This window comes from Theobroma umbraticum, unplaced genomic scaffold, assembly GCF_002168275.2.
Source record: "Theobroma umbraticum cultivar Fairchild unplaced genomic scaffold, ASM216827v3 scaffold_50.0, whole genome shotgun sequence".
In the NCBI taxonomy this organism is placed as follows: domain Eukaryota; kingdom Viridiplantae; phylum Streptophyta; class Magnoliopsida; order Malvales; family Malvaceae; genus Theobroma; species Theobroma umbraticum.
Window position 1 is genome coordinate 5,086,070 of NW_018397261.1, and position 69,717 is coordinate 5,155,786.

Here is a 69,717-nt window from a genome sequence, read left to right on the forward strand (position 1 = left end):
CTCTTTTTTATCAGGATTTCAATGCTTTCATTTAATGTAATTATTGCTAAATAAAAAAGGTGTCTTTGTGAGAATGAAAAACTAACTAAACTAACAAATGGTTTCATTTAAATTTTTTGGTTTTTTTTGTCCAACCTAATTAACTTGCTTCATTGTTCCTTTGATTAATTAAATAATTCTTTTTTGTTTATTTTAATTCAAAAAAGTATATCTGGTTCTAGTAAAAAGAGGAGAATTTGAAGATTGGAATTCAAGATTGCCATGCATTCTAAATGTTTCACTAGTATTTTACAATCTCTTTTTATCCGTCTATTTATCTATTTTTCTCACTTTGAAGAAATTGGAGAATTGAGTAATTCACATATATATATATATATATATATAAAGGCATAAGTTTACAAACATAGTTATACATAAAACTAACTACTTCTCAGCATATTCATTTTGTTTGATAGTGTTTAAGTTGTAGGAATAAGAGCACTTCATCTACATGGACATTGAAATGTTTGATATTAGTCAATAAAAGCATAGCACATATATCAAACTATTTAGAAAATAGTGGGTCCTGAAATAATTTAGAACTTGCACTAAATAAGTAATTATTCTTATCAAGAGAATTTGAAAATTATATACAGGGAAAATTCAAATAAAATCTTATCTTCCACGGGATTAAATTATTTAAACTTTATTCAGTATTTGAACTCTTAATTTAGTAATGGATATGATTTCTTTTTCTTCAAACAAAAATACTCATTTTGCCTCGTTTTTGTTGTCTCTATTTTACTTTTTTGGTCAAATGAACTGAATTTTGATAATTATTTTTTAAAATATTATATAATTTTTTGAAAATCAAAATTTATATTTTAAAAAATATTATGACTTCATTGTTTAAAAAAAATAATGGTCAAGGTTGAAATTATTTTATAAAAAAAATTAATAAGACACAAATATAACAGAAGAAGAGCGTATTAAAAAAAATCTAAACTGTATTCATTCTTTCTTTTTTTTTTTTAAGTTGTGTTCCGATATGAAGGGAAAATCGGGTTGGCCCAAAGGATTTCAAGCCTAACAATGGATTTTCGGCCTATCTTTTGTGTCAGGCCTCATATACAGAATAAAAACAGAGTCGGATCGACTTCACCTGGACCCCATTTCAGTTTTGGTGCTTTAGGGATAGACCAAGCAGCCCAATTGAAGGACCCATCAAAGGGTAAAATTGTCAATTCATAGCAACGGATGCGTTCTAAAACCCTAATGAGGCTCCGGGTTCATATATCTCAAGTTTGGCCCCGCCTTAGCCGAAACCAGAGAGCGCAGGAGCTCAAGCGGCGATGGGTACGCCATTTCTCCTTAGCCATTTCATATCTAATTATGATTTAACAGTTAATTGTCTATTCATTTTCTATATTGCTTGTGTTTAAAACCATGTTGTAAATCTCGGGTTTGTTTATTTGTTTATGTAGAGTGATGGGTTATTCTTGGCTTGATTGATTGTATTTTTTTCTAATTACATCTAGAAACTTGTTGGAGGTTTGGTTTTGGCTGGTTAGTCTCTCGGCTATGCTTTTATTATTATTTTATGATTCAAGAGTAAGATGCTAAATATTAGAATGGGCTTTTAGTTGACTGGAGGTCTCTTAAAATGAAAAGGGTTGTATTTAATTGCTTTGTTATTTATATAGATCGATCTTTGTTTCGGCATTTTGGATTCTGATTTGTGATGATTTTTATTTGTTGGGATTTGTGAAACTAGGGGCTTACAAGTACGTGTCAGAGCTATGGAGGAAGAAGCAATCCGATGTGATGAGGTTCTTGCAGAGGGTCAGGTGCTGGGAGTACCGTCAGCATCCTTCCATCGTGCGTGTCAACCACCCAACCCGCCCTGACAAGGCTCGTCGCTTGGGTTACAAAGCCAAGCAGGTAAACTTATTTAATTGGTTTCTGCCTCTGCTTTTTTATGAGGTTTTTGTTTTTGATATTGTAATTTTTGGTTTATTATCTATGTTTCATCAGAGTTATAACATATTTTAGTTATATGATTATCTCTTGTTCTCTAAACTACATAGCAGTATTGTTGATAAGAACTTTCACTTGATTCTCCTGTGTTAGTTCAATGTACGACATGGTTACGAACTGCTCTCAAGTCTCATCCTGCTTTTATCCTTACTCTGTGTTTTCTGGTGCCTCATTATGGAATGTTTATCCACTTAAAAGATGAATAAGAAGAAATTCAAACGAAAACTTCGGGAAGAAAAGTTTCTATATCCAAAAATTTGAAAACCTGCTTAGTATCTGAAATTCTAGATTATGCATTTTCTTTATAAATAATTTTACTCTTATAATGTGTCTAATTCGATGTTGATTGTAAGTGAGGACAATATTTTGCTTGTTTCACTTGAATTCACTTCACCTATATGTTTTTTGCTTCTGGATGTAAATAGGAAAATCATGTTTCCAACTTAATGGCTGATACCTCATTTCTCTTCTTATATCCTTTTTCCCTATATGTAAGCTGGCATGGTTACCTTCATATAGTTAATGTTGTAATTTGGCATCATATCTGCAGTGAGGATATTTTTGTGTCTGTCAATATTTCTCTGCTCGTTTGTTATGTCCAGTGACTAATTCTGCATTTCACTAGGGTTATGTTGTCTATCGTGTCCGTGTAAGACGTGGTGGAAGGAAGAGACCAGTACCTAAGGGTATTGTGTATGGGAAACCCACAAACCAGGGTGTCACACAACTGAAATTCCAGCGCAGCAAACGATCAGTTGCAGAGGAACGAGCTGGTCGGAAGCTTGGTGGCCTTAGGGTTGTTAACTCATATTGGATCAATGAGGTGAGTTCTGCCGCCAAGCACAATTTTTTTAAAATCTTTGTTATTTTTTTGAAGAAAGATTTGATTTGGTAATTGTTACCAGACATTCTTTCATGGCAAAAGAATTGACACCAATCAATTGTATAGCTTCCATTTTTGTGTAGATTACATCTATTTTACGCATGGAATTGATGCCCAACTCTTCCCTAGGATTCCTTGGTTTTGTTTTGTGTGTTAAAAGTCCTGAGTTTGTCTCTGCAGGATTCAACATACAAATACTTTGAGGTCATATTGGTTGATCCTGCCCACAATGCCATTCGCAATGACCCAAGAATCAACTGGATCTGCAATTCAGTGCACAAGCACAGGGAACTTCGTGGACTCACCTCTGCTGGCAAGAAATACAGGGGTCTTCGTGGCAGGGGACACTTGCACCACAAGGCCCGACCTTCAAGAAGGGCAAACTGGAAGAGAAACAACACACTCTCTCTTCGCCGCTACCGTTGATCCTCTGGACCATATTTGGTGTTTTTGTTTCCGTCTTACCTTCATTTCTGTTGTAGGGTTGAGAATCTTGGGACAGTTTTATTGTGTTTGGACATCTCTAAATCGTCTATGTTGAGGCTATTGAGGTCTGTGCTCGTTAAACGTGTGAGATATTTCATCACTTAAAAAATGCCTTCAAAGTTTGTCTAATGCTTTGTCAAATTCCAAGTGTTTGTTAAAGTGGTAAATGCTTGTGCCTTGCATGATTGCATCCGTAGGCCAAGAATTGACTTTTGGCTTTGTTTACCAAAAGTTATTGACCAGTAACTATTAACTGGTTTTGGAGTCCTATAGTGATGCTGAGGTGTGCATGAAAGGCATTGCTTGTAAGCTGTAATGAGCCCTGCTATATTTATTTCTAAGATCAGCTCATCATGTTAATAACCTAACACCGAAAGCTATTTATCCCATTTACCTTCAAAAAAGTCATCTAATTGATAATTAAATTAGAAACTTATGTTCATCGAAATGGAAAAGTTAATATATCTGAACTTTTAACTAAAATTTTATTTTGCTTTTAAATATGAAGTTATTTAATAGTAATTCGTTTCGTGAAGGAAGGAACTGTAGTTTATAAGTAAGGACATGTCTCTGTTCTCAGGAGACGTTTATCTATTCCCAGAGAAAGCAAACTTTACTCTTGATTAAGGCAGAAATTCTATTTGTTTGTTGTGTTCTTTGGGATAAGAATTTCAGTTTGTTGTGTTCATTAAAAATATTTACAACATTTTCAGCACCGGCCCAATGCGCCCTACACAGTCCGCTTCACCTTAGGGTGTCCATCAACCTGGTGAATCTGGGTTCCTTTTTAAGTATTTGACTCGCCACCGGGTCAACCTTTTAGGTTTAAAGTCAATGAAAGAAGTAATGGACCTTGGGAGAATTGGAAGCGTAGGCAGTTAAAGAATCGGGCCAGTTTGATTTCGCGGGAGCTGGGAACTGGGAATTGGATGAACGTTTTCTTGCCAAAAAGGTTGTTTCGGGGCGGACAATATATTCCTCCAGGAAGTTAACCAGACCGAGATAAATATAAGGGTTTTGAATTTCTGGTTCCAATTCTGTGTTCTCAGTTAGGGATTCGATCGCATTGCCTTTGATTTCGCAAACCGGTTGAAGATTACTTAACTGAGTTCTTTGAAAAAGGAAAACCTAAAATAGTAAGATCGGATTTTAAAATGTCTGAAGCTTCTGACCGTACAAATCTATCTCACACTTTCAAATACTTATTGGGTCAGTTCTCTTTCTAATTCTCTCTCCACTTTAATTTATAGTTTGTCACTCGTCAGTTCTGTTGATTTGATCCTTCTTTTTATTATTATTATTTTTTTTGGAATTGGTTTGGGAGTTATAGCTACACAGTTCTTGTCAAGAGGAATCCCGTTCATATTCAATTCCTGGATAGTGAGGCACCTCACCGAGGAGGACTATGCGGTAGCTGCTACCATGCTTTGCCTTCATTTCTGGATTCTTAAAATTCACTTTCAATTTGTTAGAAATTGATATCTTCTCCCTCTTCTTTTGTAGGTTTATGCTGTTCAATTCCATCTGTTTGTGACATGTGTGTTGTTTCTGAGTCGCGAGGGATTCCGGCGAGCCTGCATGCGGGCGGATATTAGATTGTGATTCTCTCCTTTTCATTATACATTATTTTCTATTTATTTGCTTCATTTTAATAATTAGTGCTGGTTGGTTTTATTTCTTGCCTGAAAATGCTTCATTAGTAGCCAGTAACTTGGGATTTTATTAGTCTCGCTTTGCTGTGGTTGACTTTTTGTTATGGATATATAAAACGTATTAAGGTCATACTGGTTCTCCAATGTAGATTCTGTATTTGTTGGTTAAATATTGAATTTCATTTTTTTGTAATTTGTATGAATCTTTGTAATCTTGAAAACAGGGATCAATTAAGAGTCATAGCTAAACTTGATTAATTAAAATACGGGTGAAAATGCTTTTAAAATTCATAATATGAGAGCAATTTGATCATCTTTATCGTCAATATAAGCTGGATTTTATACATCATCAACATATTGGTTCAGAAGAGTTAGCCTCTTGGGTCCCATCCATCTATATAGTGTAAACTTTTGTTGAGGACCTTTTGGCTTTATGTATTCTAGCTGTTTGTTTACCACCGGATTTCACATGTCATGTGCTACAGTGAAGGTGCTTCAACAAAAGACAATGCTGCAACATTGTTGAAAGTGGCCTGGATGACTTTCCCATTTGGAGTGGTTATCACAATTCTGGCATGTGTCTTTGTCTTCTGGTGGCAAGGACTACATCTTTCTGATCCATATGCTCAGGCTATTTTGATTAATGGTATTGCTTATAACTGCTTCCAAACTTTCTACTATTCTTGTGTCTTTCAAAGTGCTATTCATTATGAAAGATTTGCCAATCCTTTTGACATGCTTTTCAGTTTTCTTTGTTAATTACTTTTGAAATTACTGTTAATTGCCAATTTTATTTAGTTGATGGCATTCAGTTTTGCATGTTTGGCATGTTTAGATGTAGCCACCGCAAAATTAGCCTTCTGCTCATTAATGTTGGCTCTCGTGATGTATTGCAATTTTGTCACTTCTATTTCACTTTTAGTGACTTTAAACATAGACTCATTGCATGGATTTTGTTTGGTAAAGTTAAAAGATTTTCTGTTTTTTAAAATTAGGCTTCTCGATATTCTTGACCAAATCCATATGAAAGTCAGGGTGTTACGTGCTTTAATTAACCAAGGACTTCTATCTGGAGTCTGCGGCCAAGACCAACTTAATTGTGATCAGCTGACTATTCCATTCACTTTTGGTGATATTCCTTTCAAGACAATGTCATTCGCTAGATTAATTTTTTTGTTCTTTGGCAGGTTATGCGTGTATAGCAGAGCTCTTGGCAGAACCTCTTTATATCCTTTCTCAGACACTGTTTCTACTCAAACTGCGGTTAATTGTTGAAACTGCAGCTACGTTTTTACGCTGCATAACAATGTACATCCTAATTGTGAACCTCACTAACATGGTAAAGCTTTTAAATGGATTATTTTTTCAGTCTTAGTATATACATGATGTTGATCTGCCTATTGGCAATGTGTGTTTTGTGCTGTGTAATGGTTGCATATACTTTCATTAATGATTCTTGAGTTAATTTTCTTAGATTAAATATATTGTTGCATTATTATTGTCTAATTTTACCAAGCATCAGTGTTCTAGGGAGTGACAGCAGCTAGCTAATGTTAATGGTTCTGATTGTAATGCTTGAGGTTGAGTGTTTCTGAGGTTTATGGTGGATCATTTGGCCTTTGAGCATGAGCATTGGGCACTTCATCGAGAAGAACTTTTTTGTTTGAATACCAATGTTTTAATTCATCCTGTTCTGTTTCTCATATCTTTGTCTGCTTGTCTTATAAACATCTAAAACTTATTTATGGTCCTGATAGAACTTTGTCAGTTTCCTTTTTTTTTATGTGGGTTTGCTGTGAGTTCTTGTTTCCTAAGATTTTCATGAACATGTTTGAACCTGATTCTTACAGGAGAAGGGAATTGTCTTTGCATTGTCTCAAGCAGCATATGGATCCTGCTTGTTCCTGGGCTATTGGGGTTATTTTCTTTGTGCATTTAGAAGTTTTGATCTTTTTCCTTTCAGGTACTGGTGCCTTTAATGCTTGACCTCATTATCTATGTGGTAATATATATGCTTGAATTGTTAGTCCTCCTTGTCCTTATTTGTGGATAAAAGAATGCTTGAATTGATGGTAGATAAGTATCCTCATCCACTTTTGTCAATTTCTACATTGACATGTTGGACATTTAGGTTTCTTCTTATGAATTAACATCGTGATGCTAGCGTAGAGCTGTCATCATAACTGCTTTATCTGAGTACCTTGAGAATCATAGCCACATGTTGGGCTTTAACCCTGTTTGTATGATTCTTTACAGATAATTAATCATTGGATTTTTCCTACATATGTTTTTTTTATTTGCTTTCAGTTTATGGTTACGGTGCACATTTATTTTCTTCGCTATTCTTTTTTTTGGGGATAAGTAAGACATATTATTTCTTAATTATTTAGTAACTACTTGCGCTGTATTTAAGTACTTTTGTCCAGATTATCTATAAATAAAACGCAACTTTTGCAGGCTAGGACATATCCTGGATTTTGATAAGCAGCTCCGAAAAATGTGTACGTTGTTTACTCTTCAATCCCTTCAAAAGTTGGTTCTTCAAGAAGGAGAAAAGATGGTCCTTGTATGGCTTGATACACCTTATAACCAAGCTGTATATGGACTCGTAGATAAACTAGGTGAATAATCATCCAATTTTTTTATGCTTTACAAAATTTTAGCTAGCAGGTTTCTGTCACTAGACTGTTTTAGTTTATACAATGCAATTATTCTCATCTTTGGTACTACAGTTAAGAAAATGTGATTAATTTCACATGCTTTTTGTAAGAGAGCAAATCTAAACCATCGATTTTGTTGAATTTAGGGAGCTTGGTGGTCAGGTTGGTGTTTCTTCCTTTTGAAGAAAGTTCATATGCTACATTTGCCAGGTCTGCTTCAGGTTTTATTACTCTCCTTTTTCCTTAATTCAGTCTATGGCATGTATGTCTTACATTTCTTTTTGTTTTTAGATTCTAATATTGCACTTAACAATATATACTCATTCTGTTAGATAATTACTATTCCATCGTCAATAAATGAATTAGCCTGTCCAACTTGGCTTTTTAGATCAGATGACGGGCTAACTTTAATATTTTGACTAGTTGCTTTGTCTATATGCTGGTTCAACTCTTAGAGTCATGCTCCTATTTTTGTTTTACATCAAGTAAATGGTTGTGCTTCAGCTTGCTATAGGATGTGCTTCAGTTAAATAAGCACTTTCTTTTGGGGGAAAAGCGAGAGAGAATGGGTAGATGTTAGGAGGAAGAGGAAAAGAAAGAAGAACTCTCCAATGTCCATTAAATATGAGAAAAATTCTATTTATTTATCATTTTTACAATGAATATGTTTGCTTGTGTTTGGGAGTTTGGTTAATTTAATTGCCGCTGGCACATACAGATTCAGAATGCTGATAACTTATATTCTTTCATGTGGCTTGGTGGTTTATCTAAATATTATGCATAAAATGAATACTATAGTTGATATTTGAATCACTTCTTATGCTACTGGTCCAAACTCCAACTATTTGATGGAAGTTGTTTCGTGGGCGTTGGCACCAAGCTAGCACTCAATGTTGATTCTTCCCTTACCTATTAGTCTACCTTCCCAGTGATGATTCATTCATTTCTATCTGTTGCACTTTAAGGCCTAAACTTGTTGGTTATCTTTTATGTGTTTATTGTTGATGTTGAAAAAGTTTTATGTACACACAACTCCATTTTTTTTTCCTTTAAGTAAGCTACTTCATGCTTCCAAGAAGACTTCACTTTCTAAATGCTAGATTTTATTAGTTAGTTGCCTTTGAAAGTTTATATACTCAAACACTTATTTTCTTAAATGTGTGTCTCTTGACAGGACAGTCTCCACATAAAAGCAAGAAGATAGGAGAAAGCCTTACTGAGGCCTTGAAGCTTGTTTTACTAATCGGTACGTTCTTAATTCGCCTTTCGTAATTCATTGAGTTTTTCCTTTTGTAATTTTTTATATTTGTCTTCTTTTCGTAGGATAGATTTTCATGGCATTGCCAACAACATTGTAATATAATGAAGTTCTCAATTGGTTCTGGAAGTAATTTATCAATAATATCATAATTTTGGGACTTAAAATAGTAAAATCCTAGCTTTGGAAATGGAAATTGTGATTTCTGCTGGCCAATCTTCAATGCTTGCTTAGTTTTAGTGTTGATATATTAGTAAATAGGAACCATAATGAACAAATTTATTCTATGCCAATATTTATTTTGGTAATCATATGCTAGTACAACTTCATGTCAAAACACAACCTGCTTCATTCCTTTTGAGTTTCAGATGCCCTCAGCAGCCGTTGTTGCCTGAAGATCATTTTTTTAAAACAAAATAATGCTCTCTTTATATTTTTTTCCTCATTTTTCTACCTTTTTTGTAGGTCTCATATTTGTGGCATTTGGCCCAAGTTACTCCTATTCTCTCATCAGACTGTTGTATGGTCAGAAATGGAGTGATGGAGAAGCTTCAGTGGCCCTTCATTATTATTGTCTCTATATCATTGTTTTGGCTATGAACGGTTAGTAAATTTAGGTTATCATGCTTGTTAGTTATAGCTGTGGCTGCCTAAACATTATCCTCGAGTTGAGTGTTATATTGAACTTGGGCGGCTTAGTCTTATTCTTACTCTTTTACTTGTTTTCTCGAAACCTGCTATATTTGCAAAAGGTGCTATGATATCAATGCTGAAGTGGCAGAAATCTGGATTGTTTACTTCCTGTTATCAGCATTATATTGGACAACATATCTGATTTGACTGGATGGAGATTATATGCTTGGCAGTGACATTATGGATATATTTCTTGCTTCTACTTGAGTTGTTGATGCAGTTATTCTTATATTTGGTTTTGTATCAGGGACTTCTGAAGCATTTCTTCATGCAGTTGCAACAGAGAACCAACTCAAACGCTCAAATGATTCATTACTTGTATTTTCAGTGATATATGTAGCATTAAATTACCTACTAATACGGTCTGCTGGTGCTGTTGGTTTGATTCTTGCGAATTCTTTGAGTATCCTTATCATATTGAGGCTTTTTTTTCCTAGCCATGAACTTTTGCTTTTAGTGAATCAACTAGGTGCCACAGAAACATTTCAATAGTTTGAAAAAGTACTGCTGTTGAGCTCGCTTACTGCATTGAACATATAGGCATTGGACATATAATAAGAAAGTGACGAATGTATTGTGTTTATGCTAAAGTTGCGCATCCTTGTTCAAGTTTCTTCTGACACATGCAGTTCAGCCTGCCTAGAACGCTTCCGTCTGTCATGCTATCTGTGTAAGAACTCTGGATTGCTACCAAAATTATGTCTGTATGGTGGCATTTCAAGATTTGGGAAACTCCGTACCCATGTGGCCACACATCTGGATGTGATTATCACTTGAAAATTGTAGTAGTTCCATAGCATTACTGTCAAGGAGAAAAAAAGGTTATATGGTGTAGTTATCTTTTCAGCAATTGCTGATATTGGCTTATGCATACTTGCTTTGCTGCCTTTTTGTTAGATGTGTAGCTGCCTGACCTTTTAAGAGACATCCTCATAAACCTCCTCGATTCCCAAATATGTCCATTTTTAGCTAAAAAGGGATCGTCTTAGTTTAAAAGTATTGCCTTCTGCTTACTTGACAATTAAACAGATATGATTTTGAGGATTGTTTACTCTGCAGTTTTCATCAAACATTTTTTCCAGGTATGTTTTTGATTGTGTAAATTTATCATGTTTGGTGCTAACTTCTAGTTTTCAACTTTAAGCTGGATCTCATTTCCTTCTTCTGTGCAGGAGTCTTCTTCATTTTCTTTCTACAGCTGTTTGCCTTCAGGTTGGCCAATGCTGTTGTTATCTGGTGTAACTACTCTCATTTCTGAAAAGGTATTTCTGGACCGTAAAAATTTTTGGCCATCCTTCTTGATTCATTTTTCCATTGGATTCACGTTCTTCTGCATCTCAGCCTTTGTCATGTAAGTATATTCCTGTGCTTCAAGTTCTCTAAACTACTTAAAATTACATTTTTATCAATGTATTATTGGTTTATACTTTATTCATGCATGCATGTAGGTCATTTCTAATGTTTTGATTCAGAAAACTTCTTGATTAACACATGATTTCTATCTTCATGAATAGTTATCGACGTGAGAGGCCTTTTATCAACAAAGTTATCCGTTTCCGCAACCACTTGGACTGAAATCAAGAACTTGCACAAATGCCTTTTGAAATTGAAGGTGGGATTATTTCCCTTAAGCATACTTCTCATATTCTCCTCCTAATTTATCATTTACTAAGTGAGTTGTATGGGATTTAAGAATAGAGTTTTGAAATTCATTCAATTGAAGAATGCAAAGGAATTTCTCTGTAGCATTACAGAATAGACTTGTCAGAAAGAGAAATTGTAACATATACTAGTAGACGGGATCTTCAAGAATTTTGTGGATTTCGGATAGCTGATGAGATATATGGCGTTTACAGTTTTTGTTGGGCCAGGATATTGTAGACTCGACTTGGATTTTCACACTGTTGTTTCTGTCAACTGATCTCTTCCTCCTGAAAAGGTCTAAACTTTTAAGCCATTATTTTTCTGACATTTTACAATAAAAAAGATATATTGCCGACATTTCTGGTTCATGTCACTGCTTGTCCCAAAGTTCAGTGACAAATTCGATTAGCCATGAAAACTGATAAAGCAGGAAGGCTGAACACAGCAAAATACATGTGAAGAAGAGAAAAATGATGCATTTAGAAATATCTGCAGGTCCAACCAAGGGTGGTCACTTTCTTTTTCTCTGCCCACATCCAGGGAATCAAAGACGCTGTTACTAAGAATCAGATTCATTTCTGCTAGGTAGTCTGGGCCGACAGTCTCCTTTAAAACTGGATCATCCGATTCCTGATGGACTGGGGACACGAGTGGTTTACCACCACAGGACGATATAAGGTGTTCAAAACAAAAACTGCCCTCTTTCCACTGTTTGCATTTTATTATTAAAAATGTTTTAATTTCTCAGAAATAGACTGACTCACTTTTCGATTGTCTTTTTTGTTGGGATTTTGTGTTTTTTCTAATTTCATTATTTTCATTGTCTGAATAATACAAAAAAGGGGTAAAACAGAAGCAATGGAAAGTAATTCTTGGGTTAGAATTGTCACCCACCTGTTGCTGTTAATTGTGATGGTTTGTACGTCAATAATCATTTCTATTCCCTTTTACATCAAATGACATAAAATATACAAGTAATATATACATATTGCCTAAGGGAAAAGGGGATAAACGTTTAAACAACCATAATAATAACCATTATCATGGCATGAGCCTGTGGCCCCCGTGTCATAAGCAAAAGTAACTTTGATTTGATTATTTACTAGTATGTTATAATGTCTTGATTCAAAGATTTCTTCTACCATCCTATGTCATGTTTCACCTAATTTTTTTTTTTTAAACAAAAAAGAGAGAGAGAATTTTTGTAAATCTCCTTACTTGTTATCTAAATTCCAACTCTTGGAAATTAAGGCAAATGGAGAACAACTCAACTGGGTGGTAACTGGTAAGGGGCATAGGGCCACAAAGGAAGAAAATGATGATTCACAGAGGGTTGTCGTCAAATTGTCACTCTTTAGAGACCAACAACAGGATCGGCTTGTAATTACAAGCTTTGAAAGCTTTGGGCCAAAACAAAAAAGTAGGAAAAGTAGGGAGGGAATGCAAATTGATGATTAAGACGTAGACTAGGGATTTTAGAGTATAGACAAGTATCCAACAAACAAAACCCATTCCAATCTTCTAAAACAAAATGATGATGGTTTTGAGTTTTGCTTAGGGAGGTTGGATTCCCAGAGGATTTCCATGCTAAAAGTCCTTTGCTTCAGCATACGGTAAGTAATGCATGAGTGCCTCTCCACTCCCACAAACAGAAACATAAAAATATTGGAAACAAAGACGATGTAGATCTAAGAGCTACTGAGTGAGTGCAAGTAACTTAACTTGACACGAAATTCGATTTTGTCTAAATTTCGAGGAATGTCCAGAGTTCTCATTCTTACTATAGATCGAGGACACTGATGTTGCATTTCCTTCCCTTCCTTGACAAAAAAATATATCTAGTATGACATTAACTAAAACTAAAATTCAAGAGAGAATCTTGGTCGGGAAAAAAACAAAGAAAACAACATTATCCCAAACCCAAGTAGCAGCTTGGTGTGAGAAATACTAGATGCCCTTTGTCTAGATAGGTGCTAAAAATGGGAGGGTAGAAACAGAAGTTTGTGCTCCTATCTAGTGCCCTAGTTAATAAAATAATGTTCCTCCAAGGGCCAATCTGACTACCAAACCTTTGCATTCATTAGGGGAAAAAGAAAAAGAGGAGCATTAACAAGCATTTGAGTTTCTAGTTTGGTCTAAAACTTTCTGGTCATTAATATTTTTAATTATTGAGAAAAGGGGAGAAAAAAAGGTAAGCTCTAGAGAATTACTTAATCGTCTAATTGGTCAAATGGGTTTCTAAAGGAACAAACATTTAACTAGGTATTCGTTCCTCCAAAGCTCCAAAGAAGCTGTAAGCTAGGGGCTACAGCAACTTATCAGAATTCAATAATTTATGTTTGCTAAAATTGTGTTACATAATGTTAGTAAAATCAAGAGCTGGCACTATTTTACTCTTAAAAAAACATATATATCCATAATCTAACCTAACCACATGATGAGTGGAACTGGTATTAACAAGGTATCCCTCTTTATGTAAATCGTGATTTGTTCAAAAGAATTCTATTTAAGGTTCTGATTCTAAACCATCCCCTTTATTGTTTATTAAGTACTAGTTCTATTAACATTTACCCACATCTCTTTGACCTCAATCCGAGAGAGAAAGGCTCCTTACAACCCTCAAGTCTTGTAGTTAAGGAGTTGAAACTAAGCTCAAATATATTGCACACACATATCTCATAGGGACAGGGAGAATTCTTAGGATAGATAAGGGAGAAGATTTTGGAACTATATCTTTTTTAGAAGAAAAGTTAAAACACTAAGCTTCTATCTCACCTTCATACCTTTTCTACAAGATTCTAACTAAAATCCATTTATAAAGAAAAACCCACATTACATATCATAGTTGATATCCTAATTTAAGCAGACAAGTTTAGTTTTGTGTATATTTAGTCTGGAACAAATTACTAATTTTTAAGTGTAAAGAGCAAGAACCATATTTTTGAAGCACTAATATGCCATTGTTACCAACTATATCATCATTAAAGAGGGAGTGGGGGTTTTATCTCCTTTTTTTTTTTTAAATGGAATTAGTAATTACAAGGCAAGTTCCCAAAAACTCAATAATAGCCCTTTACTTAACCTCATGGAGTACCTTTTTTCTTATTCCTTTAGAAGGTCTAAATCATTAGGTTGTCTATTCTTACCTCGTCAGTCACATACTCTCAAAATAAGTGGCGGTGCCCTCCCAAACGTATCTTCACGTTAAAGCATCTTTGCTTGTAGTTTTTTTTTTTCTTTTCATTTTAAAAAAACAAAAACCAAATGAGAGAACATGACATGTAATGATAATGTATGGGACCCCTTCCCCTTTTGAAATCCTCTTTGCTATATCTTGTTAAAATCTCTTTGGTCAACAAAGATTCACCTCACCCACCATTAAAAGCTTTCAAATATGTGATTATTGAAATATTTTTGGGATCACATGGGTGTCTCTTCCCCCCCCCCCACCCTCATTTATCTTCTTTCATTAACTTTCTAAATTTTTTTTCCCTTAAAGCTTGGTTAATTTTGTGTGTTTTCATGATAAACAACAAAATTGTGGCCCATTTACCCGCTGTAAAATTTTGTTTTCTTTGCCTTTTTCCCCCGTCAGTTTTCTATATAAAGATCAAAGACACAATGACTTCACTACGACTAAAATCGATCATTGAAGCAAATTTCCAGGCTTTATTCGTTTCTTTCATGGACGTTGATGTTAACCCTGTAATGACTAGCAGCAAGATTAAGGCACCAGAACCAGAAGAACAAAAGAAATTAAAGTATACAGCATCAGAGAGTCGACCCTCTTGAGAATTTTGAGGGTTCAGTACTGATACCCAATTGACCAACTGATCAGCAGAATGAATGGTAACTAGTGCAAATGAAAAACATAAGATTCTTTTCAGGAGGAACAAGTAATTCACGTCATTTCACTGATAAGAATCAGAGAAGCTGAATTTTGTCTGTCTATCAGATACAAACTGTAGATAACCACTTGCCATTTCCCCACAGGCCTTCAAAGCAAAGTTAGAATTGGACTCTTATTATTACATTCCAAAAATTAGAAAGGTTACTTGATGAAAACAGCAGCGGAAGACAAGCAGGTGTGGCACATCTCTCTTAATGGAGAGTGAGGAAAACGTTCAGCTTAAGGAGAGATTAATAAGTCCAAGTAAAGTCTTGACTTAGAGAGATCGTTTCACATGCCAAGTTCACTCACCTTCAAACCCTCATAATTTTGTTCTCCACTTAGGGATATGAGAAATATATTTGTTATAATGTGGATTGAAAAATAAAGGACCTATCCGACGAGGAGAGAGAGAGATGACCTTGAAGTCAAATGCAAAGAGTGCCAAAGCCACTGTTTTTTTTTTTTTTGGCAGAAAAAATGGAGAAGTGGGTCACCCAATCTTATTCTCGAGTATGTTCAATTCTTTCATCATTCTCTTGTGGAACCCTCTTACCCCTTTATTTTTTCTTTTCATTACAGCATTTTGGATCTCTCTGCTCAATCTTTGTCCTTGCCTTAAGGCCTTGATTAGTTCACAATCTAATTAATTTTGCTTGACAACTATATAATTAACTTTGTATAGCACTGACACAAGTGATCATGGTTTTGTTTTTCTGGAAGCCAATAGTTTTATTAAGTATCATGCATGATACAAAATACAGGCTAGCTAGTTAAACCTAGTCTTGCGATTCCTACAAAAGCCTCCACAGAAGATCCAAGAATAACCAAATTCAAGCCACCAAAATTAACCCAAAACACAGGTCATGATTTATAATAGCACCCAACATTATTAGACCATCATATCAATCCCAATCTATCAACCTCAGGTAACCACTGAGAGACCATGCAAATTTAACAATGTTTACGAGTATTTAATTTGTTCCTCAGCATAAGCATGTTGGTTTTTCTTAATTTTTGGCCGGGGTGGAGGTGGGGGGAGGGGTTGCGAGAGCACAAAAACTTAGGTCAAGCATGTGCTGTTGCGCATAATTTCTTTTTCTCTTTGTGTGCGTGTGCAAAATAATTCTTTTTCATTATATGACAAAAACTACTTTTTTTTTCTCTTTCCTTCTATTAATTGCTCCAAATAATGCCAAGGTAAAATTAATTTAATCCTACTCGGTACTTTCTTACTGTGAAAACGGCTTCTATTAAATAATGGGTTGAATTACCCAATTAACTTATTCAAATGAAATATTGTCTAAAGTTGGTCTTGTAATATAATGAGCAGCAAGTCAAAGTGTCCAACTTCATTTTAAGGAGGAGACCTAAACCCTTCTGATGAACTCTTAAATCAGATACATAATATGAACTTTAGATATTACAAAAATGATTTTGCATTCTAACTTTCATTTATATATAAACGAAAGTCATAGCTCAAACACTTGCAAAGCAACCGTTACTTTTCTGCGTTTTAATTAACTCAAGCTAGCAATAAGTATTCCTGTCAAGGCAAGCTTGCATGAAATCAAATTCATGTTTAGTTTGGCTGCTTCAAATAATTTAACATACTCTTCTAGACAATTGGCCATCATCCAACGTCATTAGTTTTCCTTCTCTTGAATCCAAGGGTTTAAATTGTTTCATTTTGCTATGTGCAAAGGGTATACATATAGCCCTTCAATCATGTGATCATACGTGGCTTCGAAGCAAACAGCTGCAGCCACCAGGCCGAGGGGGTAAGAACTATAGACTTAGTCCATAGAACAAGCTAGGAGGCAATTGGTTAATTTACAGTGACAAAAAAGCAGGGACAATTAGTGACGCTGCATTGAACAGACACTGTGGTGCCACGCGGCAGGGAATTGGTAAGTGGCCCGGACTGCTTTGAATGAAGGGTTTGTTTTTTAAGGAGATTGATGGGATGAGTACTTTGGTACCAGATATTTGATGTAATGTACCTATCTATCTATATCCGAACATGGAATGAGAGGAACAAAAACTCCTTTCTTGTTACTTGTTTATGTTGAACAGGACCCTTCAATCACGTGTGGGTCACTCCCCTGCTTTTCAACTCACTGTCATGTGACAATGGTGTTCACTACTACCTCAGGCTACAACCCAAACCAATTTCTAGTAATTAATTAGATTGAGCAAAGTACTGTTACCCTGTTTCATGTCGTGAAAAAGTAAATTAAGTTACTTTAAAACAGAGTAGTTTATTTATTTATTTTCTAGCATAGAGGCTCAATTATTTATTTATTTAATTTTGTAAAACTAAAGAGTTCAACAAAATATTTAGACCAATTTAGGTTTAAATCAAATGGAAGTTCATCTCACATTCTTATTCATGTTTTTCTCTTCAATTAAGATTTTATATATGTATCTTTAAAAAAAAAGATTTTATATATGTATGCTTTTCAAGAGACATGCATATCCATTTATTTCATCAAGATTTAGGCCACTCATTATGCCATGAATGTATGTGGTTAATTTTGTTGCATGGACATGTCTTAATTACAAAAAAAAAAAAAAACCGAGGGAGATTCTTGATAAAAGGAAAGAGCATGACGTTTTAATATGAAATAGCCCTAGAAATTAATTTTTTGTCTAATGAAAATTAATTAATTATTTTTTCTTTTTAAAAGTAAACCGTTTACCATCGAAGAAAATCAAAATGCAATATCAAACTTTACGAGATTTGACACAGCTGCCTTCTTATCTAATAAGCAACCGATGGATATTCGACAATATATAGATCAACCTCCTTTCCTTAATTGGCTTTCAACGTAATGCCCTTCTTGTCTTTGCCAAAACATATGCTCCATTGAGGAATCAGGACAACTTTGCTGTAATGCCAGCCAATGTTGAAAGGGAAACAAGGGAGGAAAAATGAAAAAGGAAATTAGATAAGGCTGATCAAAAGCTCAAATAATTGTATAAATATAACTATTGCAAATCGTTTTCGATGTAAAGCACAAAAACAAAAAGAAGGAATGAAGATAATAAAACGAGTTCCTACAAGTCCATATTATTCGAGTTTAATGTGACCCCATACACATTTCCACACGCACTTGCGGTTCACGGAATCACACATTTAAAGTATGGAATTACTTGATTTCTGGCACGACGCATTTCGTTGTCAAAGCTTTAGATGAAAATGGGACATAGGCACCCAGTTTTATCATCCAAAGGAAGGAACAATTTGCCAAATTTTTGGGCGGACATGGTAGGCAAAATCCACAAGGTGCTTCGCATTGAATGCCGTCCGATTCCACTTCTTTGTTGTGTATGTAATTCTTATTGAGGTTTTTCCTTTCTTTTTTACTTTTCTTTTCAAAGGGGAGCTTTCAATGTTTCTCATGTACCCAATCAGCTGCGAATGTAGGTTAATAGGATATTTCACTTTACGTACAAAGTTGTGCATAAGTGGGAAAATGAGGGTGACTGAATTATCCAGACTTGTTCAAACATTGATATAGCGTCTGGAGCTAGGCTAGAGAGAAAGGAGTATCGTCATACCCATTTGAAGGGGAGAGGGATGTTCAACTTTTTCCCTTTTGTTTTTTATTATTTGATGTGGAAGTGGTTGCTTCCTCATCCTAGTTAAAGGTGGAATTAATACTAGTTAAATAAGCTATAACGCCATCAAATGCTAATCATAATAAAGATTTCTGCAACTTCTTATCACAAAGAGAATGGACAGGCTTGACTATCTCAATTGCATATGACAATGCCATACGCATACACTATGGGACTAAACAATTTTTAATTGAAAGAAAATAAAGGGAAAAGAATATTATATATATATATTTAAAGTTACAAATGCCATCAAAAGGGTTCTCGTAACTTGGGCTCTACAACTTGCAGGTAAGGGGAAGGGGAGGTGGGGAGATGAGTAAAGTAAATGCCTGAAATAGGCATGGGAGGCAGGCAGAGCATCAGGCACCACCTATAAGCAGAAAAATAATGGCTTCCTTTTTTCCCATTTATTAATTTGCCAGATGTATGGAAGGTAATTATTAATAGTCTAGTCTTATATTTATCATATTGTCATGCAATTTCTTTCTGATCAGCGTGCAGCAGCAGACCAGTAAACAGAAGATGCCATGATTTCCTACCTCATTTATACCAACATAATTCGGTTCCCCCGTCTTTACCTAACAGAATAAGAAAATGCATATAAAATTGCTTTAAAAAATAAAAAGAAATAATGCAGCACAAATTAAATATTAGATCAATTTTCATCAAGACCACTAGTTGTGATCTATTCAAGCCCTATTAATGCTTTCGCTAAGCAAATTGATTAAATTTATAAACAATAACTTACATGCTTTTCGAATGTTCAAACTCCGAACCATGCGTTTGCTTTAACTTTTGAATTAATCAAGTATAACGGCAATTGAATTCACCTTTCCATTATATAATTCCTATAATATATTGTGAAGATTTACACTACGAGATTTAGTTTAATTTAACCTGTAAAATTTCACAATTTTATCCATAAAAACCACCTCACAAATATATTATAACAAATTTGAAATTGAGACGTCATCTATATTAAGTATCTTACAAAGTTAGCATATGAATAAGAACTCATTAAAAGATAGTTTGTCATTATGAAAATCTATTAAAATCTCTTTTCTAGATTAACAAAAATAAGGATTAAGGTCAAATTAATTTGCCACTATAGTATTTTAGTATTGAGTTTTGTTATTATATTTCAAATTTATTCAATTTTGCCAATATTCTTTTAATTTCATTGATCATTTGGATAGAAAGTAACAAAATTGGAATTTTTTGTTAATGTGAGGGACAAAATTTTCAATAATTTTATTATTTTTATCTAAAAATAAATAAAATTTAAAATATAAAACAAAATTCTGTAAAATTAAATTATAATAGCAAAATTCAACTTTATCCATAAATAAAACCCATAAATAATGGCAAATTTGACTGTCCATTTCAAAGCATAACAACAATGGTATGGACTAGATAGATGCCTGGTTAGCCAATGGATTCCACTCTGCAAGTTAAACAGCACAGTGTTTGGGAAATGTAGCTTCCACTAACACTCTTCATGCGTGCCCTAAAGATAGCTCGAAGGGGCAAAAGGAACAGAGAGTATGATTGTCTTTAGAACAAAAGAAAAGGGACAAAACCGTCTAAATGAAGACAGAGGTAGAGACTGTTAAGGCCTGGAAGGATTTTGAGCAACCGTTAGGGCGGAAATTTAGACGACAACATCACGCGTTGGCGTGGGGGCAGCTGGCAGGGCATGCCCAATCCTCATCATCGTGTTCATGCCACAAATATCTGGCACTCTTTGCTGGTAGGGTCATGCCCTTCACGCCAAATCCCAAACCCGTTCCCCGCCCACCTCCTGCACATGACAGGCACGTGATCCCTCTAGATAATGCCAATGTCTTCCATCCATGGCCTCCCTTTTGCAAATGAAGGGTATGAGGGGGACAAAGCGGAAAAGAGTTTTGGACCCCACCCAGCACCCGCCATTCCTTGGCCTGGCCACCCCGCCTCTCTCTCTCTCAGTCGCAGGCCTCAGCTCTGCCGTTTTGCATACACAAAATCAAAAGAGAAGGGGCCAGTTTGGCCTGTGTTGTGCCCATCAGCAATCATCAGCCTAGTGTAGCTTTTTAAGTGTCCCTTTGTTTCCCTATGTTGTTTCAAATGTACGCTCGTAAATGTTTTCGTGTGTGCTTGTATTCTTGCACAGCCTTCTAATGGGTATTTTTGTATTTATACTTTTGACTTATCATTTGACTCTATATGTGTTTTTTTTATTTTATTTTATGGTTTCAAACATCATCATCGATTAATTATGTCTTTATGGAAATTATGGTATAATATTACTAGGGTTTTTACCAAAGAGCTTTAGAACGAGGAAAGTGTACAAAGCACCTTTCATCACAGAATGCATGCAAATGGTTAAAATTTTTGAACTACCATCTGAAGGCATAGAGAGTCATCTTAATCTATATAATGCCTTTAATTATATCTAGCTGTATTCCCACTTAATATTTAATTACATTAACAAAACATTTCCACGTTTACAGTTGCAAACTATATATAGTGATGTCCTTTACCCATTAAGTAATACTCAATAAGTATATACTGGTATTACCCGATAAGTAATACTCCATTGTTTGTGTTTATTTTACATGAAAAAGGGTAAAAATTAGTGATAGAAAAAAGAAAAGGTGATAGAAGCGTGGACATAAAAGCCAAAGCAATTGGGAGGAGGAAGGCATGCGCCTAGAAGAGCAATCATAAATTCCCAGAACGTCCTTTATTTATACTACAGAAGGTGACTACTCCTACGTACATTTCTTCCTCACACCGAAACAAACGGACTACGCACTTTAATTCTGTTTTTGGATATATATATATATATATATATATATATGTAAACTATTTCTTATTTTTCTTTGTTGTACCCTTCCTTTCTTTATTTCTCATCTAAAAACTTTGCATTTATTTCATGTCATCAATTTTATACTGAACATTCTGTTGGAAAGAAGACGCCAGGTTTGGTTGTTGGGTGACGAAACCTTTGCTTTTGCTTGGAGTTCTCGAACTGTGGAACTGTCGTTCTCGTTTTTGCTGTATTGCAAAATCTATGTGATTGCTTCCTTAAACTTTTTCTTTTGTTTCTCACTGGCTCAGCATGAATGCCGTTTGATGTTGATCCATCGGTCACTATTAAAACTTTCAATTTTGCCAACATATAAAATTTTAATAGAATGAGGTCCATCAAGGAGACAAAAATGTACTTGTATAACCTTTTCTGTTTTCTCTTCATGTTTTTGGGAATAAAGAAATTGCCAACTTTTCAAATCAAAACATTTTTTAAATTTAGAACCACTATGTTGCCTTGATCATCCTCAATTTTGAAATTTACTTTTGTTTATTAACAACAAAATAAAAAAAATAAAAAACAAATGAGCTATGTTAATCCCAAATCATAGCTGTAATAATTCCCAACGTAATATATCTTAATTTATTCCTCACCTTAATCATGTTTAATTAAGTAGATTTTAAAACAAGAAAGATACATCATTTAAACTATACCAGGCGTAGATATCTGATGGAAGTAGTAAATATTATTTTGCATCGATATTGAAGAAAAAGATGTTTGATGGAGTTTTGGGAAAACCCAGATTAAACTGAAATAATAAAATACGAAGGGGATGACTTCATGATTGTGTTCCAAAGCTTTTATCCTAATCTTAAGAAATTCTTTAGCAACATTAATGATACAAAGTAAATGGCCATGATGGAGAAGCTTTACCAAAGTCAAACTGAGCAGAAAAGAAAAAAAGGGCAAGTGCTAGTGTATTCGTATCTACAATAACATTAGTGTAATTTAATGAATATATATATATATATATATATTTATATATAGCTGCACTGGCCCACGGGGGGCATTTTGGACTTTGTGCTGGCAAGGCGTTGGGATTTCAAACACCCCGCGCCCAAATGCCAATTTTGTTGTAAAAGCAGTGCGATGTTATTATTCCATGGACAAAAGCATCACAGCATGACAGACGGGCTGTTATGAGCTTGAATCATGACATCCCACTGATAGTGTTCCTTCCTCCATTCCATGTTTCAGACTGACAATTTATGTTTTCACGGATTTTGGTTGTTGGATCATTCATCTTCTTTTTGTCTTTAAATGGATCGTGTTATTATTATTTTTTCTCTCTGTTTTTCCTAGTATCATTAATTAATTCGGTGAATATAACTTTGTACTAATTCAACTAATGGGATTATACATAATATCCATCAAATAGGGAGATGAAAATAAAATGAAACTTAGACAACAATCCCCCTTTTACTTGGGAGGTAAGAAGGCATATTAATAAGGGTTTATTGTTTGTTATAGGACATGAATTCAAGCACAAACCGAATTCCTAAGCAATCATCATGGTATTTGTTTCAAGTGGAAGAAGAGTTACACCGTTGCCAACATATTTAATCATATGTATTGAGTATATTTCACTTTTGCAAACATTAATAAGCTCCACCTGAAAATTCATGGATTATATGTATGTATATATATATATATACTTTCATTTTTTGTTCTTCATTATTTGAATTATCATTGCATATTCTGAATGTTTAGATCCATTTGTGTATGAATGGAATATCAGTCTAATGTTTACAGAGTATAGAAAAGAGTTATAATATATATTGAGACTTCTAGTTAATTGATGTATATATTAAATTTCGAGATAGTTGATGGCAGAGGGAGATAGAAAATTGCACAAATTAAATACTGATGATCACTGATCACCTATCAGCCTGCGGGCTTCCAGATTTTGGTCCCCAAAATCCTTCCCTTATAGTATTCATTTCAATCATTTGCAGATAACAGATGGTATTAGATATAATATCGGAACGCATGACAAATGCCCAGGAAAGAATGTGGTCCAATCTCCCACCATGACACAGACAGAAGGCTAACAGTGGAAATTTATCCTCTGGAAAAATAAATAAAGAGAGAAAGAAAGCAATAAAAAAAATTGGGATTTTTTTTTTAAAATAACAAACGGGGAATATGGTGGGAAATTGAAAGGACTTTCTTGGATCCTGTGAGTGACATTGTTACTGTTATAGAAAATCATGAATTTGTTAGCCAAAGATAAAGGAAACAAGGAATGATGAAAAGTGGTAGCAAAAGAAAAGGAAAAAGAAATCCAAGAAAACCAAAAGTATAGATGGATAGCAGGCAAAGCAAAAAACTGAGAGGTGAGAGAAAGAAAGAGAAGCAAGAAAGAGAAAGATATTGGGGTTGTTGCAAATAAAGAGCAGTAGCAGTAGAAGGGCAAAGGATATAACAAGAAGTAGTTGTAGAAGTAGTGAGAGTAGTAGTGGTGTCTTTTCTCTTTCTTTCTCATTTCTTTCCCACTGCCCACCAAGAAAAAAATCCACTTGAAGCAAAAAAATAATTCATAATGATGAAACACCCTCTGCACCCAGCACTCTCCAAACACTCTCCTCATCAAACGTTCCTTCCCTTAAATTTACCTCTGTAAAGACCAAGCCTCTCCCAACCAAATTCCCCACTTCCCATACCATGAACCTCCTTTTCTTCTCTCTCACATTCACCTTCTACTCTACTAAAATCATCCTCTCTAGTTCTTCTCTGCTTCTCACCCTCTCCCCCTAACATCCTCTTCTCTCCATAAAATCCTCCCTCAAGAGACCCTCGCTCCACTTTCAAGAGATTGGGACCCTACTCCGACGTTTTCCAAGCCTAATTTGAAGGACCCGGTTTTGGTGTATCATGGTCAGGGTATCAAGTGCAATCCTAAAACAGCTCAAGTCACATCCCTGATCTACTCTCCGACGCATCTATCTGTATTATATGCAGAAATCAGATATTTGACAACAGCTAGTCGACTTAATTTGAGTACAAATTACTTTGATGGGCCCTCTCCAACCTGCCATTTTGAACTAACTCAGCTAGAACTCTTGATATAAGCCACAAACTCCTTCAATTCAACCTTTCCACCAGGGGTTTCCAAGCTTAAGTTTTTGAAAACCTTCAATGCATACAGCAACAGTTTCAGGGGCCCATTACCGCAGAGTTTATACACTTGCGGTTCTTGGACAGCCTCAATCTCGGGCGCACTATTTGAAGGTGAAATCCCTGTTGGTATGGAAGCTTTGCCAGATTAAAAGTTCCTTGACTTGGCAGGAAATACACTGGTAGGCACTCTATACCACTAAACTAGGATTCTGTCCCAGCTTGAGCGCATAGAGATTGGTCAATGCTTTCTCAGCCAGCAGTACCTAGAATTTGCACAGTTATCCAATCTCAAGTACTTGGCATCTCAAATTGTACCCTTCAGGTCCACTTCCGGAGAGCTTGGCAATTTAACCAAGCTAGAGCTTTGTACTTTTTCAAGAACAGCTTTACAGTTGAAATCCGCGTGAGTTACCAAACTGAAAGCTCCAGGTTCTAGATTTGTCCGACAATCAACTCACTGGCACAATCCCAGAAGGGTTAGCTTCTTTAACAGAGCTAACCTGGTTGAGCTTAATTGGCAACAACCTTTCTGGTACAATCCCAGACGGCATCGGTGAGTTACCAAATCTCAACACTTTACTTCTCTGGAACAACAACTTCAGCGGCATTCTCCCGCAGAAACTAGGTTCAAATGGGAAGTTACTGTCTCTTGATGTCTCATCAAACTCTCTCACTGGTCCAATTCCTCCAAATCTTTGCTATGGAAACAGTCTTTTCAAACTCATCCTGTTTAACAACATGTTCATGCATGAGCTTCCAGGAAGCCTCGTAAACTGCACATCCCTTTCAAGATTCCGAATCCAAAACAATCTTCTCAACGGTACCATCCCATACGGCTTCGGCCTCTTAACGAACTTAACATTTGTCGACATGAGTAGGAACAACTTCACAGGTGAGATTCCTCAGGATCTTGGCTATGCACCAGCATTACAGTTCCTTAACATCTCCGAGAACTCTTTCAACGCCGCATTGCCAAGCAACATTTGGGGTGCACCAAGCTTGCAGATTTTCTCAGCCAGTTCATCCAAACTCACGGGCAAAATCCCAGATTTCATCGGCTGTAAAAACGTGTACAAAATCGAACTCCAAGGTAATTTTCTAAACGGAAGCATCCCCTGGGACATTGATCACTGTGATAAGCTCTTGTCTTTGAATTTAAGTCGCAATTTGCTCACTGGAATAATCCCATGGGAAATATCGACGCTTCCTTCAATAACTGCCGTTGATCTTTCCCATAATTTTCTTACCGGAACCATCCCTTCAAACTTCGAAAACTGTAGCACTTTGGAAAATTTCAATGTTGCCTACAATTTGCTAACCGGGCCAATCCCGTCGTCCGGTCCAATATTTCCTAATTTACATCCTTCCTCATTTTCTGGCAATGACGGACTTTGCGGCAGAATTAGCGAAGCCGTGCCCGCTAGGGCGATGGCTACAGGTGACGTGGAAGTTCGTAACAAGCAGCAGCAGCCTAAGAAAACGGCTGGAGCTATCGTTGGATTATGGCAGCCGCTTTTGGTATTGGTTTGTTTGTCCTCGTGGCTGGGACCCGCTGTTTCCACGCGAATTACAGCCGTAGATTTAGCGATGACCGAAGAATCGGACCGTGGAATTAACCGCCTTCCAGCGGTTGAATTTCACGGCTGATGATGTGCTGGAGTGCCTGTCGATGACGGATAAGATCTTAGGGATGGGGTCCACGGGACAGTGTACAAAGCGGAGATGCCAGGTGGCGAGATCATAGCAGTGAAGAAGTTGTGGGGTAAGCATAAAGAGAACATCAGGCGAGAGAGGGGTGTTGGCGGAGGTGGACGTGTTAGGGAACGTAAGGCATCGTAACATAGTGAGTTGTTAGGGGTTGCAGCAACAGGGAGTGCACGATGCTGCTCTACGAGTACATGCCGAACGGGAACTTGGATGACTTCTCCATGGCAAGAATAAGGGGGAGAATTGGTGGCTGAGGTGACGAGGTACAAAATCGCTCTTGGGTGGCTCAAGGTATCTGTTATCTCCACCATGACTGTGATCCGGTGATCGTACACCGCGACCTTAAGCCCAGTAATATTTTATTAGACGGTGAGATGGAGGCCAGAGTAGCAGATTTTGGGGTGGCGAAGTTGATCCAGAGTGATGAGTCCATGTCGGTGATTGCCGGCTCCTACGGCTACATTGCTCCAGGTGCGTTTTCCATTTTCATTCCCTTCCGGTTCATCTTAGTTTGGGATTACCAAAATCTTACTATCCTGCGCGTAATGTTTGGTGCACGTTAGCAAGGTTTTATAATCCCTTTGTTTATGGTATAAATTTTGTTTGTTAGTTTGGGTAAACTTTTGTTTGTGTGTGCAATTAAAATGTGGAATAAGGTTGATTTGGTTGAAGACAATGCTAACTTTTCAGCTAGGTTAGTGAATCTATTTTATTCTTCGCTTTTGTCGATTCACCTCAAAAAAGGGGTCCACCTCATCACTGTTTTTAAATTGTCAAACTTTTTTAACAATGAAATTAATTTTAAACAGTAGACTCATGTCTGATCTGGATCAACCTTATAATCAAAGTTTAATCTACAGATCCTCAAGATCAGATTCAGACCTATGATGTCATTGACCTCACCTATGATTTGACAACTTACAAGACCAAGAATTACAAAACTGACATTGACACAATTGTCATATTGGGCGGTTGGTTCGGGTCAGTACTATTATTTTCTCGGTCCAAAAGTCCTGGATTCATCTCACTTTTTCTTGTTTCTCTTAATATCTTCAGTGTTTCCTCCTCCTCCCCTTGATCTGCTTTCCAGCACAGCTTCTGTGGTTGTGTGAACTCTCGCTTTTGCAAGTTAAGAGCGAAAACCAGATGCTTTATGCCTTGCTCTGGAAAAACCACTGATTGCTAGTTTTAGGTTTTTTTTTTTACCATTTGAGACATAGGCTAATGCTATTGCTAGCGTAGTCCACCAGGTACTTTGTTTGTGGTGTGCAGTGTGTACAGCAACAAGCAAAACCAAAATCAAACCAACCAACCAAAGTGCTTTTCGGCTTTGCTTCTTTTGGCACGGCGCGGATTTGTAACTGTTGCATGGCTAATGGCGCACTATTGCGCGTGAATAGTCTTTTGCTTTTTCTTCAGTCGCCCCCCTTTTTTTCTTAATCCGGTTTTTCCTTTTGCTTTTTTATCCTTGTTAGATATAAAATGGGCCCTGAGGAGAATTTTGTCAAAGCCTTTGATTATTACATGTTTGACTTAGGCCTTCATTTGGAGTTTTCTGGCTTATGGCGTGCCTGCCTTGTAGCAAATCATTAACGCTGTATTTGTTTTTTTGTTTTTCCTTTTGCAGAATATGCTTATACTCTCCAAGTTGATGAAAAGAGTGATATCTACAGCTTTGGGGTGGTGTTAATGGAGATTTTAAGTGGAAAAAGATCCGTGGATTCGGAGTTTGGTGATGGGAACAGCGTTGTGGATTGGGTGAGGTCTAAAATTAAGAGTAAAGACGGAATTATCCACATTCTGGATAAAAATGCAGGGGCATCATGTGCATCAGTAAGGGAAGAAATGATGCAAATGCTTACAATTGCTTTGTTATGCACTAGCCGGAACCCGGCGGACCGGCCCTCCATGAGGGATGTTGTCTTGATGCTGCAAGAAGCCAAGCCCAAGAGGAAACTACCGGAGAGTGTAGTTAATGGAGGCAGTGTGGTTCATGTTGGTGCTGATGGTACTGACGATGCTATAGCACAAAAGGCTACAGTGGAATGTTAATATGATTAATTTTACGGGGTTTTTTTTTCTTCTTTTTTTCTCTTTTTGTTATTTTTCAAATGGTGGGGATTGGTATAGGAAGAAGTGATTTTCATCTTCTTTTTTGTTTCTTCTCTCTTAATGGAATTTTCAAGTGTTCTTGCTCTAATTTCTCTGATGTTATATTTGAATTATTATTACTATGATGACAATGATATTGCAGCTTATATTTGAAGAGTGTTAATGATTTTTATCACTAACCGGGAGAAGAGCTCTCTCTTTTATCAATCAGGATTCGAGTTTTCTTTTAAAAATAAAATTTTAAATGAATCAGATTAGCCTGAGAGAGAATATGTTATTAAAATTGCTTAAAAGAGAGGATTAAGTTCAATCGAAATCTAAGAGATTTTAGATCGTAAAAATTAAAAAAGAACCTCTAAAATGAATTCAAAAGATAAATTTTTTGGACCAGGATGCGAAATGACATCACCTTTGAAGTGAAAAAACCAAGGTAAATTGATAAAGTGAGGTTGATGTCTACTGTTCATCTCATTGTTAACAAAACAGAAAAACACACATTTTTATGGTCGTTGTTTTCCATGATACCAAACAAATTGCAGTGGCTTTGAACTTTTCCTTTTGAGGGGTAAAAAGATATATTGAAATAACTTGCAAGGAAAATTTTTGCTTTAGTTTAATTCATCTGATTTCATGCATGCAATTTGAGTTTAGCCCTCAAATGTCACAAAGGGAAGATGACCAGACGAACCGGTGGCATAAAATAAACACACATATTTGAGACCCCATTCAAAGGTAGGCCTTGGACCGCAAGACCTTTCTGTTGGACTCGCTTCCTGTCTCAAGGTCCATGTCAGTTCATTGCCTATTTTTTAGGGACAAGCGAACGTGGGCTAAGTCCACTTAATCTTTGTGTGGCATAATAATTGAAATTAGATGCTGAAAAAATGTAATGAATAATGTTTTTTTATTCATTTTATTTTACAGAAACGCATCTATTGGTCAACATTTAAATTTATCTGCATTATTATTATACTTACAATCCAAAATCAATTTCTCAGAATCTAGATATAGGTCCAAGTTCACTGTGCCAAATGTAGAAAAAGCGTAATACGTGAATAAAATTTTTATCTTGAATTGGGAATTTAACTTAAAAACTGTTCCATGCCCATGATTCCAAGGTATTAATTAGATTAAAAACGGAAAATTGTCATTAAATATATCTTCATATAATGATAAATTTAAAATTTTATATGAGAAACGATTAAAATGTCATAATATATATCAAATTTTATATGTAATAATAATAAAAAAAATTAAAAAAAAATGAGAAGTGACAGTCATCACCGCCCATTACCCCTTCGGCTCAGCCTCTATCTCCATATCTTTGCATTTTGATTTCTTACACTACCATTTCAATCAATTTGACATCTCTCTAATTCCATACCTGCTTGAATGAAATGTACTCGTGAACTCTGCTCAGATACCTGTATCACGAAACACAGATTTGTAAGTACACGCATTCAATGCAAGAAAGTGTAGAAAGGAAAAGGTACTACAACTGAGTAAAATATTCAACGTCAAATTCAATATTTTAGTTTTGATCTCAATTTTAAGCGAGGGAGGCCAGTGTTTTAGCTACCCGGTTCAAAATTGACATGGGCGAAGGCCCATTTGATATTGAGCATCAAGCAAGTGTGGCATCCCAAATTGGGCTTTTCTCGTCTTATCACTAAATCAAGCTTTTCTAGCTTGCTAAACTCGCAATCACCATATCAACATCACAAGTCTGAACCTATGCAAGGGCCCCATAAATATATTTATTTGTTTATTTATTTTTATCTAATTGTGCTTCCAATTCCATCATTTCTTAATTCGGATGGAACAATGACCAAATTTTGGGTAGTGAGTCTGGTAATTGGCTCACCACTAATGGACGGACCAACGTGATAACTTTCTCCAGTTCTTCCAAACAGTCTTTTTGCTGTTCCAGCATGCTTACAAGTGCAGTAACCAGATAAAGCAATTTCTCCAACGGCTGCTGACATAAAAACGGAATAATATATATATATATATATATATATATATGAAAACGTCCATATAAAAAATGCCCACAATTTACAGACGAATTGAACTTTAATCGGCATATACCGAAAGATCGAACCTGTGAGAAGATTTCTATGATTGTTGCCTCTATGCCATCCATGACTGCAACAGCTGAACTCATGGCTTCGTAGATAGACTCCACATCTCCCTGTCAAGTGGTAAAATCATTTTCTTAATAACTTTGCAATTTCCACAAAGCCAAATTTGTTATCTTAAAATTGTAAAGAAAAATGGCAATTAGATTGGTGAGAAAGGGATAACGAAGGAGTAATATTTCTGCTAAATTAATGTTTGGCAAAGGGTACAATAGTGGATAATGAGAATATATACCTCTGCATCTTGGACCAAAGGGACTCTAACCAATATCGCTGAGAGTTTTCGAATCACCCTGCTTACAACTTCGTAATTTTTCCCCTCCAACTTGACCCATTCATTGAGTAGACATAATTGAGGGCCTAGAATTCGATGTAGCTTGATCTCATGTATCAGCTTTTGCAGTAGAATTCTCTTCTCCAAAGTGGAGTTTCTTATTTTTAAGATTCTAAGCCACACACCAAAAATTTTATCCTGATCAAAGGCAAAACATTAAATGGTACATACTGATCAGCATAAAGCAAGTCCTTAAATATTTTGGTCTAAGCCAGGGCGAATTGTACAGGTTAAATGTTACCTGCGCATCTATCTTCACAGCGGCCATGGCAACCTCAGCTCTAGCATTCACAAACCTCCACTGCAACATCCTATTGTACAAAACTCGAAATCGGTGATATTCTTCTTCTTGCACAGGTGACACCTTCTTCTGCCTAAAATACTTTAAAACCCCACTTACACCAGCACCTTTGGAGGACTTAGCCTTGACCCGGGTCCCACAAGATCCTTGTGGCTCCGTTGCCACCATCAACGGCGAAGACCTTCCCGGAGACAACGCCCATGCGGACGGAGAACTCGTGATTGGTTTTGATCCCTTTGTCGCAGTACTGGAATTACGCGAACTGCCACGCTGCAAGAACCTAACAAACCCATCTGATCTACTCTCTTGATGATTAGGCTTCTTTTGCATGCTTGAAATGACGGTTGCAGGGTTCACGTTCTCTTCGTTTCTTTGGATTCTTGATGACCTCGTGGTCGACTTTGACCTATTAGCAAATCTTTGGCTCGAGTTAACTGACGATGCCCTGTTTTCTGGAAGAGTTAGGCCAGGGGTTCCACTTCTACTGCGCAGTAGCCGTGGCGATGGAGGTCTTGCCTCAGAGTGGTGCCGGTGTGTGAAATTAAGGGTTTCCATCTTTTTATTTTTCTGTTGAATTATTGTTAATTCCATACGAAATTGTGGAATGAATAGGTTTTATAGAGAAATGCAGGCTAAGATTTAAAGGAGCAGTGTTACGAAGTTGGAATTATAAGTTGAGAGCACGTTGATGAAGAATAAAATTTGATGAAGTGCATGTCAGTCTGCAATACGGTAGGTGAAGGGAAGACTATTTCTCTCACGTCAAGGCTTTCACGAAGAAGGAATATTTATGAGCTTTTTACATTGAATTTGATATCTATAATATTCAATCATCAGTCAACATTAATGTATAATATTGAACTAGATTAGATAATGTATACTACTGGCGTCAATGTTATTAGTTTTGTACTACAAATATTGAAGATTGAGGTTGTTAATTTTCAACATCCAAAATTTGAAAAAAAAAATCCATATACTTATAATATGAATTGATTTAGAATAATCTTGGATTAATACATTATTTTTAAAAATATATATATCTATATTAGAATTATTTTTTCTCTTATATATATATAAAAGTTACGGTATGTAAGCATTCAAGCATGGTCACTTTATCACCATCAAATATACTCATAAAGTATATATCATATACTTTAAGAAAAACATAATATTAGTTATTAAAATTCCTTTTTTCTGCTGTCAAAAAAGAATTTCTTTTTTTCATTTCATTTTTAAATATAGTTTTTAAAAAATTTTATCAATATTTATTATATAAATAACAAAGATAAAACTCGTATAAATTAAACAAAATAAAAAATTATAAAAATTTACATGATTCGACCCTTTACTTATAATTCACTTATATTCACAAAGTAAATAAGTATTTTATTATTAAAAATTAAAATAAAATAAAATCATTTTCAATAATTTTCAAAATTAACCTAAAAACTTATTGTACACACTTTTTCTCAATAGCTCACAAAAATGTCACAGCTCAAGCTTCACGAAGCCTGAAAGGATTAGTGGTGTGCATCGGGTGCGTGGGATGGTGGTTAAGGCCCTTGGAAACCCTTCCCATTGAGCCAGCAAACGCCTTTTGTGTCAAGCCACAGCAATAGCGCTGTCTTCGGCCCCGGGCGAGCTAACTCGCCTAACTTGCGTGCCAATCAACCAGCCAAACAGTGCACACTTGGGCACGAAGGGGAAGGACTGAGATTTGACTATGAGGAGCCCGTCCTGCATTTTGAAACTCCTAGCCATTACTCAGATTCCTCTAAACCGTCAGCCGTATATGTAGCCCTCCGTAGGTTACTTTTTAGCTTGAAAATATGAGGGACATCCTTTCTAAAGCCTCGTATAGGCTTTGTAAACTTGATGGTACACGTGCATAACAAAGACTTCTTTTGTCTCTACTCTACTAATCTGTAAGGATTGTGTCTCTGTGATGGATTTTTGCTGATACTTGTATTATTGTGTTATTTCTTTGATTGATTTTGCTTAAACCTAAGTTGAAACCACTCAAATCCAAACGTTATTGATTTAACGATGGTTCAAATTTAAATGTGGTTTTTAAAAATATAAATTAAAATTATTAATAATGATTGACTTAAGATTCTTATATAAGTTTTAATGCTTAAATTCACATTTGATATAAATAAAATATCACAACTGATTGAGATATTAAATTGATTCAAACTTTAATTTAATGAAATACCACATATGATATTAAGAGTGAACACTCATCAATTTAATATCATGATTTATTTAATATGTTTGATTTGATTCACGTTTTTTTTAATTTTCAACTGAATTGATCAAATAATTTATATTAAATAAAACATTTTAAATTATTTTATATATTTTTTTGTTTTATTCCGTAACCCAATAACCCATTAATATTCTCTCTCTGTCGCCTCCTATTCTTTTTCGGCTCCTCCTCTACAATCTCTTCAGTCCCAATTCTTCCTCCCAATCTTCCCCAAGCCCGACATTCCTAAGACCCGATGGCTGGCGACGACGCCATCACCGCATCAGGCACACTTCTGAGTCTTCACTTTCAGTTTTTCTTCATCAAACCCTAAATCTGAAAATCCATAAAATCTTAAACACTTAAACCCCCAATCCCAAATCTGAAAAATCTCAAACACTTAAACAAAAGGCTCTATCTTTCTGATTTAGTTCAAATATGCTTCTATTTATTTTTAAAAATTTCAGTATACGTTATTTTCAATCAATAGATTTCATTATTTTATTTTATTTTTAAATTTTATCAATTTATATATCAATATTAATTAACTATAATATTCTTGTTTATATAAAATTGTCAACCAAAATCATTCATGACATGATTTTACCAGTCTAATGGATACTAACTTGCCACTTGCCCTAAATATATCGATTGAAGCAAAGGCACTAGCCCGGCTGATATGCTGCCAAATGCATACTAATCATATTAATATATAAATAATTAATAGTATTATACTTAGTTTTTCTCTATACCTCGAGGAAATTAATCACAATTACTTGCGATTTAGCTATGGTTAAATTATTATCGTGTTTCTTTGAGTATGATATATATACGATGTGACAACTTGGGGTGAGACATTGCATGGTAGGGGGAAAAGATTTACTTTTGTTTTTTGGTTACATTCTCATAATCAAGTTAGTTAAGTGAGTAATTTTGTTTAGACGTGATTTATATATACATCATAATATGTCTGCAAAAGTTCAATTTTGGGGAATATTTCATCAAATCGACTGAAGTATTTTGGATTTTGTTCTGTTCGAAAGTTTTCTATAGCTCAATCGGTTTAATGGATTCACTAGATGAATTCAATTTGTTAAATTGTTTATATTTTCAAACCTATTTGACCAAGCAAAAGATAAGAGACCCACTTTTATAGTTCAAAGTATAATAGGATTAGGATTCAATATGAGATAAAAAAAAGTTTAAAATTATGTAATGACTCATTTTGTATATAAACCATAACCCTAGTGAAATTAGAATTTAACTTTTCACGAATTTAACTTCTTTCACTGATTACACTAAATTGTAACTATCTAACTTCACTTATTTTCCAACACCTTTAATAATTCTTTAAGCCAAAACTTCCTTAAGCACTTCCTTAAGCATTGACCTTTGAAACAAATTACCCAACAATACATAACGAATCAAATGCAGTGCAACACTCGTTTTCACAAACGGTCAATTCACATGTATAGCTATCAAGCAAATGATTTTAATTGACTTCGATGGACTTCCATAACCCTTCCTATTCACTAACACTAGCAAGATTTTTCACCCTTAATCTTCTACATTATAAGAACGTTTCATCATTTTCTTAGCAAATGAAATTTAACTATTGTAGCTACCATCCCATATGCACTATTCTCATCCCTCCGAGGCCTCATCTTTAAGATGATACAAATCATTATGCAAATTCCTCCTCATTAAAATCATGTCATCTTATGTGACTTTTATCATTCCATTATTGACAAAATATCCATACACTTAGAATGTAATAGGCTTTAATGATAATTAAATTTTTACACATTTTACTACTATTCCAAGACCATTCAAAAGGTGCACAAGCCCATCAAAAATTTTCATTCTTACTATTCCAAGACCTATGACCTTCACAATTGACTTATCACCCATAGTTAAATTCTTGACCACACCTTCTTGAAACAAATTAAAATAATATTGTTGAAAACGTGCAAGAATGACACAAATAGAATCTAAACACTAGCTATCATTAGATTCACATTCATATCTTTTGAGATTGTAAGGACAGTATCACAATCATTATCGTTGATAACAAAGACACGCATCTTTATTTTCATTATCTTTATCCTTTTTGTAATATATCCATACCTTTTGCATCAAAAGCTTTAAACATTGTCGAATCTATACTTACCACTGTTAGATACTTTGCTTTTGTTACCTTAACCCCTAATAACGAGTCAACTAAATCTCTACCCCTTCTTTATTTTTCTATCAAGCTTCATGGGACATTAATGGTGTTTGTGTGCATTTTAACGTTATCGTATTATTCTTGCAAATCAAAAATTTTACAAATAACTCATAAGAGTCCAAAACCAATACGAGAAATGCCTTCACCTTTTCCTTTACCTTCACATCACTTCTTTCAACTCATCAATGATCCCATCAAACTTGTTCATACGCTTCATAAGGCCTCCGTTCTCTATCATTTTCAAGCATCACAAAACTTTTGCCTAAGTCGTAATTTGTTGAAAAGACATTTTGTCAAATAAACCTTCTTCAACTTTGCCCATAACTATAAAGTGAATTTATCGTCAATTGACATAGTTAAACATGTTATCCCCTAAGCAAAGCTAAATAGTGTTAACACATCTTTCCTTTAACTTTGCCCATTTAATATCTTTCATACCATTTGATTGCCTTTCTCTTTCCTTAACAAGGGGCACATCAAATCTTGTTGCATAAGTAAATTTTTAATCATTTTTTTGACATTGTGCAAGACTAGTCTTCCTGTCGAACTTTTTAATTGAGAAATTTATAGAACTATTAACTTTTGGCACCCTTTTGTTGAACGATGATTTATCGAATTCAAGACTTTGATATTAATTTGTTACTAAAATTGTCCAAGAAACAACAAAAATAATATTAAGAGAAATCAAGTAAACACTAAAACACTAAAATTTTCATAATTTGGCCTCTTACCTACTATTGAGAAATTCTAGTACAATAAAATTTCTCTCCATGATTTTCCAAATCAATAAAAAAACCCTTTATACACCTCTGTTAATAGTCTTGTAAGAACACTCATCTACATCCACTTTAGCTCCAAATAAAGTAAAGACAGTGTTACAAAGTCTTGCTTCTTAAAGGCTCCCAAAAGCATTATTTAACATTGAAGGTATAAAGATCCACTTCAATACACAAAAGTTAAAAGTATAATAGGGTTTGAGCTCAATGTAAGATAATAGGTTTAAACTTATAAAACTACTCAATATTATATGCAAAGGAAAATTCTAATCAAATACGACTTCAAATTCTTATTAAACCAAAATTAATTCAACAGTATCAGACATAAAAAATTAGATACTTGCCTCGCCTTGCCTCAACACCTGCATGGCACGGTGTCGGCACTCACCTCGCCCTGGTGTGAGGGCCAAGACATACGCTTGGCCCTGCTTTGTGTAGGTTCCTCGTATAGCCAAGACACTTGACTGACCCAGCTTTGTGCAGGTTCCTTCGCATCCTAAGCCCCCAGACAAAAAAGAAAAAGAAAGAACTAAAATAAGCGAGAGAAAATGATGGGCCATTGTCATTGTCTCGAGTCCAACGGGATAATTCTTCGAGGTTTTAGTTTAGGATTAGTTCAGGTTTTGATCCCATGTGTAGTATCCACTGGTTACGGTCTAAATCATGAGATCAACCCTATCGATTAATATCCATTGGTTACTCCGAGGCAGTCATTGGGTATGGCAAACTAATTTTAGAAGAATGATCCTTAAATCAAGTACTAGTACTATTTTTCTTTGCTTCAGCGCATTATAATACTGTATATATTATGGTTAAAAATACGTTACAAAATATCCCTTCTAGTTATTTTGAGAAACGAGAGCAGATACATTAATATGTCAAACGTGTTCTATGAATTTAATGAGATTTCATCAATTTCTTCAATTTGGAGGAGGAATAAATGAGGGTTGCCAATTAATCCAAGTTAAACGCATGGTGAAACACTTGTGAAGAACCCAATTCTTGGCCATATGCATTCTCTGGCTGGTGTTTTAATGTTCTTTATTTAATGATTGAGCAATGTTATAAGGGTATCATCATTTTTTTTGCCTTTGATTGCAGAATAAAATTAATATCTAGTACACATCTTGTGTGTTTTACCTACAGAATTTTGGCTATCTTCAATGCACCAAAGAATATTCATTGATTTTTTATGAGATAGTATTTAATAAAACTCTCTAGTGGGTTAGAAAAGGAATGAACACGTAAGCATAACCATTAAAAGGTGTGATTTAAGAGGGAATGAAGAGGAAACCTGCATTCGTAGACTAGTTTGGCAAGAAATCCTATAGCCATTAATGTGAGATTTGAAGGTTAAAAAAAGAAACAACACCTCCACACGTGTTTTCACTAACTTATCAATTCTAAGTCTGTTACTTTGGCATTAAGGTTGAAAGAAATTTTTATAACGAAAATTCATAAATTTTAAGTGTTTGAACGAAATTCTAAATTGCTTTTGAATCCAACGTTTTAATAAAGTGGTGGACAGTGGTGCCTACTTGAACTATTGGGAATCAAAGCAAGGAAACCAAATAACATAATTAACCTAGTAAGGTGTTTCTTTTCTATTGATGATAAAAGAAATGTGGTTTAACCTTGAAAATTAAGGTAGCCAACAAGAGTATATTTGATTTTCAAAATGGCTTTAACTTTAACCAAAACGACTCTTCCATGTTATATACATAATTAAAAGGGCACCAAACTTTATACTCTTCCCAAGCTATCTCCTTCACTCCCTTATGTTCAATTACCAAATACAATTGGAACCGAATTTGCATGTAAAATCTAGTATAATGACTATGTGGTTTTGAATCCCAAAACAAGATTTGAGAGTGAAAGTTTGAAACTTAGATTAAGCAATAGGCATTGTCCATAGTGGAAGATGAACAAGTTACTGAAAACATAAAGACATGCAAGAAATGATGAAGGGCCAAAGTCACGTGCACAACGCAAAATTTTTATATGAAGTGGCTGAAATTGTAGCATTAGGACATGCTGTAGCTTTAACCATCAAGTATAACGCTACTTTTAATGAACACTTTCTTTCTGGTTATGTATCAAAATTGTAGCAGGAGTTAACCATTTCATTCACATAGATATAGCTCCACTGAATTTCAAGATCTTAAAGGAGATTCCCAATTTACTAGAACTAGACTTAACATCTAGAACCAAGATATCTACAGTGGCAGATTTTCATCAGTTTAAGCTGGAGACAAAACCTGACTAAACAGTCACAGCCAAACGTACCTAGCTAACAATAGGCATTTCCGATTGATTTATGGGTTCGGAGCCATCTTGTCATATCATTCTGATACAAGATCATGATTCATGAGGAATCAAAACCTAGGATCTAAACCCCTCTCAAACTAGCTCCCATCGTACCCCTTTTTCCACCTTGTAATTTGTTTCTGCCAATTCTTTTATATATATATATATATATATAACCCAAACTTTTTTATTTTTTGGTTAAACTCGTGAGAAGGAAAGAAAGAGTGTATGAAACAATGAATTCTGATTGTGACTTGGCATTACCTAATTTGAGGGTAGAGAATTTACTAAACCGTGTTTTCACGTTACTCTTTACAGGGAACCAAATCCTATAAAGATAAACTGAGCGAAGATAGGAAAGAAACATATTGACTTCTTCACCGACTGTGCAAACAACTATACACAGGTAGCAATGACTGATATAAGCTAATCTTGAGTACCCAAACTAGAACAAAAAATGGGTTCGAGGAACTCTCTCTCTCTCTCTATTTTTTTAATGATAAAAATTAGGGAAAGCTGTTGAGCTGAAACAGCTGTAGTCCTGAGTCCTGTAAAAATAACAAAATAAGTGCAGCTTCATTGTACTATAACTTCTTTTCATGAAGCTCCCATAGAAACAAAGAAAACAAACTCATGATCTTCAACAAAAACAATGGTCACATTAAAAATGCAGTTAATTAGATAAAGACACGTTTATGCTTGCACCAAATAACCCACTTTTTCTCACCATTGAAGATAATCCTTGTTTCTTTTGTTCTTATTACTATAATGGTGTAGTTTACAATGCTAAGAACATTACACATTCACGGACGTTACGCAACCACACTACCAAGAAGAAAAGGAAGAGATATACTGTAGAAATTAAATTAAATTACCTAAGGCTTTAAATAAATTAACCACTGTGTAAAAAAAAGATAAAAACCACAGTGCCAATTTATGAAACTGACCTATAATTAAGACGAATCCAAGCAGCTTTAGTATATACAAAAAGCATGAAAAAATTTCACTTCTCAATCCTTCATGAACATCTCATAACTTTTTATCTTAACTTTTTTACCATATGCATCAGAACTTCCTCGGAAGAGACATTCCTGCACTGGGCGCCGTCGAATTCTCCACCAGGCTAACTTTCATCATCATATTCAGGAGCTGGTAAATTAAGATCGAACAATTGAGCAGCAGATGATTTCTCAGGAACCTTATCAGCAACAGCTAAGTAAGTAAAATGACTTTTCTTGTGCCCACCAAGTGCTTGACCCGACTGAAACACCTTGTCACAAAACGGGCACTCAAAGATTCTTTGTTGTTCAATCTGATCACCACCACCAGAACCACCACACTCTTCTCCTTCAGCTTCCTCTCCTTCTTCGATAGAAGCCCTAAAAACCTGCTTGTTCTTATGACTAGTTCTATGCCCACCCAAAGCCTGGTGAGATTTAAAAACTCTGTTGCATGTCTCACACTTGTACTTTGGGTGAGCTTTGGCACCAGGGTTAGTGACGCAAAACAAGTCATCATCATTATTCTCATTTTCATCCACATCGTAGTCACCGTCACCGTCAAGTTCTTCTTCATCGTCTATGGACTCATAATAGACTTCTTTTTGCTCTTTTTTAATAGTAGTCCAACTATCCCTAGAAAGCATCAAAAGACACATCGCAGCATCTTCACTAGATAAAGTTTCAGTTTCAGCGGGGATTACTGGAATAACAATCGAACTTACCGAGTCCGATGGTGAGCCCACTATGTTCAACACAACCTTACGAAGTCGTTTGGATCTTCTCCCAGTTGGATTCCTGGGAGACTCGGTCTCGCTAGAAAGTTCAGATCGATAAGGCTGCATGTGATTAACCTCACTGAAAGGATCACGACTAAGGGCAGAAGAAGGAGGTGGAGATTTATTATTGTTGGGTGGTGGGGTTGAAGAAGAGGATGGGAGGCTGAGTTTTGGAGGAATCGGGAGTTTAGCCAAGTGAGATCTCATATGACCACCCATGGCTTTGCCACTGGCGAACCTTCTGTTGCAGATCTTACACGTTTTGCTTTTCTTCTCCATGGCAGCAGCGACAAAATAGTAAGCGAAACGAATAGAAGAAAGAACTCTCACAAGAAAAAAACCAAGGCCAGAAGACGCTACATATATTTGGGGGAAGAGAGTGAGTGAGTGAGGGAACTTAAAAAGGGGAGTAGGTAGCAACCATTCGTTTGGCGAATGGGCGCAAAACAAGAAAGGCCAGAGCGACTCCGATCTTGCCAAAATTAAAAATCACCTACGTGTGTTTTTTCCAATTTATTAAATTATTATTTTTTAAATAACTGTCATCATAAATTCCTAGCGTGGCAATGAGATTCATAAACGTTTGAACATCAAAGACAGGAAAATGTATATAAGTCACTCCTAATTGCATGACTCACCTGAATTAAAAGCTTATACTGATAAAAATAATCATGTGATTATGCTAATATAAACATGAATGCTAAAAAACAAATCAAATATGACATAATTCAATATTAGAGAATATGTAAAAAGCTTATGAATTTAATACTTTAGTACATATAAATAAGATGATCAACCCTCAAATGCCTCCTACAATTGAGAAAGATAAATGGATGTCAATTATTAAAATAGTTCCATTTCAATCTAATATCTCTTATTATATTATAAATTTTTTGTCCCTAGCTTTATTAACATGTTTATATTTATATTTCTTAACTTTGAAGAACATCAATAATGATTTTTTGTAATGGGATTCAATCTATTAACAAACATTTTTTTTTTAGAAATTTATCTAAAAGAAAGTTACCTATAAAAATAAAGTGGTTAATTTTTTTAGGGTTTTATCTTTTTCTTTTTAAGCATTGAAGTTGAAAATAAAATAAAATTTGTCATTTTTCATTTAGGATGCGCAGATAATAATTCTTTGACTTTTGACCATTATTATAATTAAAATATTGGATACGCACTTATCATGTGTGATCTTGAAAATTTAGTTACTTTATTTGTAAAAAAAAAAATCTTAGTTTGTGGATTGTGAATAATATCTGTATTTAAAATTTTAACATAATATCTAAAAAAGTGTTTAAACTATTGAAAAAAAATTCAAATAAGTTATTATGGTTAATGATTGATTTAGCTAAAATTTTATTTGTCATTTTATGTCATATGGTATTAACGTGACATGGTTATGATATGAAAATATGATATGTTGATATATTATAATTGATGATAATATTACATATATATTCATTTGATATGATAACATGATCCTATGGTATTTTTTATTTTCTACATCAACACTATTTCAACCTAATGTAAATATAAAATGACAAATAATAATTAGTTCATCATTAATTATAAAAGTTTATTTAACTTAAAATTAAAATACAAAAACTTGATTAAACGTAATAAAAAGTAAAATGATTAATAATTTTTAGAGTTTTATTTTTTTTTTAATCATGAAACTTGAAAATGGAATAAAACTTGTCATTTTTCATCTACCATATGTGGATGATAATTCTTCGACTTTTGACCATTATATGTTATAATTAAAATATTAGATATGCACTTATCATTTGTAATTTAAAAAATTTACTTACTTTATTTGTAGAAAGATTTTAGCTGTGCATGACATGTGCGTGTGAATAATATTTGTTTTTAAAATTTTGGTTAAAAATTCAAATAAGTCTCTGAATTATATAAGAAAAATCAATTAAATTCTTATACTTTTATTATATTCAATTAAATTTCTGAATTTTTATTTAGGATCAAAATAAGCTTTCATTAACTTTTGACTAACTTTCATTTTTTAATAGTTTAGTTGGCATTTTTATACCATGTCATTTACTATGTGACATGTTGACATTTGAATTTTTTTTTAAAAAAACCAATCAAAATTTTGTTTATAATGGGCATATAACCAAAGGTATTGATAGCCAAGGAATCAGTATAGTGAAATATTCGAACATGGAGAGGCCCTTAAGTCACGACAAATGGGACTGAAGGTGATATTCAAATGAAAAGAGGAAGTGGGTAAGAAGGGAGGAAAAAGAACCATATACAAACAAATTAAAAGAGAAACTATATACCTAGTGGCCACTGTTAGATTCTCAATGATAAAGGACCCAAACTCTGAAATGGGTCAAAACAAAAGTAAAATGAGTGCTCTTGGAGATTTTTGTAACAGAGGCTCCTAAATAGGTGAAAACCTCTGACATTGATGGTGAGCTTCTAGTAAAGTTTGACAGATTATAGGAAAAGCTGATATGATCTCAGCCAAATGGTGAAGCATTTTGGGCTGCACTTCCTAAAGCATCTGATTTTGCTAATATGAATATCAAGTGGCAGATGATGTACATGGCAAATAATGTGGCAATAGTTCTTACTACCTAAGAATTGTGTGTTTACTTTTTTTTGTCTCGTCATATGTCTAAAAATTATTGAGCGAGAAATTTGAAAAAAAAAACATCAAATTAAGTTTTCATTATCATCCTATTTCATGTTTAACCCTAATTTAGGGTTTTTATTAAAAAATTAAGAAATGATATGAGAAAAAAAATCCCTAACTTTTATTGTGTTTAAAAAAAATTCTACTATAATTCTCAAATAAAATCTAATGCCATTCTTATATAATTTGATTCCAAAACACACCTCTTGAAAACTTAATACTAATTAATTAGTTCCTAACAGATAATTCCACGTGGATACAAAAACCAACATTAAAAAAATCTGATTCCAATGAAACTGCCTAAAATTTTCACAAAAATACTGAAATAAATGAAAAAAATTCATTACTTAAAATAAAATAAAAACACAACAAAAAAATCATCAAAGAAACTTAGAAAAATTTTCATCTTGGAAAGTTTGTTCCAAGGCTTGAAGGAATATATGTTGCTTCCAAAGGCCATTGCCCTTGCTTATATGTCCCAAATTCTCAACAAAACAGCCTAACTTGTGATCTGAGACTTGGAATTGGGATAAATCGCGTCAGGAAACTGAAATATCGTAATCACTAACAGGCATCTGTCTACGATTATAAATTGTTTAATGGGGCATTGTGAAAAAGATAAAGAAATCATGAATTTTTTGGGTTTTTTTTTCCTTTAAGCAAATTGTTTCAACTTTTTTTTCTCCATGTGCAATCCAACTGCTTGCGTTGATTGCCATGTATAGTGGTATTTTTGGAAACAGATTACCATTACTTAACTATTTAACATAATAATAACCTAAAATTAATATTTAATGCACTCAATGAATAAATGGCTTACCAGCGGTCTGCTCCGCCTCATCTGTTCAAAATCTACCCTTCCACCACCTCCTCCCCAGATTCTGACAAATCTCCTCTTAGTGACATCAACGAGCTTTACTAGAAACTAAAAAACCTATGAAACCTTGGAAAGCAGAGTTGAGCAAAGTATCAAGATAATGGACAAGTGCGCCCACTATCTTCACTGACAGCACATTGATGATAAGAGTATTCAATTGGTCAATCTTACTTTGATTGACATTGTGAGAGTGCTTGAGAAAGAATTTTCTGATAGGGCAAAGAATGCTGACCAACGGGCCCCGTTTCAACGGCGGGTCAAGAATGCTGCGACTACCGATTACTCGGATGGCTCTGGTAACTCAGATGGCTTTGGTGGCTCTGATGGTTCAGGCAGCTTAGATTGGTTTTACTTTAAGATAAAATTCTCTTTATTTTTAAGTTTTGATCATATGTAGATTCATTGATTTTATTTTGTTTCAAATGCGTAAATAGTATTAATAATTAAAAATATTTAAAATATCTATTTTCTTTTCAACTCTTTTTCTTTTTTAGATTAGTCAATCATTTGATAGGAATTGGCGCTCTTTGATTAAATTCGATCAACTGGTAAAGAGCTTCTTTTGAACAAAACAGAAAAAAATTAAAAATTATAATTTATAAAATAATAATTTTTAAAATTAATGAAAAATAAATCTGTTCTAAACATATTACCATGTCGTGAACTAATAAAAATATTAATGATTGATTACTATTAAACTTATTATATCCATTTAAAGATATTCCTTTTAAATGAATTATGTATTTTCAATACTCATGGACTCCGCATAAAATAATAGTGGAATTATGATCAAAACTCATAAATGTAAAGTGTTTTACCCTTTTCTTTATCAAGACTCAATGATATGATACCTTAATGCTTGAGTATAAAAATGTTCAGATGTGTCAAGAGGGATTTTTGTGTCCTGCTCTCTTGTTCTGACTTGCTGCTAAGTTTTTGGTAGTTTTTTTTAAACCTCATATTAAGTTTTGTTTAGTAAGCGAAAAATAAGAAATTTTTTTTGTGTAAAATATTTTAAGGAAAATTTAATATTTTTTATTGTTTAAATAAATTTTTAAAAACATTTTCTATTATTTGAATCATCTTGTGAAAAATATTTTTCATTAACGACTGGCACACTTATTTGGGTATTAAATTAAGAATGGAATTGAAATGAAGAAAATCAATATTGATATTTTTTAAAATATTTAACCACATATTATAACGAAAGTAAACTCTAATTTTATATAAAAATTTTCAGCTCATCATTTTTTTTACCATAACATTATAAAAATATTAATATTTATCAATTGTGTAAATCATCTAAAACTTATATATATTTATAAATATGTATTCATGACGATAATTGAAATATTTTTTGTTATAATTATTAATAAAATTTATTTAATTTATAAATAAAAATATTAATTATATTAAATGATTTCATTAAAAAATATATTTTTTAATTTCTCGTCAACTTACCATGACAATCCTGCAACAAAGAGTTTCCGATTGGGAAAAGGATGAGTGGAAGATGAAAGAGATGAACAATAGAACTGCGACGTCGAGTAGGTTGGGTTATCAACTATTGTTGAAGATCTTCTAGCAATGAACCTAATACAGATTTTCTTCATTTCTCCGCCAAAGATTCACCACTCTGTTTTGCTTCCAAGCACTACTTATTTCTTTTCCGTCTGCTTGTTGCTCGATCTTGTTTATTGACAAAATTATGATAAATGAATTTCCCCTATATATATATATATATACTTATTATTAAATTTATATATTTAGATAATTTTGACGATAAATTTGTTTGAAGAAAACAATAATTTCAACTATTTTATATTAAATTATTTATTAAGTTTTTCCAATTTGAGATAAATAATTATAAAAATTTCATTTCAATTAATGATATGAAAGAGTCATAATATTTAAAAAATGTACAGATTCTGTTCAGTAAATACTTAAATTAAAATTAGTTAAAGTACTCAACAGATCTATTGTATTATTAAGTTTTTGATCAATCTAATCCATTTACCAATAACTGAATAATTTAGTCAATGTGTTTTGAGATTTTACGCAATTAAACCCCTTTACCTAACTCCATTTAAAGATGCTGACAAGTAAAAAATATTTTGCCTTTTTTTTTTCTTCTCTTTTGTCCATAACTAAATCGTTTTGATGAGACTACTAAAAGCAAATTTAAATTTTTTTTCCCATTTTTCCTTATTTCCTTCTCTAGCTCTCTTTTCTCTCTAGACTAAGGTTGAGCTTCAAACCCAAAATTCAGTCGTCAATAGTTGTTGTTGCTGACTGTCGACTGCCAATCTCTAGTGGTAGGAAAATCCAATAAAAAACACAAAAGAGATTTTTTTTTTCACTTTTTTTCATGTAGTTTTTTCAAAATCTATCTCAATTTTCCTATATCTTAACAGGTCTTTATATTATTAAATTTTTCATCAATCTAATCCGTTTATTTATAACTAGTTAATTTAGTTCATGTGCTTTGAGATTTTATACATCATAATTTCATATGTAAATTATATGAAAAACCTAGAAAAACTTACAATCTCAGTTGAATTATATTAGATCCTCCCATTAGGAACTAAAAAATAAAGCTAAAAAAGTAAACAAAAAAAATTTGAATTACCCCTTAGCTTTATTCAAATAATTCAATACTAAAACATTGAAAATGGCATGCTAAGCTCTACTTCCACTTTAGCTTTAACCAACTAAGAGGTAATAAAAAAATGGAAAGTAGTAAAAGAAACAAATTTATGAAGATACCACAAAAAATATTTAAGAAACAAAGCAAAGGGCAAAGCAATTTGCTAATAGATGAAGCAACCAAAAATTATCTACATATGAAAAATTATATATATACAGAAACGAAATCAAAGGACAAAAGCACCATAAACTTTTCTACGTTAGATTGTCAAGCAATTAAAGTCATCTCACTCCTACAATTAAAGGAAAACAAAATAGAAAACATTAACTATCATCAAGTAGAAAAAAAAAAAAGAGAGAAAAATTAATGAAAAAGAAAAATAGAGACAAAAAGAACATAATTTACAATAAAGTAAATCTGCAATCCAAAAAAAATATACAGAGAGATGGATAGAAAGATAGCAGAGAGAGGAGAAGAAAGAGGGGTTCTTGACAGTGGCCGGCGACGTGAATGGCAGCGAAAGGAGAGAAGGCAGATGTTCTTTCTTTATGTGATCGTAAAGTTTAAAGAAAAGACACCTTTGATGTTTACGGAACCTTACACCTTGCTCTAAAAAGGGGAATTTTTTAATGAATTGAGATCAGGGTTTTAATTATAGGGGAAGACAAAGAATCAAAGAATTTAGGGTCAGTGTTTCAAAAGAATTGGAGCTTTTTGAAGTTTGAATATTGAAAGATTTTGACTCTATTTTTTTTTTGTTACATTTAAGGGGATTTCCAATTTAAGAGAAAGAGAGACTATAGACAGTAAGATGCAAGGGTGTTATATTTTAATTACAGCAAAGAAACATAAAAGGTATTAATTTTTTATAAGTTGCAAAGTAAAAAGTACATCTAAATTTTAAATTTTAAATATTGTGGCAAATTCTTTAAATGCAAAAATGAAAGTGCAGTTAAAATAGTGTAATTAAAACCCATGTATGTTGTAGTTTTTTTTCGGGTTTGAAATTTAAACTTTGATTGAGTTTGAATTCATTATTGGAGTTACTTATAATCAAACAAAATTAAGTTGAATTTAAATGTATTTTTATATGAAAAACAAGTATAAGATTTCAAGTTAATAACGAAGGTTTTATGTTAACTTAAGATGTAAATGAATCAAGTTGAGCCGAGCTTAGATTTGTTCAAGCTTATTCATTTATGAGGAGACATGTTCGAGCCAGATTTGAGTTTGAATAAAATTTTGGATTTCTTGTTTGATTTCAGCTCCATTAATTTTTGGCGAAAATTGAGCTGGGCAATAAAATTTTTATGAGTAATTTCATTTAAATCTTTTCTAATTTCAACTTTTTTTCATATGATGCATTATGATTTTTTTCAATTAATACCTTTTGAATATTTTTTTTCAACTAGTATCTTGTAGATAGTTTTTAGATCATAAAAGATTAAATTGTTAATTTTGTTCTATAAAATTATCCAAATATCCTTACTTCAATGTTAACTTATTTATTCACACTCAAGAATTTTTTGTAATTTTATTAAATAAATTTAGTAGCTTAATTTTTGTGAGAATAAAAGTTATCAAACTGCTAATTAAAAAAAATTATAGCATTCTAATTGAGAAAAAAGAAGACATAAGTTTTAATGTGTAAAAAATAAAAATTATAAGCGGTATATGTGAAATTTATCTAATTGTCATTCAGATAAATAATTTTTTCCAAATATCGGTTACTACATACAAAATTTGAACCGGGCTGAGAATATCCTGGCTATTTGGGCCCACCAAACTTTATAGTCCAATTTCAGGCCTACCATACCTAAACCGACTTAAAAAAATAGACGGTCAAGATTTTATCTGAATACACCATAACAAGCTTCGTGGGAAGTCGTCTTTGGTGTGAAGTAGACCCGGGTACACACTACCATTCCTCGTTCCCGCCTTAAACACTCCCTACTCACGGCTGCCGGTACTGTCACTTCTTTCCTCTCAGTTTTCACCGCTCTAATTTGCCGTTTCTTGTCCTATCTCGTCTCAAAATTCTAGGGTTCTCACGATCGGGAACCCTAGGATACAATCATGAGTTATTCTAGGGTATTACCCGATCAAATCTACGGCGGACAAAGATCCGGGGCGGGTACCATCAAGAGGATCCGGTTAGAAAACTTCATGTGCCATAGTAGTCTCGAAATCGAACTCTGCGAGGGGGTTAATTTCATCACCGGTCAAAATGGAAGTTCGTCTTTCTCTCTTTTTTTATGTCCGTTACTTTCGTAGAAAATGATTATTTTTTTTTGGTTTTTGAAAAAAATTGTAACGTGAACGACATGCCCTTTGGTTTTCTCTGTCCGTAGGCGGTAAGAGTGCGATACTGACCGCTTTATGTATTGCGTTTGGCTGCCGTGCTAAAGATACTCAAAGGGCGTCTAAGTTGAAAGAATTTATAAAAACTGGTTGCAGGTTTCTGTTTTAGTTTTTTGTTTTTCAATTTTTTATTAGTTTAGTTTTTTTTTTTGAAAAATCATGGATAATCTATTGATATATCTGTTATATTTTTTAATTCTCAGTTATGCTATTGTTCAAGTGGAAATTAAAAATGAAGGAGTGGATGCCTTTCGGCCAGAAATATACGGTGATTACATAATGATTGAACGCAGGATTTCTGACTCGACAAGCTCCACTGTTATGAAGGATCGTCAAGGTTTGAATCATTTCCTTGTGTTAATAATTTGTTGACCCAAGATTTTTGTCAAATGTTGTCTACTTGTGTATGTGTTGGAGTATACAAGATGGTCATGAGTTTCGTTTATTTCGTCTCATGTTATTTGTTCTTGTTTTGGTTGCACATGTGGGGCTAAATGATTGAAGCAAGAGGTGATTGTATTTGCTTGATCTTGTTTTACTTCTGAGGCATTGTACAGGTAAAAAAGTTGCTAGTCGAAAGGAGGATCTTCGTGAGCTGGTTGAACATTTCAATGTGAGTGTTTGGCCTAACAAGTATGCTTTAACTTTCTTACTGGTGATTCTTACCGGGCTAAATTATACTTTCCTGTGAGCTCAAATACACTCATATTTTGAAATTTTGCACTCGACCTCCTGTAGATTGATGTTGAGAATCCATGTGTTATTATGAGTCAAGACAAAAGCAGGGAGTTTTTGCATTCTGGGAATGACAAAGATAAATTCAAGGTAATGTTTATTAACTTACTTGCAACTTTTTATTCTGAAAATAATCTTTTGAGCGTCATGCTGACGCTTTTTATTACTCAGTTCTTTTTTAAGGCTACGCTTCTTCAACAAGTTGATGAACTTTTACAAACAATCATCAAACAATTGAAGGATGCATATGCTCTTGTTGATGAGCTGGAGACTTTGATAAGACCCATTCAGCTTGAACTCAGTGAGCTGCAAGAAAAGATTAAAAACATGGAGCGTGTAGAAGAGATATCGCGGGAGGTGCAACAGTTAAAAAAAAAGCTCGCCTGGTCATGGGTGTGTGATGTGGACAGGCAGTTGCAGGAGCAAGGAGCTAAGATTGAAAAGCTGAAAGACCGCATACCCACTTGCCAAGCTAAAATAGATTCAATATTGGTGAGTGATATGTCTTACCTAAAACATGTCATAACAACTCGTCTGAGTTGTTCTTTTTTAAATGTCAGTGTGAAATCTTTAAATACGAAGTAAAAGGACAGCTTTGCATTTATTGTTGGTTGGTTAGGCTGATAATGTCTGCCTGAGTCACGATAATGAAGGCTTATTGTCCTCGATTATCTATTATTTTCTTTTAGGAAGTCTACTAAAAATTTAGATCTTGTTTATTGACCTTGAAAAATTTTGATTATTTTGCAGCATAACTTGGAGAAGTTTCAGGAACACTTCTCAAAGAAGAAAGATCAAGTTGCATGTTTGGTGGAAAAGACATCTGTAGTGAGGAGAAGAAAAGATGAATTGTGGGATGCTTTTTGTGTGGTACATTAATGGTTTCCTATCTTTTTGCTCCTTTTTTTGTCAAAAGACAGATCATTCTTTTATGTTGTTAGCCATTCAAAGTACTTTTTCCTTTACTTGCATTATCTTTTATTTGTTGCTAGGCTTGTTATTACTGTAACTAGGTAAGTACCATGTATCAGGTTTTTTTACTTTTATCTCTCTGATGTAACTAGCTGAAGGTGGATATTGAACAAGTCTCCATTATAATTGGTTTAGTCATGTTTGAATTTAAATAGGCAAGCTGAAGTTTTAGTTTTCTTAAAGAACTCTTTCCTTATTATTTCTTGGCCGTTCATGAATCTGTCATCGTATCTTATAATATCTGTATAAGCTTTTATGATCATATGTTGTGATATCATTCATCTGGTCATAGTATTTATATTTCTTGTACGGTTTGGTTTTGTTTTGTTTTTTTTTCCTGAATTTACATCTTTTGTTCATCTTAGGCAACAAAAGAGAAGCTTGAGCTAGAAGAAGAGCATGGCCGCAGCACTAAGCAAATTCAGAAGATGCTGAATAATGTTAGGGTGCTTAAAGAACAAGCCCGTGATATTCAGGAGAAACATTTTAGAAATACACAGGTCTTTTTTGCCTTGTGCTAATATTTTTTCTTCTATGTGACTAGTCTATTTATTTTTGACTGTTTGTAGTGGTGAGGAACACTCTTTTTAATAATTATGTATAGAATTTTGCTTTTGCTCTCATAATATTTATGTATTATGTGTTCTTTCTTCATTTTTGAATTTGGTATGCTGTGAAGGATATTTTTATTCCGTGCTTAAGTACAAGATCCCTTGTACCATTTCCTTCAGCAAGAAAAAGGATGTCCGTTTTTATGTATATAAGTAGAAGATGAATAAGGTCATTTTTATATCTAGACTGGACCCTGGCAGGGCTTAGCCTTGCAATATATAAAGCCAAAGGGCAGTTATTTTATATCTTTCAAAAAAAAAATTTTATATCTGATGCCATGTTTTCAACTTTGACCTTATTTCATGATTGTATAAGAAATCTTTGGTGGTTCTTATTCATGGTAATCTCTTTGTCATTGGTAGCACAAAAAGTATGGTATTTAATGCTTTCCAAGCTTTTGTTCTTATATTAAAGCTTTTCTTCTCATTGCTTCTTGATATATTGAAGCTGTTGTTCTCATTGCTTCTTGACATACTATTTCATCATATTCTTACACTGGGGTTGTCCCCGGTCTATTGCTGATAACCTTTTCCCATCCAATTGAAAATGGCTATACCTTGTTGCTTCTGTTGTTTGAGTCCTTATTTTGTTCGATTTTCCTTATCTATTAGTTGTTTGACAAGCAGTTTGGTCTGGTCATCTAGAGTGGCTGGTGAGTGGATTGTTTAATTTTGGTATACATCATTGAAATAGAGGATTTACCTTTTAATTTTGTTGATCTGCAGGCTGAAGAATCAGAAATAGAGGAACAGATTAAAGAACTTGAATATTCAGTTGATCATGTCAAATCAATACTCTCTAGGTTATTCATTATTTTGTTATTCCTTACGCTCCTGTTCCCGTTGTTATTCTAGATCTGTTTTGACCTTTAAAATATCATCATATTTCAGTTTAAAGGATGAGGAAAATACTTTGTCAGAACATGCTTCAACAGAAGCAGATGTAATGAAGACGATTAATGATGAGGTATAGGGAATGCTAGAGATTATTAACGTGCATATTGATGAGAATTTGCTTTTCCATTTTGACTTTGTGATACTCTTTGGGTTGCATATTTCTCTTTAAATGGTTTTCTTGCAATTGATATATGATTATATAATATAACCCTAGAAGAGGAGTATGCTGCTGTTTTCAAATATCAAAATGTATGCTTGATCTTTTTCTTTCATCTTTGTTTCCTTCATTTGATTTCACACTACCTCTATTCTTATTTTCCAAGGAAGGGCATGCAGTTGGCATTTTTAAGCCATCTTTGTTATTGTTCTTTCGAGCAATGTTACTGTAGCTCAAATTCATTACTGCTCTTCCCAGCAATGCAGTGTAGCTGAAATTCACAATCAGGCAATAACTGCAAATTTTTTTTGGGGTTACTCCCTTCCCTCCCTTTCTTTACAGTCAATATAGAAGTTTATCATGTTTTCATAGTTACTTCCCTCCCTCACTTTCTTTACAGTCAACATAGAAGTTTATCATGTTTTTGTAGCTCTTAGAAGTCTGATGTTGGGACAGTTCAGCTTGTGCTTTTACTTAATGGCCTGTTGGAGTTGACATGGTAGTGCTCTTATGTTGCACAAGTGAAATGACTAAATGACTTATAAAATGGAGTTTTCTTTCGTGGTGATATATGCTCATGTTATGTTTGATAGCTAGATGTCTGCTAAGTATAAACCTTTTATAGTGTGTTTAAATGGTAAAGGTTTTAGAGGATAAAAGATCATGTAACATATAAAGGTTCGGCATTATCTCATGCCAAGTAAAAGTTATGGAATATTCAGAAGTTAATCTATTGCTTAGGAAATATTCTAGATATGATTGATTTTGACTGAAGTGATTTCTTATCCTTGTCATGTGTTCAATTGTTTGGAGGAGTTAGTTTCCCCATATGCAAACTGCTTTTAGTGTATTTATGTGCAGATTAAGTTCTTGAAAATTCAAAATTTGTTTATCTCAATTAGCCTCTAGAGATCCTTTCCTTACACTCACATCATTGATCTGGTTTTCTCTCTTCTATAGATTAAAGACTATGAAAAGAAGCAGCGTGAGATCGATTGTCAAATTCGTGAGCTTCAGCTGCATCAAACCAACAGGGTCTGTGCAACTCTTTTCTCTTTATTGGTCTTTGATAAACGTAGTGATGATGAATGTCTTGTTTTCTCACTGCACATTTTATGGGTGCCTCTGAACTTGTGATTTTCTTCCATGTTTTTTTGACAGGTTACAGCTTTTGGGGGAGATGGGGTGCTTCGTCTTCTACGTGAAATTGAGAGGCATCATCACAAATTTACAATGCCACCTATTGGTCCAATAGGAGCCCATGTGGTAACGGAAAATAGCTACAGAAAATTTTGTGCTCTAGTTGTTTGGTTCCTGTGCCAATGAACTATAAAACTAGAGCTTTATATAATATCTGCTTGTTCATTTGGGGTTGGATGTAGAATGCTGGAACTTTTTAAGCTTTCCAATCTCAAAGATATCCAATTGGATGTTCTTTGTAAATATCTTTACATTGTTTGAACTTTTCTTTTGCCATGGAAATGGTGTGGGCAAGTTGGGGCACATTTAATCTGAAAGAACAATTGCTTGTGGGAATGACATAACATGTTATACTGTTTTGAAGCAATATTAGGATAAATTGAGTTGAGGGATTCTTGTTGAAAAAGTCACTTAGAAACGCTTGTTGATTTGAATCTGGATCCTGTCTTTTCTGAATTTGGAGGGGTTTTTTTTTTTTTTGAGTTATCCTTTTTTTGGGTTTGTGATAAGCACAAATATGTGTCCTCTCTCTGTATCAATGAAAAATTCTGGAGAACTGTTTGGCAACTGTTGTTCGTTTTATGATTATGCACTGCAGACATTGGTCAATGGTGATACATGGGCTCCTGCTGTTGAACAAGCCATTGGGAAGTTGCTCAATGCTTTCATTGTGACAAATTCTAAGGATGCTTCTGCTTTGAGAACATGTGCAAAGGGGGCAAGATATAACTACTTTCCTATTGTCATACATGAGTTTTCAAGACCAAGGTGAAAGGATGAGAATTCTAATTTATAGCACTGATGTTTGAATATAGTTCTCTCTTGATATTTGCTCTTGCTTTTGTTGTAGGTTGAATATACCAAATCACTCGCTTCCCCAGACCAAGCACCCAACTACTCTATCTGTTTTACGTTCTGATAATCCTACTGTTTTTAATGTTCTGGTAGATACGGTAATTTTACATTCTCATAATAATTTTCTAATCTAAATCTGCTATTGTACATATTCTTCCTTTTTAACAATACTCTGGTAATTTCTATTCTTTCTTTTAGAATTTTCCATTTTTTTATTTCCAGTGGGGTGGGTTGGACAGTTTGGCAGGGCGCATGGGCTTGGTTTTTTATTTTTTTTAATTGGGGGAAGGGGAATTCGAACCTTGCTTTTTAGGTAGGGGATCATGTACCAACCAATGAGCCAAATGCTCGGGTGCGGGGGCATGGGCTTGGTTCTTCTTTTGCATACTTGTTCTAAGGAGCCATTGTTGCCCATCAATGTCTTGAAATAACTTTCTATATATTTTCAGGTTAAAGCTGAGAGGCAAGTTCTTGTTAAAGATTACAACATTGGAAGAGCAGTTGCATTTGACCAAAGAATACCGAATTTGATGGAGGTTTTCACCTTAGATGGGTTTAGAATGTAAGTCAAGAATTAATTTTATCTCTCCTTTCATGTCCTTATGCATTATCTTTTTCATTTACTCTTACTGTTTATTATTGGTCCTTTTGGGAACCATTATTTAGGTGAGTGGGAATTGAATTTGGATTTTAAATATAAATATATTGTTTGGAAAGATTTAAAGTAGCAGAATTTGAGTTTGGGCCAAATCTACTACCAATTCTAAAGGGCCCAAATCTAAGATTTCAAATTACTTTGTGATGCTGATGTTTTGTCAAATTCTGCCTAAAGAAAATTTGCTCCTTTCTCAAAGTGTAATAAAATTATTCTAAATCCTGAATTCAAATCTTAGATTTATCCCTAAAATGTATTTCAAATTCATAAATTTTAATTGAAAGACTTGGAATTCAAAAATTTATAATCCAAATTCCAATTGGAATCTAGTTTCCTGTATCAATCTGTAACAAACGATTGCAGGAATGACCAAGTGTGGGCATGATTACTGACATTGACAGCCAGGAAGTACGGGCTTCTTTTTCCTTGATGTCTAAATGTCAAAAATAATGCTTAGGAGTGACGGTTTTTAATATGACCCAATAAATTGATGTGTAAGAATGGTGCATAAGGCCAATGGGTTTTAAAGAATGGATGATTCTTTGTTTGAAGTTTTTTAGGTTCTACTAATTGTTCTATGGGGTCTTCTAATATTTTGCAGCCAAGAAAAAGGAATAGACAGAAGCGAAGAAGAAGAAGAAGAAGAAATCTTATGAGGAAATTGTATAGTATTTTTTCATGAGGTTTTAGGAATGGGTGGAAGAGGATACTTCTTACTAGTCATGCAATTTTTTCGACTGATCCTTACCATGTTTTATGCAAACAAATGAAGATCAGGGTTTTTAGCGATTTACGCCCTAGGATAATAGTCTCTATGGATAAACACTAATTTGAATATAAAGGCTGATGGTCTACAATAGATATTGTGTTTCCATGTTTTTAAACGGCAAATGGAAATATTTAATGTTAAGTTATTTCAGTGTTCCAATATTCAGGTGGTTGAATCAACCATTTTGGGTGTTTTATGAAATCTAGTCTCGCAATGGGCAGAAAAATGAAAATGATTTGACCTTTGAGTTATGTCAATTTAACCTTTGTTATTTTTGACTGGTTTGCACAGGCATGCTTGTGCTTGTGGTGCTTTTGGTTATTGTAAATTGGATGCGTTCTTATGTTATATTTCCTTACCAGCAAAACTTGGATTTTCAGTCTCTGAGTTGGATTTATTACTGACTTCTCAGGTTTTCACGTGGTTCAGTCCAGACAATTCTTCCCTCAAATAAAAAGCTTAGAATTGGTCGCCTTTGTGGTTCTTTTGATGATCAAATTAAGGAGTTTGAAAAACATGCATCAAGTGTTGATGTAGAAATTAAACAGTGCAAGAATAGGAAGAGGGAGTTAGAGAAAAAGCTTTGGGATTTTGACAGCAGGCTACATAATGTGAAGGTAACAATAGTGTGCTAAAATTAGGGTGCAGCCTTTTCTTGTTCTACTTTCTTCTTTCTTTTGTTTTTGTCCTCTCTGTCCCTTTCTTCTCATTTTTGTTTTTTTTTGGAGCTTAGTACTAGTCTGACATTGTGGTACCTTAGCTTTTCCTTTCATTATTATCTATGTAGAAGAACTTTTACATGAGCCTGACTTGTGTTATGGTACTTGTCTCATTCATTTGTCCCCTTGAGGCCAAATGGAGTTCCAGGCTTTTTGGCTTCTTGATGATGTTGTTGATATATTTAATTCTTCAAAGTTACACTGTTATTCAATTTCATGTAATTTGAGAAATGTAAGTAGCATTTGGAGGATTTATGTCTATTATCTTTATATGGTTTGCACAATGTTATATCCATTAGATCTGATAGATAAAAACCCTCAGTGTTGTTTTTTCAGGGTTTCTCCACTTTTTTACACTATGTTTCCTGTCTTGAAAAGTAAATCTGTCTTGTTGTTTACTCAAATCAAGTGTGTGCCTCAATTTGTGCATAGGCTTGTGGGTGCAATTATTACTAATGGCAAAAATTGACTCCATCTCTCCCCTAGTGATACCTTTGATTTTCTTCTTTGTTGTCTCTTTCTCTTTTGGGTCCATATGTGCTACTATGTTAATTTGTTGGATGCTTCATTCCTTTTGTGTTCTGTAGAGAAGGCGCTTGGATGTAGAGCGTGATTTGACGGCAAAGAGCATGAAACTGCGGGATGTGCAGAATTTACTTGTTGCTGAAGCTGGTGTGTCACCTGAGTCAACTACTAATGAACTTCTTCAAGAAATTTCGGTTTGTTCCATGATTGTCTAGGGTATACTTTGTTTTTCTAGTTTAATAATTTGATTAACTTAATAACCTTTTTCAAATGATATCTTCCTCATGTGAATTGTCTTTTAGAATGTTAAAATGGAGATCCAGCGGAAGGAAGCATTGCTAGAAACACTCCGAGAGAGGATGATTGAAGCAGAAGCAAAGGCCAGAACTCTTAAGTTATCATTTGAGGATTTAGGCGGTATTATTACAATAATATTATGCTTATGATTTAGTTCAATTGTGCACATGTTTTTACTTTCATTTAATATACCCTTAATATGAATTATAGAGTCAACAAAAGGGGAGATTGTAGCCTTTCAGAAAGCAGAGGAGGAGCTAACAGAGATAGAGAAAGAAATAAATGCTGCACAAGCGGTCTACCTTCTTTCCCCATCAACTTTTGTATTTTTTGTTTACTTCTGTAATTGCTCTGTAGAAACTTGAATTCAGAAATCAAAATTCTGTTTCAGTTGAGGGCCCATTATGAAAGTGTTATGAATGACAAGGTTCTTCCTCTTATCAAGGAGGCAGAGGCACAATATCTGGATCTTGAAAACAGTCGAAAGGTTGATTTTATGCTTATCTATACATAGCAATCAATTATTTGAATTGTCTTTATGATTTGTAGTCCATGTTATGTTTTGGCAACATTGCAGGAGAGTTATAGAAAGGCTTCTGTTATTTGTCCTGAGAGTGAAATTGAAGCTTTAGGAGGTTGGGATGGAAGCACACCAGAGCAACTAAGTGCCCACTTAAACAGACTGAATCAGAGACTTAAGCATGAGAGCCATCAGTTGCGAGTGGTTTATTTTTAATTTTTATCTTTAAAATACTCAAATATCTACCTACAATTAAATTCTATGTTCTCTTTTATTTTTTGCAGATATTCGGAATCAATTGATGATCTTAGGATGTTGTATCAGGAGAAAGAACATAAGATTTTAAGGAAACTGCAAACGTATAAAGCTTTTCGAGAAAAATTAGATGTAAGCATCACTCTGCTCGATTTGCTCTTGTATTTGACATTGGACTCTATTATAACATTGATGTGGCCAACCTTGTTGCAACTGAGTTTTTATAGCGCTCAAGTTGGTGTACCTTGGTTCCAGTTAGTGTTCATTCCTAAATCACTGCATGGATGGCCACTTCTCTTTAGAGGATTATTAGCATTTTACTTCGCTAGTTTTTCCTTGAAGCTCTGCTTGTTTCAAAAATTTTTATATTATGAAGCTAAATTTTTCAGAGTTGATTCAATTTTATGCCTTCTAAGGTATTTTAGAAATTCATACAGAGCAAGGATATTCTGGTTGTTTTCTCTGGCCCTGCTGTAGAGTGGGGGAACAGGAAATAAGAAACTATTGGAAAAGATGACAATTTGCTGGAGAAAGCCATTTTACAAGGCGCTGGCTTTTGCTGCTGTTTGTCATTGCCCATGGAAGGTTTTGCTGGTTCATTGGTCTAACTCTTCAGATAAATTGTTCTTGAGCATTCTGTCTTGCTACCAATCTTTCATTACTTTTTCTTCTCTGCAATTATAAAGGTTACAACATAAGGAACAATTTGGCATTGAAAGGGAAAGAGACCTGAAAAGAGAAAAGGAAAGGAGGAAAGCTTTTTCTGTTTTTTTTTTGTGGTTGGTGGTGGGCAGGGTTTTAAAGTCAACAAGTACTTTCCAAGAAATAAGAGAACCTTTGATGAAAAAGATTTGTAAATATTTGAAAAATTTATGTGATGAGGAAGGTATGACTGTTGGATAACCTGCTGTGAGGTCAAAGTAGGTACCTTAAAGCTGGGTAGCGTGTATCTGGATTTCATTTCAGTTTTAGCTTTTTGATGTATAACCTTATTAGTATTATATCTGCTGAGTAGAAATGGTAATTTGTTGTTTGTCTTGTTTGGATTTAGCTATAATTACTGGTATGATATAAAGACAATAAAGTGAGTGATATGCAATAATAGCCTGCATTGGCACTTATCAGCTGGACATGTTATTTTGTAGATCTTAGAGGTTGAACTTTTAGGGTGGTTAATAATTGTAATTTAGCATTTGATGTGCAACTTTTTTCATCTGTTTTGTAGGTTATATAGCATTTGGTAATTGTTTCATCATAATATTATTTCTCCTAATTTTAGAATTCTGAAAGAAATGATTGGTGGTTGTTTGTAGTTTTTTTACCTTTTTCCTGCTCTTTGCATTCTTACATTGCAGGCTTGTCAAAAAGCTCTTGACTTGCGTTGGAAAAAGTTTAATCGGAATGCATCTCTTCTTAAGCGCGAGTTGACTTGGCAGTATGGATCGAGCCTCTTGCAATTTTTAATCTGTGTTCTTTAAGAGTGTTTATTTTCTTCTTTTCTTGTTGTGGGAGGCTTCTATTCAATTCCTTAATGCCTAGTTGGTTAATCTTCACATTTAGATTCAATGGCCATTTGGGAAAGAAAGGTATCAGCGGACACATTAATGTTAGTTATGAAGAAAAGACCCTTTCAGTAGAGGTAAGCTATCTGAATTCTACTTGTTCTTTTGAGTGTTAAGTTTTAAATCCACTACTTATGTCTTTGTGCTGGTCACCTGGCCAGTTTGAAGTTGTTTTTCCTACTTTTCGTATTTTATTGGATTTTCCTGATTCTCATTATCCCTTTAACAGGTTAAAATGCCTCAAGATGCATCAAGTGGCATTGTTCGTGATACAAGAGGACTTTCAGGTTTTCTTCTGCTCCATATGCTTTACATACTGTGCTTTTGAACTTCGAGTCCATGGCCATATAAAATTCTCTATTAGTGGCTTCATGACTATTATTAAATCCGAAAATTTGTTTCTTTATTTGGAATATTTTACTTCTGAGTCGTTTAATTTAAGGGTTAGATGAGTTAAACAATTTCATAATTCGTTAATGGTAACTCCACTGCTATATTTGATAATTTGTTGACCAGGAGGGGAGCGGTCCTTCTCAACGCTATGCTTTGCACTGGCTCTTCATGAAATGACTGAAGCCCCATTTCGAGCAATGGATGAGTTTGATGTGTTTATGGTGAGTTTTTTTTTTTTTTTTGGGTGGCAGGGGTGTCATATCTTCTTTTCTTGGTGTCACTTAACATCACCATATATCTTGGGATTAAGTAAATGTGATTGTCCTTCAAGAGGCTTAAAATTGTGGCTGAGAAAATTTATATTATGTTTTTCTCCAGGATGCAGTTAGCCGAAAAATCAGTTTGGACACTTTAGTTGAGTTTGCACTGGCACAAGGATCCCAATGGATATTTATCACACCTCATGATATCAGGTTATTGTTTGTACTTGGATATGTTTGTCCAAATTCTCCTCTTTCTGAGTACTTAATAGACCTCCCACCTTTCCATGTTTCTTTTTCTTTTATCAAATCCTACTCTCTTTCTGCACAGTGACTTTCCTAAAAAAGCAATGAAATATGTTGAGAAATAGTATATTTGGTATTAAATCTTCAATATCCAACAACATTTTTTGAAATTTATAGACCATGTCTCAAAACTCAGAACCTATAAGTTAGCATTCTATAGACTGGAGAAAATAGCATAGGACTGATCTAAAGTAATTTTAAGGTGCTGATCTAAAGTAAAATAGCATACAGTAAAATTTCAATTTGCAAATTGCAAAACAATCCTTTGAAATGCTTTATCATTGGTCCATTTTACATCATGTTTGGTTGAATGGAATAAGCATTCCATTCTGGGTCTATTCTGGATGGAGGTTTATTCCATAGTATGGTTCAAAATTTGAAGGGGAGTGACCATTCTGGTCAATGGGTCTATTCCGGGCCCTTTCCTTACCTTAAGGAATAGAAATACTGTTTTATGGACCATTTTACCTCTAAAAATTTTTTGAATTCCCAACTTCGTCCTTAGCATAGGAGAGAACATATAGCTGGGTACTAGATTCCTACCATCTTTTTTTTGAATGTTTGTAATTTTCAAACATCATTATGCTTAATTTTGAAAATTCAAATTTCCCAACTTTGTCCATGAATAATACCATAATGATGTCGAGTTATGACGCCAGACTACGATTCTTTTTTCATCTGATAGGGAATGATCCAATGCCAAGATAATTATGGACTTTGTTTGAAGATTTTATCAAATTGTTATGGTTCTAGTATGAATTAGAGGTTTGAGTTGATTCATAGGGTCTCAATAATAGATGTCCTATAAAAAATAACAAAAGTAATAGCAAAGACATTACTCTCCTGCCGCCGAATTGTCATCTGTGATAAGTTTGTTAGTGTCATGTTCAAATCCAATATGAAGTAAGTGATGAATACTCTGTTTGTTATGTAGAACAAATTTAACTTAAAAACATTTTGCTGCTTCTGATACAGCATGGTGAAGCAAGGTGAGAGGATAAAGAAACAGCAGATGGCAGCCCCCCGTTCATGATTGCAGTTAGGCAAAACAGATGGCAGCTCCCCACTGACTGTCTATTTAGATGGCTTTATTTTTTTTAGGCATATTTTTCTATGTATTCCATTAAGTAGTCATACTTTCCATATCCCCCCTTTGTTCCTTTTGTCTTATAAAGTTTGTGTTTTGCATTTCTAGCACATATGAAGTTGAATGAATATCGCATGAAAAAGGACAGAAAGGAGGTGTTTTTATGTGTCTCAAATCCATTTATTACTTGGGTTTTGTTTAATTCTAGTTACCCTTCGGGTTATGAAAATTTTGCGTGGATGATCACTCCGGCTGACAGCTCAGTTGAATTTATAACTTTGACGAACTTGATAATGAATACGGCTGTTCAGTGTACCTACGTTTTCCCAAGGCCAGCCAAGAATACTGTACAGTGTACCTGTCTTTCCATGACGGTATAGTGACTTCTGTTAATTTCCTCTATTGTACGACTTCCGATTTACAACTTTGTACAGATCCCAAAGACGTTTCGATTGTTTCTCTGGTAAGGATCTTCACTATTTGTTATTACCCAATTATTTTAATACCTTATTTCTTTTTGTTTTTAATAATTACCGATGAGTTAAAAAATCATGAAAATCTTCATTCTCAGCAAGTAATTGTCTACCCTTTTATTTTTAATCTTCTGATTAGCTTATCAAGAAATCATCATTTTCAATGTTTTTAATGTTCAAATTTTACCAATAACATCCGGTCTACTCAAGTCTTCCCCGTGTACTTTTTAAGTTTCTTACCTAAAGAATTTTCATGTAGTTTTCTGAGTAATGAAACCGTTGAGTCTGAAAATCTTGTTTTCTCAATCATATCTGTTCATATACCGTCTCGAATCAAATGAAGAATGCTGTGCTCCGGCTGATGGGCTTTTCCCCGATGGAGAAATCCATCCTCGTCAAGTCAGAAGAAGTCGTTTTTACCGACGGGGTTAACCCACCTCGTCAGTCATCAAAAAGAAAAAAATAAGAAGCTTTTACGGTTGAAATTTTGGATTATTTTGGAAAGTTGAATATGTGTTTTAACAGTGCAAACATAAAGTTGAGGCAAAGAATTAATATCAGATCTATCTAAAACGCTTTCAACCGATTACCTTTGAAATTAAAATATGACATAACTGATTTGTCTCAAGACTTATCATGTTATTCTAATTAAAAAAAAGGATAAATAAATTGAGAGATATGCTATCCACTGTTGTTAAGGAGTAAAGAGGATTTTTATATTTGATTTTATTTATTGAATTTCTTTACCTCTTGCCTTGCTGGACCCATACAAATTCCTTTTATATTTTTTTGATGAAATGGGTCATATTATAGTTCTCCATAGGCGACTCACATTTCGTTTTAAAGGTGTCGATCATGTTGCTTTGTCCAAAAAGTAGTTTCAGTATATTTAAGAGAATTAACTTTTAATAAAATATGAAAAAATTGACTGCAAGAAGATCTAGATTTGTTGAAAAATGGATTAGAGGAGGAACATAAATTGCGTTTTTATTTAAATGAGTTATAAATAAATATTAAAATGGTATTTATAAATGTTTTTTTTATTCATATACTATATATTGAATGAAATTTTTTTTCTTTACATAAAATTTTAATCAAATGCCTATCAGCATTAATTAACCGAACCGTATTACTTATTACAATGTTGTTCTTTGTGTTCAGCCTGTTGTTGGACAGAGAAAGAAGTTGGTGTCCCACCGGCGAAAAGCGAGATTTTGAAGTTTGGAACGGCTATCCAACGGCTATTTTGACGGGACAACGGACACCCCATGGCATGAGCTAAGCTTTCTTCATGACCCATTCTCTACATTTCCACTATCCTCTCTTCTCTACCCCTTTCTCCTTTCTCCTTTTCCCTTTTCTTTCTTTTTTTTTTTTGCTTAAAGAAAATACATTATCATGTTAGTAAATATTGAATTCAAGATAAAGTATAATACAGACACGTATGTGCATTTGATGAACTTTGATCTATAAAATCTAATTCAGTATGAAAAGTTATTAATTTATTTGATGGAGAAAGTTTATCCATTTTAATAATTTAATTCATTATTTTAGATTTTCATGCAATTACTTTAAGAAAAAAGCAAAATTATTAATGTTACATCAAGAGAGAGAGATAGTAAAATAGATAGTGATTTAAAATTCTTAATTATTTAGATTTCATAAAGATGAAACTAGTAGATGATAAAATGGCATATTATAATGATAAATTTAGCAAAATATTTTTACAATAAAGAAAGAAAAAGGAGCTTAGATTTCGCTTTTGTTAACTGTGATCATTGACAGTTTTCCCCCATTAAATACTAAGTATAATAGTCTAATAATAATCCAATCACCTTTTAATCCCAATCTTATATCCAGCGAAGCAAAGTTCATTTAAAGATGAAAAGCTTACCCCATTAAATTCAAATGAAAGCGTGAGCCCCCAAAATATAGCCTTTTATGGGTTGCCTTTCCTTTTCTCTACGTGTTACTCCAAAAGTCCAAACCCTCTCTATTCCTGCGTAGGTAAGAACAAAATTTTCAAAATATCCAATAAAAACAAAAAGCGAGAACCAAAAGCGCCACAAGAAGAAAAATAAATTGTTTATTTTCAAAAAAACCCGTCCCCACCCCTTCAAGAAATCCGTTGGCCGCATCGAAGTCATAGACTGAACTGTAAGTAAGGAAACTCCGCCATCCCCGTCTCTGTCTTCTCGCGGAGAAGAAAACTGTACAATTGTCACAGGAAAAGAAAATCTGAGCATTGAGATTGTAATTTTGTGGAGTAGGCAGAAGAGGAGAAAGGTCAGAGAGCCAGTGGCTGAAGCTGAAACAGAGCAGAAGAAGAGAAGAGGAAGGCATTGGTTAAAAGACGATGTCTGTTTTGGAGGAAAACCTAGATTCGCCGTTGAAGAAGAGACCACCGAGCTGGTCAGACATTTGGCTCAAAAACACCAAGCCATTAAAGCATGTGGTTTTCGCTATGCAGCTTCAGTCTTTGGCTTCAAAAGACCCCAAATCTCAAACCCTAATCGCCAAATTCGCCAACATCGACCGAACCCTTCTTTTACCCGACGAACTCCTCTTAAAAATCCTCTCAAGACTACCCATTTCGCAACGAAACCCTAACTCCCTCGTCTGCAAGCGGTGGCTCAATCTCCAAGGCCGCCTCGTACGGTCATTAAAGATCCTAGATTGGGACTTTCTCGAATCAGGTCGGTTGATCACCAGGTTCCCGAACTTAACCAACGTGGATTTGCTCAACGGCTGTCTGTTTTCGCCGCGAAATTCGTGGATTCTGTTAACTCATCGGATGGTTAAGATGCAAACGAGTTCGGATTTTTGTTCAAATTGGAAGCTTTTGGAAGCAAATCTATTGCCTGTTGAAGTTGTTGATAGAGGGCTTCAAGCACTTGCCAATGGCTGCCCAAATCTTCGGAGACTTGTGGTAATTAACGCCAGTGAGTTAGGGTTGTTAACTGTGGCTGAAGAATGTTTGACATTGCAAGAATTGGAGTTACACAAGTGTAACGACAATGTTTTACGCGGGATTGCGGCGTGTGAGAATTTGCAAATCCTGAAACTTGTTGGAAACGTTGATGGACTTTATAGTTCGTTGGTTTCCGATATTGGATTAACTATTTTAGCTCAAGGGTGTAAGAGGTTAGTTAAGCTTGAGCTTAGTGGATGTGAAGGTAGTTTTGATGGGATCAAAGCGATAGGGCAATGTTGTTTAATGCTTGAAGAGCTGACTATCTCTGATCATAGAATGGATGATGGATGGTTGGCTGCATTGTCTTTTTGTGAGAATTTGAAGACTTTGAAGTTGTTGTCTTGTAAGAGGATTGATTTGAGTCCGGGTCCAGATGAGTATTTGGGTTTTTGTCTGGCTCTTGAGCGGTTGCATTTACAGAAGTGTCAGTTGCGGAGTAAGAAAAGTGTGAGAGCATTGTTTAGAGTATGTGAAGCTGTGAGAGAGGTTGTTGTTCAGGACTGCTGGGGATTTGATAATGATATGTTCAGCTATGCTAGCGTTTGCAGGTACTGGATTGTTTTCACTTTGTTCTTTATAATGTTCTTTGCCTTTTTTCCCCTTGTTTTGTGGTTTCATGGAAGATGTTTTACTTTAGGAGCTAATGTAGAGTTGGTCAGGGATTCATTTAAGTTCTATATTCTACTTCTGCAGTCCATTTGTGTAGTTGATGTGGCCTGAAAGAAAAAAAAAAGGTCACTTTCTGTTGCAACGATGAGAGTCTCTGGCCATTGATTTTCAAATGCTGAGCTGTGTAATGATGGTCTAATGATTGTTAGCATTGGTCTATTACTACGTTAACTGTAATGTGCAGGTGTGCAAATAGATGTGGATTTGGCTTGTTTGGCTTGGACTGGATAAGTACAATTATGAGCACTCCCTACTTTTACAATTGCCTTTTTATTAATTTGCACATGCTAAATCATATACCTCAGGTAGTGTGCTGTTTTTACTCACAGTTTGCAGGCTAACTAGTTATTGAAATGTGTGATGACGCGTGGTTAGATTCCTGCCTGAAATGTGTGATTTGTAATGTTGTTAGGTAGAATTATGATGAGCATCAATTATTTACAACAACCACCTGGTCTAGGAACTAGAATTCAAATAACCAACATTGTCTTTGATAAAAAGACTTAACAGTCATTTCTTTTTGGCAGGCGAGTAAAGTTCTTATCTTTAGAAGGATGCTCATTGCTGACAACTGAAGGTCTGGAAGCCGTGATTCTTTCCTGGCATGAACTTGAAAACCTTATAGTGGTATCTTGCAAGAACATAAAGGAAAGCGACATCTCTCCTGCGCTTGCAACCTTATTCTCTATTCTTAAAGAGTTGAGGTGGAGGCCGGACGCCAAATCTCTGCTTGCATCAACTCTTGTAGGAACTGGCATGGGAAAAAGAGGTGGTAAATTTTTCAAGAGGACATGAGGCACTGAAATTTCTAGCATCAAAGATTAGCAAACATGGTAGTAAAACATGAGGCACGATGTACTTCTAACATCATAGTAATTTTTCAGTCACCTTCCTTTCTGCTTAAGACTAACTAGGTTAGCAAGCAGAGAAAAAGGGTCATCATGTGACTGCCAAATATTGGTGTAGTTTATTATGTAAAACACTTCTTATTAGCATCCTGGTAGATGAATTTCTGTAGGCTACGTTAACTTATTCCTTTTATCTTCCTTTATACCTTTTCTCCCGCATCTCTTTAGCAGGGTTTAGCAGTAGGGTCTGTTTTAGAGACGATGTACCGCAGTTCTGCAATCTGCACGGTTGTGTAAATTAATATTAGTACTAAAATATCAGAGGAAGGATTCTGGGTACTTATGCTGCTCTTGCTTGTCTGGAAAAATAGCATTCAAAATTATACAAGTAATTGTTTTTATCTTTCGGGTATTTATTCAAAAGTATAGTTTATCATATAGTTATGTTACAGTAACGACTGCCAACGCCACACATAATTATGTATATATATATTGTTTTGGGTTATTCATTGATTGTTTTAGTTAATTTATCCGTGCTATTTGTTATATATCAACAATAAAATTAAATGTCAACTTATTTTGTTAATTTGAATTCAGTTCAATTAAAATTTAAATTAAATAAATTTTAATTCTTATATTATTATGAATAAAAAAATTTATTTAATATTTTTATATTATTTTATTTTAACATAATGTAACTTATTTATCAAATTTGATTTTTTTTTCAAAATTTTTTATAAAAGAAGAATTTAAATTTAATTTTTATGAAGAAGGTAAATTAATGTATATTTTTAAAATTACATAATTAAGTAAGAAAATATTTTTGTATATTTTTTAATATTATAAAATTTTTAATTTAAGTATTTGACTTATTAATATATATATCTATTATCTGTTAAATATTTATATTTTTAAATATTTATATTTAATTTTTTAATATTTTAATTTTATTAATTTAATTTTTATATGATATATTTTTATGTAATTAAATTTCTATGATAAGATATAATTTGTTTTTTTTTAAATTTTTTTGATCTAGTACGTTAATAATAAAGTCAGAATTTCACGTTCAAGGAGATGAAAAAAAAAATGTAATATTTGTATAAACGAAAGCATAAATTTTTTCTAAAAAATAGAGAGTAAATTTATAAAATAAAAAAAAAAAGAAATGATTAAATTTTAGAATTTTAAGAGAGCGGGGCTCCCACTTAACCCCTCCTTTCGCCTTTGAGACATATGGTATCGACATGTCAACAGGTTAATGCCTTTACATAGCATACCACGTTACAATGTTGGCATCACGGGCTCAGTTGCCGTATGAAGCAAGCTCTTCCGATTGGACAGACTTTATATGATATAAATAAAACAAAGAAATTACTGAGATGCTGATATAGGTGGTGAGGTGGCAAAGATGCGGGTTTACCCATGAAATCGACAGTGGCGATTTTAACGCGAGGGAAGGGTATCGAAGCCTGGAGCATTGATTTTGAAATCCAAAAAGAAAAGGAAAGAAAAGAATAGAAAAGAACAGATAAGAAAAGAAAATGAAAATGGAAGAGTATGAGAAGATGATGATGAACACCAACAAGGGCAAGGGAATTGCAGTGCGGACAAGAGCTAACCAGAATCACAGAGGCGAAGGTGAAGACGATGGCAAGATTACGAGTCCCTCTTTCCCCTCTGCCAAATCCAGTCCTCGCAACGCTTCCTCCAAATACGACTTCGTCAAGGTTCTCTCTCTCAAATCCATCTAGCAAATGAATTTTAAATAAAAGCTTACATTTTTATGGTTATACTTTTTTAATTTTTGGCGTTGTAGGTGAAGGTCTGGTTGGGTGATAATGCCGATCACTATTATGTCTTATCCAGATTCTTACTTAGCAGGATGTTAACTGTCACAAAGGTCTCTATTCCATTCTTTTTCTTTTTAAATTTTAAATGTTAAATTTTTCTTAAAACATGCTAACTTGAAACGCTTAATTTTTTTTCACTTCTTATTATTTCTATGTTATATGATAATATCTTCAAAGTTTTTTTTGTTTATTTATTTTTATCGCTATGACATGGCGGTTTCAGATTCCAAACCATGTAGCAATTAAAATCGCTCTGGAGCTCAAGAAGCTGCTCATAGACAACAGCCTTCTGGATGTGTATAATTCCCATTTTTTTTCTGTTTTGTTTGTTAGTTTCGTGATTTAGATTAGTGGGAGTTTTTTTTTTTTTATTAATTCTATTCTTTTGCAGCTCGCAGTCTGATTTGGAAGCGAATCTTTTTAAGGTATGTCTTCATAACATTTCTGAATAAGTCATATTGGATGAAAAGTAGAGTGGAGAGCATTTTCAGACTTCTTGGAGATTGAATGTAGTTTCGATCATCAAACTTTCTCATCAGACTCTTTGTTCAGCTTATGGAGCGGCGAGGTTATGGAGAAGAGTATATCAATCGGTACAGGATGATGACCAGGTCAGTTAGCTTTTCAAGATCTTGCCAAACAATTTTCTGGTGCTTATTCTGGAACGAAATTTTCATTTCAACAACTTTATGAATGTTTAGTGACATCAAAGCTAATTTACCTCTAGAAAGTCTGCTAACTGTGTGATTGCAGTGGTTGCTTATTTTGTCTAACGATAATTTTTCCCGTCTTATGTGTGCCTTCAGTTTGTTACACTAGATAATCTACTGTTATCACAGGTCTGGGTTCAATGCATGTCTTCACGC

At 34.2% G+C, this 69,717-nt stretch overlaps 8 protein-coding genes across 13 annotated transcripts in view; 6 read left to right on the forward strand and 2 right to left on the reverse strand.

The window, feature by feature from the left end:
- Positions 1 to 1,259: 1,259 nt before the first annotated feature.
- LOC110417573 (large ribosomal subunit protein eL15) lies at positions 1,260 to 3,514 on the forward strand. The gene is made up of 4 exons (XM_021429987.2): positions 1,260 to 1,335; positions 1,754 to 1,920; positions 2,642 to 2,839; positions 3,080 to 3,514. The coding sequence occupies exons 1-4, from the start codon at positions 1,332 to 1,334 to the stop codon at positions 3,323 to 3,325; spliced, it is 615 nt and encodes a 204-aa protein (XP_021285662.1). The 5' UTR covers positions 1,260 to 1,331; the 3' UTR covers positions 3,326 to 3,514.
- Positions 3,515 to 3,971: 457 nt separating this feature from the next.
- On the forward strand, positions 3,972 to 11,518 carry LOC110417572 (lipid transporter). The gene is made up of 14 exons (XM_021429986.2): positions 3,972 to 4,594; positions 4,716 to 4,795; positions 4,889 to 4,983; positions 5,523 to 5,683; positions 6,225 to 6,376; positions 6,888 to 7,000; positions 7,495 to 7,658; positions 7,844 to 7,918; positions 8,872 to 8,943; positions 9,421 to 9,558; positions 9,896 to 10,051; positions 10,678 to 10,730; positions 10,821 to 10,999; positions 11,163 to 11,518. Exons 1-14 carry the CDS (start codon positions 4,540 to 4,542, stop codon positions 11,221 to 11,223), a joined length of 1,554 nt encoding a protein of 517 aa, XP_021285661.1. The 5' UTR covers positions 3,972 to 4,539; the 3' UTR covers positions 11,224 to 11,518.
- Positions 11,519 to 20,392: 8,874 nt separating this feature from the next.
- Positions 20,393 to 28,729, forward strand: PXY (Leucine-rich repeat protein kinase family protein). The gene is given in 15 exon segments (XM_021430632.2): positions 20,393 to 20,623; positions 24,386 to 24,830; positions 24,833 to 24,872; positions 24,874 to 25,139; positions 25,142 to 25,195; positions 25,198 to 26,271; positions 26,274 to 26,387; positions 26,390 to 26,476; positions 26,479 to 26,566; positions 26,568 to 26,636; positions 26,638 to 26,699; positions 26,702 to 26,728; positions 26,731 to 26,766; positions 26,769 to 26,957; positions 28,114 to 28,729. Coding segments are annotated over 15 exon segments (3,207 nt in total). The 3' UTR covers positions 28,539 to 28,729.
- Positions 28,730 to 29,885: 1,156 nt separating this feature from the next.
- On the reverse strand, positions 29,886 to 32,132 carry QWRF7 (QWRF motif protein (DUF566)). Its single transcript, XM_021431383.1, has 5 exons — positions 31,312 to 32,132; positions 30,972 to 31,208; positions 30,700 to 30,789; positions 30,463 to 30,573; positions 29,886 to 30,022 (listed from the first exon to the last, which is right to left on the reverse strand). The coding sequence occupies exons 1-5, from the start codon at positions 31,960 to 31,962 to the stop codon at positions 29,951 to 29,953; spliced, it is 1,161 nt and encodes a 386-aa protein (XP_021287058.1). The 5' UTR covers positions 31,963 to 32,132; the 3' UTR covers positions 29,886 to 29,950.
- Positions 32,133 to 40,052: 7,920 nt separating this feature from the next.
- On the reverse strand, positions 40,053 to 40,985 carry LOC110418598 (C2H2-like zinc finger protein). The gene has a single exon (XM_021431374.1). It carries the CDS (start codon positions 40,983 to 40,985, stop codon positions 40,053 to 40,055), a length of 933 nt encoding a protein of 310 aa, XP_021287049.1.
- Positions 40,986 to 48,782: 7,797 nt separating this feature from the next.
- On the forward strand, positions 48,783 to 62,209 carry LOC110417456 (structural maintenance of chromosomes protein 6B-like). Of its 4 annotated transcripts, none has more exons than XR_002445321.2 (28): positions 48,784 to 49,131; positions 49,250 to 49,355; positions 49,463 to 49,596; positions 49,817 to 49,872; positions 49,998 to 50,084; positions 50,166 to 50,486; positions 50,745 to 50,864; positions 51,332 to 51,466; positions 52,304 to 52,380; positions 52,469 to 52,544; positions 53,592 to 53,666; positions 53,793 to 53,897; positions 54,430 to 54,599; positions 54,682 to 54,784; positions 55,136 to 55,248; positions 56,523 to 56,727; positions 57,417 to 57,548; positions 57,657 to 57,771; positions 57,862 to 57,947; positions 58,043 to 58,138; positions 58,229 to 58,365; positions 58,456 to 58,558; positions 59,782 to 59,861; positions 59,987 to 60,065; positions 60,218 to 60,275; positions 60,505 to 60,602; positions 60,767 to 60,854; positions 61,923 to 62,209. XR_002445321.2 is itself a non-coding variant. In XM_021429803.2 (28 exons), the coding sequence occupies exons 1-28, from the start codon at positions 48,975 to 48,977 to the stop codon at positions 61,978 to 61,980; spliced, it is 3,177 nt and encodes a 1,058-aa protein (XP_021285478.1). In that variant the 5' UTR covers positions 48,785 to 48,974; the 3' UTR covers positions 61,981 to 62,209. The 4 variants fall into 4 exon arrangements, 1 of the variants encoding a protein (XP_021285478.1); XM_021429803.2 differs by having other exon boundaries at positions 48,785 to 49,131; positions 60,760 to 60,854; XR_002445322.2 differs by lacking the exons at positions 60,218 to 60,275; positions 60,505 to 60,602; positions 60,767 to 60,854; positions 61,923 to 62,209 and having other exon boundaries at positions 48,783 to 49,131; positions 58,864 to 59,861; positions 59,987 to 60,055.
- Positions 62,210 to 64,128: 1,919 nt separating this feature from the next.
- LOC110417457 (RNI-like superfamily protein) lies at positions 64,129 to 67,366 on the forward strand. Its single transcript, XM_021429804.2, has 2 exons — positions 64,129 to 66,029; positions 66,678 to 67,366. The coding sequence occupies exons 1-2, from the start codon at positions 64,864 to 64,866 to the stop codon at positions 66,943 to 66,945; spliced, it is 1,434 nt and encodes a 477-aa protein (XP_021285479.1). The 5' UTR covers positions 64,129 to 64,863; the 3' UTR covers positions 66,946 to 67,366.
- Positions 67,367 to 68,290: 924 nt separating this feature from the next.
- LOC110417771 (P-loop containing nucleoside triphosphate hydrolases superfamily protein) overlaps positions 68,291 to 69,717 on the forward strand; it is a 9,501-nt gene continuing 8,074 nt past the window's right edge. The window contains exons 1-5 of one of the 3 annotated variants that reach the window (XM_089783849.1): positions 68,291 to 68,728; positions 68,818 to 68,901; positions 69,075 to 69,148; positions 69,243 to 69,276; positions 69,404 to 69,462. In XM_089783849.1, coding sequence (XP_089639975.1) covers positions 68,543 to 68,728; positions 68,818 to 68,901; positions 69,075 to 69,148; positions 69,243 to 69,276; positions 69,404 to 69,462 — 437 coding nt within the window. In that variant the 5' untranslated portion in view covers positions 68,291 to 68,542. The remainder of the gene's footprint in view (positions 68,729 to 68,817; positions 68,902 to 69,074; positions 69,149 to 69,242; positions 69,277 to 69,403; positions 69,463 to 69,717) is intronic. The other 2 variants (XM_089783850.1, XM_021430290.2) reach the window with 2 other exon arrangements.

Excerpts from the sequence above, each read along its gene's own strand:
- LOC110417457 (XM_021429804.2), top strand. The coding sequence starts at position 64,864 with ATGTCTGTTTTGGAGGAAAACCTAGATTCGCCGTTGAAGAAGAGACCA. Across the intron at positions 66,030-66,677 it reads AGCTATGCTAGCGTTTGCAG|GCGAGTAAAGTTCTTATCTT; the intron begins GTACTGGATTGT and ends TCTTTTTGGCAG.
- QWRF7 (XM_021431383.1), bottom strand. The coding sequence starts at position 31,962 with ATGGAATTAACAATAATTCAACAGAAAAATAAAAAGATGGAAACCCTT. Across the intron at positions 31,209-31,311 it reads CTGTGAAGATAGATGCGCAG|GATAAAATTTTTGGTGTGTG; the intron begins GTAACATTTAAC and ends GCCTTTGATCAG. Across the intron at positions 30,790-30,971 it reads CTTTGGTCCAAGATGCAGAG|GGAGATGTGGAGTCTATCTA; the intron begins GTATATATTCTC and ends ACCACTTGACAG.
- LOC110417572 (XM_021429986.2), top strand. The coding sequence starts at position 4,540 with ATGTCTGAAGCTTCTGACCGTACAAATCTATCTCACACTTTCAAATAC. Across the intron at positions 4,796-4,888 it reads TCACCGAGGAGGACTATGCG|GTTTATGCTGTTCAATTCCA; the intron begins GTAGCTGCTACC and ends CTTCTTTTGTAG. Across the intron at positions 8,944-9,420 it reads GAAGCTTGTTTTACTAATCG|GTCTCATATTTGTGGCATTT; the intron begins GTACGTTCTTAA and ends CCTTTTTTGTAG.
- LOC110418598 (XM_021431374.1), bottom strand. The coding sequence starts at position 40,985 with ATGGAGAAGAAAAGCAAAACGTGTAAGATCTGCAACAGAAGGTTCGCC.
- LOC110417573 (XM_021429987.2), top strand. Across the intron at positions 1,921-2,641 it reads TGGGTTACAAAGCCAAGCAG|GGTTATGTTGTCTATCGTGT; the intron begins GTAAACTTATTT and ends GCATTTCACTAG. Across the intron at positions 2,840-3,079 it reads ACTCATATTGGATCAATGAG|GATTCAACATACAAATACTT; the intron begins GTGAGTTCTGCC and ends TTGTCTCTGCAG.
- LOC110417456 (XM_021429803.2), top strand. The coding sequence starts at position 48,975 with ATGAGTTATTCTAGGGTATTACCCGATCAAATCTACGGCGGACAAAGA. Across the intron at positions 49,873-49,997 it reads AGCTGGTTGAACATTTCAAT|ATTGATGTTGAGAATCCATG; the intron begins GTGAGTGTTTGG and ends GACCTCCTGTAG. Across the intron at positions 60,855-61,922 it reads ATCACACCTCATGATATCAG|CATGGTGAAGCAAGGTGAGA; the intron begins GTTATTGTTTGT and ends CTTCTGATACAG.